Below are 72,089 nucleotides of genomic sequence, written 5' to 3'. Positions count from 1 at the left end.
GCACCACCGCACGCCAGGGGGGCAGGTCGCTCCCTGGTGGGTACTGGAGGTCGCCGGCCTCCGTTTGTGTTGATTCCACCTCCCAAAAATCACATATATTCCAAAATGATTCTCTGTAATTTTTTATCGCATTTGGACTTCGTTAGATATGGATATTCCGCAAAACAAATAACATGCAACAAACAGGAACTGGCACTGGGCACTGAATCAATATGTTAGTCCCAAAAAGTAATATAAAATGTTCCAAAAAGTATATATAAAAGTTTTATAATATTGACATGGATCGATCAAAAATTATAGATACGACAGAGACGTATCAACATCGCCAAGCTTAATTCTTGCTCGTCCTCGAGTAGGTAAATGATAAAAAAGATAAATTTTGATGTGGAATGCTACCTAGCATAATCTTGATCATATATCTAATCATGGCATGAATATTAAGACACGAGTGATTGAAAGCAATAGTCTATAATTTGACATAAAGACATCAATACTCAGGCATCCCAACAAACAATCGTGTCTTTCAAAATATCAATGCTAAATAATGCTATCCTTACAAAATCATATAGTCTTGTCATGCTCCATCTTCTCAACACAAAGTACTTATCATGCACAACCCTGATGACAAGCCGAGCAATTGGTTCATACTTTTTAACGCATTCAACTTTTTCAACCCCCACGCAATACATGAGCGCAAGCCATGGATATAGCACTATGGGTGGAATAGAATATGGTGGTAGATATTAATATGGACAAGACAGAAAGGAAGAAAGTCTCACGTCGACACATCTAATCAACGGGCAATAGAGATGCCCATCAATTGATATCAATGTGAGGAGTAGGGATTGCCATGCAACGGATGCACTAAGAGCTATAAGTGTATGAAATCTCAATATCATAACTAAGTTGGTGTGCATCCAACTTGCTTGCTCAAGACCTCGGACAATTGACGAAGCCCATCATCGGAATATACAAGCCAAGTTCTATAATGAAAAATTCCCACTCGTATATGAAATTGACTACATAGCACTACAAAAAAAATACACTTCCGTGATGATACGTGTTTGTCACAGTAGGTCACGTTTTTTTGTCATGCATGTACATCCAAGACGATTTTATGACAGAATCAAGATAGTCATACCTGTGTTGTCGTAGAAGTGTTCCTTGACAATACCAAAATTATCATCACGGAAGTGTCCACTTCCATGACGATAAATGGCGCGTCATGGAAGTGCTTTCGTCAAGGGTAACCGACACGTGGCATCCACTGTAACGGGTCGCCGTTAAGCTATAGGGTTCCGGTTTGGATCCGATAACCCGTTAACATCCCGGACCAATGGGGATTTTCCCCGTGTAAAATCATCATTGGCTGGAGGAAACACGTGTCGGCTCACCGTTGGGACAGATGTCATCCACTCATTGGACAGAAGGCGCCTATGATACGTCGACATGTGGCACGGCCCAACAGAGGCCCATTCCTGTGAAAAGGCCGGCCCATTTGACTTGGTCAAAAGGTAGAGGGCCGGCCCACGGAAAGCCTCTTAACGAACTGTTCGCATATAGCCCATTTACAGCCCGCTAACTCAGGGCCTGTTACGGCCTATCCGAATTTGGCCCAGCAGCGTCATCTGGGCTGTCCAATATGATTCCAGCCCATTGTAACTTCCGGCCCATGTATGGCCCATGACGTCTTTCAGCCCACATGAGGCCCTTTGTAACTCTTGGCCCATTAGCGGCCCGTGGTGAAACTGGCCCGTAATGAACAGTGTATCGCTTTATACCCATTAACATCCCATTATTCCATTGGGCCGTTTCCAGCCCATGTTATCTTTCAGCCTTCTCAGGGCCCATTTATTCTTGGGCCCATTTCCAGCATTCGGTTACTTATGGCCCGTTACAGGCCTTTTCTGCGTGTGGGCCAAATTCATCCCGTGGTTACAGTTGGCCCGTTAATCTGTTGGGTGGTTTTCATAGCGTCATCAAATATGACCGATTAACGACGGCATGTTATGGTCGGCCCATGAACGGACGATTCCAACTCTAGCCCGTTTATGGCCCATAATGCGGTCCGTTATTGGCCCATGTTTGGCCAATCGATCATACGGCCTGTAGAAGGCCTATTAATGCTACGCCCCGTAGAAGGCCCATTGTTTCTACGGCCCGTAGGAGGCCCAAGCTCACTACAGTAAATATGTAGCCCATGGTTATTGTGGCCTAGTTTTAAGAAATAGGTTATTGCGGCCACTAGCAAACCGCGGAAAAAGAACTGCACTGACTACAAGCAAACAAATAAACAAGACAACAAAGAAATAAATAAGCAAGCAACTTACGCTAGGCTACCACGACTATTACACATATGACATCCACTAGGCATCAAAGTTCGCCACCAGTGCAAATAGGGAACAAAGCAGCATATCACATACACTGGTTGTCAAAGTTGGCGACCAGTGCAAATAAACGCCGCAGCAAAACAAGTCCAGAACTGAAACCACTTCAGAAGAGCTCAAGAAATAATATCCTGGGTACCCATAATGCTGGCAAGATGCTTAGCAAGCTTATTAACTTTCTCTTGTTTGGCGCTTAAATCCTCCAGCGCTTGTTGTTGCAACAGAAAGTATGCATCTGAATTCTGCAGGGACTTCCTCAGTCCTTCGGCTTCCTGTTGCAGAACATATGATCGATGTCTTTCAACTTGAAGTTGAGACTCAAGAAGCCGAGTAGATTCAGGCAGCGAGTTCGAAGAGCTGGTGCCAGCAGTAGTGGCCAGTAACTCGAACACTACAACAAGACATGACTTTGGGGTTGTCTCAGTGTCTTCAATATAGTTTTTATCAGCTTTCTTGGAGACCAACAGGGATGTCTCACTATCTTGAACCTTATCTGCATTACTTCCTTTACCACTGCATAACGGGGTACTCTTCTCCAATATTTTATCCGCATTCTAAAAGAGAAACAAACAGAAACATCACAGGTTTACCATGTTGTATATAAAACTCATTTTGGTAAACCAGTTCAGTCGTAAGGTGGATAGGATAACAGCATGAAACAAACATATATCTATGTAGTATGGTCATTATATGGTCTATATGATTCTAGTTTATGTTGCCAAATCAAGATAGAGACCGCTCAAATCATATCTATTTAAGACAAAGCAGCATAGACATAATATAAGTGTGGGAAACTACACAACGATAACAACACTTGTAATGTGCATGGCATGAGAACATAACTGTTTATTCAATTGAAACTGAAATCAACATAGAGCAAGTTACAACAACAAACACGTTAAAGAAATAGGTTTAAAACATACCTATTGTGCCATTGGAGTTTCAATTGCATCCTTCAAATTTGAAATTAGTTAGTATGAGTAAATACAGTGATGCAAGAGCCAAGGAGTATGAACCATAGCTACGGAACCTGACCTAAGAACAATTCTTCTTCTGCTTTAAGCGTTGACTTGGGGTTCGGAGTGGTGGTCCTTGAGTTTTGGGCACTGTAGTTGCCTTTACTAACTACTCGTGTTTGGGTGCTCTGTGGTGGAGACAGTGTTGTGTTAACTGGAACTGGGTTACTATCTGCTCGGGTTGGGGTTAGAAGGGGTGTAGCTGGTTCCCTGTCCAACTGGGTAGGGGTACAATCTGCGTGAGTCTGGGTTATGTGTGGTGGGGCTGGTTCTTGGGCAAGTACAACCGTGGTTTTATCTGCATCAACAGGTAGCACGATCTTTTCCGAAGACCGTGTTTTTACTCCCACAGATACTGCCATCACCCCCTCCAATTCAAATGGCTGATAAACAAGAGAAGTTATTGAGTGTACAGACATTGTAAGATAGACAGGTGCAATAGATAGTAGGGAGAAAACATGGCATGAAATAATTCACATTTATGTTGTCTAACCAAACAGAATAGCATGACATAATTTCACATATATGATGGCTAATTAAGTAGGATAGCATGACACAATTTCACATGTATGATGGCTAATTAAACAAGATAGAATGACATACTTCAAAATATGATGACTATGTAAACAGGATGACATGATATAACTATATGATGTGCCTATTAAAATGGTTGGCATGCCATAATTCACAAACATTCCGTCGATGGAAACATGATGGCATGATATAATTCACGCATAGAGTGACATAATTCAAAATATGATGACTATGTAAACAGGATGAGATGATATAACTATATTATGTCTTTAGAAAATGGGTTGGCATGCCATAATTCAGGTACATGTTGTCTATGTAAACATCATGGCATGATATTGTGGCACCCCAGCTCAGAGAGACCGGAACGCCCCGTATTCCAGCCTAGAGATCGAGGTGAAGTATTCTGGAAAACGACACTGCTTGGCATAGAACACATTGGCTCTTATTACAAAGGATAATGATACAAGGGTCTGATGTTACAAAGGATCACATCAGCACGGGGACACTATGCTTGTGATACTACACTTGCTCTATGCTAGAAGCGGAACAACTCGTAGCAGCGGAAATCTTCTAGCAGCAGAAAAACGACGAAGGTGGTGAACTCCACTCCGCAGGGACTGGCTGGGACACGATCTAGCTCGCATGAATGGAAACCTCGACAAACAATCAATCACAGCATCACTTGCAATCTGGCATGACACGCCAGGTCAATACATTGAATGTACTTGCAAGCTCACAACAACCAAAAGCATCAAGGCAAAACAACAACATAGCATTAAACAGGTTAATTAATTTAACAACTACTATGATACGAAAGCAACTACTAAGCATGATAGGAAACTACTACAATGCTGATAAACCAACATATCAATCTCAACACCCATCTCACTCTTGGCTATTCAACCAAGCAATATACCATCTCGATCACCTCATGATCAAAACATCCACATGATCACCTCGTGACCACATCACAAACTGAATGATCATCCTTGAGATCATCCCAATATCCTCATCATCATCCTGCCAAACTGTACTGCTCAAATATATCAGCATATAAATCATCTATAAGTCATTCCGTCATGTGAGTGTTGATCGAATGGTGTGACCTAGTATGAACTTGTGCCCATGACCGAGGACGCGGCTATCGATAGATTAAACACACACACACTCTGTAGAGGTTAGCACACTGTACCCACACTACGGAACCCATGGCCTCGCCTCCCATTCGGGTGGACCAACAACGTTCCGACAAAACCGATCTACTGCCATGACACTCTCCCGGCCACTCCGACAAACTCCCCTTTGGGCTAAGTCATGGGTGCTCCAATGTCAACTCGTGACATCCGCCACCTAAGTGGCCAGCCACCGTCGTGGCAAAACTATAAACGGTCCCAAACGGGGACAAGAGATCTCAATACCAACCACGGGCACACAAGGTTATGTCTGCTTATCGGGCGAGGGTAACGCACGCCCAGAACCTTCCCTCGTTGGAGGCACCGGCGAGAGACATGACAATAGACCGCATTAGGGCCTTCCCATAAAGGCAAATGTGGTTGCACTGGAAAAGCCCGGTTCGGTGGCACCTGACCAATTTAATGACGGAATTTATCCCCAAAGTATAACTGATACTCCGATATCGGATATACACCTGTGATCCAAGTCATAGAAATATCCAGCAAATAATCCAAAGCATAACCTAGCCATAACATAATACTCCGAGGGTAACAAAATATTAAGAGCATGCTGAATCCAAGAACAATAAAAACTACAAATCCAATAGCAAGAACCGGATATTAATCAAAGATCCACATGCAATCCCATATCCAAAATCTTACTCCAAAACATAATATCAACTACCCTCATGATGAAAATAATACTAGCCACTAATAATCCAATGGCAACATGATATCCATCAACTGCAACATAAATCCTAGTAATCCAAACCGTAGCATGGTAATAGCAAGACAACAACAACTCCAGGAAATGCCATGCACAAAGTCATGTAGCTAAAGCAATATTTTAAATAAGTTCAAATAAAGAAAACCATGTCACTGCATTGCAATCATGCAAATGGAGGGTCTGGCTTGCCTGGGGTGGAGGGATACATCGGGAAAAAGTGCGAGAAGCTCGCGGAAAGAATCGCCGGAAAACCTTCTCTCTCGGAGGGGGCTGAATAAGGGCAAGGGCATAATGGTCATTTTCAGAATGTGACAACATCATGAAGATGATACCAACGGAACGGGCTCGACGAGACGAAGAAGTGGGCTTGGAATCACCTGAATCGGAGTTGATGAGTGAAAAGGTACGACCGTTCATTCGTTAGGCAGAAAACAAATAAAAACTTATTCATTTCTGCTCTTAACTAAATAACGTTCACAATATAGAGAGTTCGGCCGGCGGCTGGAAAAAGAGAAAGCGCCTTTTCAGAAATACGCCTTCAGATCAGGGAAAACATATTTTCGTCTAAAGGCACAAGGGAGTATGCTTTCTAACCTGGAAAACACATTTTGGCGGATACGTCTCCACTTATCCACATCATCAGCGTCGGGTCAACGCATGTGCGGCTAACTGGTGGGGCCACGAGGCCCACTGGCCAGCTGGCGGGGGGGGGGGGGGGGGGGGTTGAGGCGTCGTCGTCTTCTTCCTTCAGATCGAAGCAGGGAGGGCGAAGCAGAGGCGCGGCCGGCGCTGGCCCCCGGCGCCACCGGCCACCGGAGGGATCAGGGAGGGACGCCGTGATGTATACTACGCAAATTTATTCTTGCAGACACGTGTTGGGCCACCAAGCGCAGAGTTTTGTAGGACAGTAGCAATTTTCCCTCAAGTGGATGACCTAAGGTTTATCAATCCGTGAGAGGTTTAGGATGAAGATGGTCTCTCTCAAACGACCCTGCAACCAAATACAAGAAATCTCTTGTGTCCCCAACACACCCAATACAATGGCAAATTGTATAGGTGCACTAGTTCGGCGAAGAGATGGTGATAAAAGTGTAATATTGATGGTAGAAATATATTTTTATAATTTGAATAAATAAAAACAGCAAGGTAGCAAATAGTAAACGGGCACAAAAACGGTATTGCAATGCTTGAAAATGAGGCCTAGGGTCCGTACTTTCGCTAGTGCAATCTCTCAACAATGCTAATATAATTGGATCATATAACCACCCCTCAAAGTGCGATGAAGAATCACTCCAAAGTTCCTATCTAGCGGAGAACATAAGAATACATTGTTTGTAGGGTACGAAACCACCTCAAAGTTATTCTTTCCGTTCGATCTATTCAAGAGTTCGTACTAAAATAACACAAAGCTATTCTTTCCGTTCGATCTATCCTAGAGTTCATACTAAAATAACACCAAAGGAAATTCATATTCATAATACTCAATCCAACAAAAAGAACTTCAAAGAGTGCCCCAAGATTTCTACCGGAGAAACAAAGACAAGAACGTGCATCAACCCCTATGCATAGATTACCGCAATGTCACCTTGGGGACCCGCGAGTTGAGTGCCAAAACATACATCAACTGAATCAATACGATACCCCATTGTCACCACGAGTATTCAATTGCAAGACATATATCAAGTGTTCTCAAATCCATAAAAGTATTCAATCCGATAACAACGAAATCTCAAAGGGAAAAACTCAATTCATCACAAGAAGATAGAGAGGGGAAAACACCATATGATCCGACTATATCAAGAAAGCCCGCGATACATCAAGATCGTGAAGTCTCAAGAACATGAGAGAGAGAGAAATTAAACACATATCTACTAGTACAAACCCTCATCCCCGAGGGTGGACTACTCCCTCCTCATCGTGGTGGCCGCCGGGGTGATGAAGATGACCACCGGAGATGATTCCCCCCTCCGACACGGTGCCGGAACGGGGTCTAGAGTGATTTTTTGTGGCTACAGAGCCTTGCGGCGACGGAACTTCTGATCTAGGTTAACCCCGATGGGTTTTGGAATATTTGTGATATTATAGGGTAAATAGGGGGTGCGGTAGGCCATTGAGGTGGGCACAAACCACCTGGGCGCGCCTGGGCCCCCAGGCGCGCCCTGATGGCTTGTGCCCCCCTCGGGGCACCCCCAGGTGCTTCTTTGGCCCACTGTTGGTCTTGTGGTCCATAAAAGATCTCCGTGAAGTTTTGTTGCATTTGGACTCCGTTTGATATTGATTTCCTATGATGTAAAAAACAAGCAAAAAACAGCAACTGGCACTGGATCAATAGGTTAGTCCCAAAAAATGATATAAAGTTGCTATAAAATGATTGTAAAATATCCAAGAATGATAAAATAACAGCATGAATACTTCATAAATTATAGATACGTTGGAGACGTATCAGCATCCCCAAGCTTAATTCCTACTCGTCCTCGAGTAGGTAAATGATAAAATAAATAATTTATGAAGTCTGAATGCTAGCAAATTGCACAAGTTTGATCAATGACAATTTCAATCACTTTTCCTAGCATCATAACAACGATTCTTTCTTATAAAACTTCTCATGTTATAGTAGCAACCAATTCACATGTTAAGGTTCAAACAATGAACTCTCCTGAAACTCAATAACCTATGTTCTTAGTCACCAAGCAATTGCAATTCAACTTATTCAATAGAGTTTAAGTAAGAGCTCCACATACTCAACTATCATATAGTCTTCTATGAATGCTAACACTCACCGCATACACATGAGCAAAACGTTTCAAACGGACACATAGAAAGATAGGGGCTTATTGTTTTGCCTCCCAACGTATTCACCTCAAGGGTGATGTGAACAATAATAACTCATGCTACCCATATTCAACTGGACATATGTGCCTAGATCTTTCCTCACCACATGATGCTTGCCAAAGGAGAAAAATAAAAAAGGAGTAGAGAGAAAACTTTGACTCTTTGCATAAAATTAAATACTGAAAAGTAAAAGATAGGCCCTTCGCAGAGGGAAGCAGAGGTTGCCATGCGCCTATTTGTTTGTATGCTCAACCACTTAGTGCAAAAGAATGTCATGTTATATTGCCCCTTATGATATCAACCTTTATTATGCAGTCCGTCGCTTTTATTGCTTTGCCATCACCAGTTCGTACAACGCTCAATTTTCTCTTACACTAAATGGTCTAACACTTCTAGAAGCAATTTTTATTGCCTTATTGCACCGATGACAACTTACTTGAATAATCTTATTCAATGCTTAGGTAGGTATGGTGGACTCTTGAAAATAAGATTTGGGTTTAAGGGTTTTTTGGATGCACAAGTAGTATCTCTACTTGGTGCAGAATTTTTGGTTAGCAAAGATAGGGGGCAAGCACCATATGTTGAAGGATCAATGACAATATAACTTCTATGTGAATATGAACAAACATAAATCATTACGTTGTCTTCCTTGTCCAACGTCAACAATTTTGGCATATAATATTTTGATGGGGGCTCACAATCACAAAAGATTTCTAGGATAGTGTATTTGCATGTGAAAGTTCTCTTCCTTATACCAATTATTCGTGAATTTCTTGTATGACCAAAATTGTGATTGTCAAGCCTCAAAAGATTTCACTTTCTAAACCCAATGTAAAGTTACCACTAGGCATGATAAAATTTCAACTTCATGATATTCAATTCATTCAACAATTTACTCATAGGATATAAGTGAAGCACAAGAGTAATTCCATAGAAAAGAGCTTCATTGACGGGATGTGAATGCCGCTTACTTAGCCTCCTTGGCAACTATTTGAGGGCTCTATTTTATTTAAAACCTTTCAGATCTAAGTACTTTATTAAAACAGTAAGCAAAACAAAATAAAATGACATTCCAAGGATAACACATATCATGTGAAGAAGCAAAAACTTAGCTCAACCGGTACTAACCGATAATTGTTGAAGGAAGAAAGGTGGGATGCCTACCGGGGCATCCCCAAACTTAGATGCTCGAAACTTATTCAAATATTATCTTGAGGTTCCTTGGGCATCCCCAAGCTTGAGCTTTTGTGTCTCCTTAATTCCTTTTATATCACGGTTTCCCTAAATCTCAAAAGCTTCATCCACACAAAACTCAACAAGAACTCGTGAGATAAGTTAGTATAAACTAATCAAAAACCTTATCATCCTCTACTGTAGCAAATCACTAAAACTATTATTCAACATTGCATACTAAATGCCTCTGCATATTTAATACTCATATCCTTAAATAGGATCATTAAACAAGCAAACATGTGCAAACAATGCAAACATAACAGTAATATGCCAAAACAGTACAGTCTGTAAAGAATATAAGAGTATCAATACTTCCCTAACTCCAAACATTATGAAATTCTACCAAACTGTAGAAAATTTATTAGAGCTTATTATGCAAAAAAATTCAACATTTTATCACATTCTGACTTTCCTCGGGAATTCTTGCAACATCGATAATCTTTCTGTTTTCAAACAGCAACATGTATACTTGCAAGATAAGCGTGTCAAAGGCTATCAATGCCACTTTTATTGAAATAAAAGATGCAAAACATCATTCTAAATAACAAAAAGCAATTCCTAGCAAAATAAATTGACGCTCCAAGCAAAACACATATCATGTGACGAATGAAAACATAGCTCCAAGTGAGGTTACCGATAATGTTGGAGATGAAAGAGGGGATGCCTTTCGGGGCATCCCCAAGCTTAGTTGCTTGGATATTCCTTGAATATTAAATTGGGGTGCCTTGGGCATCCCCAAGCTTAGGGTCTTGTCACTCCTTATTCTCCTCATATCGTCATCTCACCCAAAACTTGAAAACTTCAATCACACAAAACTCAATGGAACTTTGTGAGATAGGTTAGTATGATAAAGAGCAAACCATTTCACTTTTCGTACCGTCAAAGACAAGATTCATAATTGTTCTCACACAATGCCTACTATAGCATATCATTTCCACAATTTATATTGAGCAATATAAGCCATAAAAACTAGAAAACAAGCAAACTATGCATTGAAAACAGAATCTGTCAAAAACAGAACAGTCTGTAATGATCTGGATAACTACCATAATTCTGCTACTCCAAAAATTATAAAACAATTAGGACCACGTGAGAAATTTTTATATTAAACTTATGCAAAAATAATCAACTCAAAAGCACTCTTCTGTTAAAAATGAGACTTATTTTCGTGAGCGCAAAAGTTTTTGTTTTTCAGCGGGGTAAAATCAACTATCACCCAACATGATCCCAAAGGCCTTACTTGGCACTTTATTGAAACAAAAGCTATAAAACATGATTATTACAGTAGCATAATCATGTGAACACACAAAAACAGTAGGTAAAATTGTTGGGTTGTCTCCCAACAAGCGTTTTTCTTTAATGCCTTTTAAGCTAGGCATGATGATTTCAATGATGCTCGCATAAGAGATAAGATTTGAAACACAAAGAGAGCATCATGAAGCACATGACTAGCACATTTAAGTCTAACATACTTCCTATGCATAGGGATTTTGTGAGCAAACAACTTATGGGAACAAGAATCAACTAGCATAGGAAGGCAAAACATGCATAACTTCAAAACTTTCAACACATAGAGAGGAAACTTGATATTATTGCAATTCCTACAAGCATAAGTTCCTCCCCCATAACAATTTTCAGTAGCATCATGAAAAAATTCAACAATATAGCAGTCACATAAAGCATTCTTTTCATGATCCACAAGCATAGAGATTTTATTACTCTCCACAAGCAAATTTCTTCTCATCAATAGTAGTGGGAGCAAACTCAACAAAATAACTATCATGAGAGTGAAAATTAAAATCATGATGACAAGTTTCATGGTTATCATGATTCTTTATAGAATACATGTCATCATCATAATCATCATAGATAGCAACTTTGTTCTCATAATCAATTGAAACCTCTTCCAACATAGTGGATTCATCATTAAATAAAGTCATGACCTCTCCAAATCCACTTTCACCAATATAATTGTTGGGGAACGTAGTAATTTCAAAAAATTTCCTATGCACACGCAAGATCATGGTGATGCATAGCAACGAGAGGGGAGAGTGTTGTCCACGTACCCTCGTAGACCGATAGCGGAAGCGTTATCACAACACGGTTGATGTAGTCGTACGTCTTCACGATCCGACCGATCAAGTACCGAACGTACGGCACCTCCGAGTTCTACACACGTTCAGCTCGATGACGTCCCTCGAACTCCGATCTAGCCGAGTGTTGAGGGATAGTTTCGTCAGCACGACGGCGTGGTGACGATGATGATGTTCCACCGACGCAGGGCTTCGCCTAAGCTCCGCAACGGCATTATTGAAGTGTAATATGGTGGAGGGGGGCACCGCACACGGCTAAGAGATCTCAAGGATCAATTGTTGTGTGTCTGGGGTGCCCCCCTGCCCCCGTATATAAAGGAGCAAGGGGGAGGCAGCCGGCCAAGGGGACAGGCGTGCCATAGGGGGGAGTCCTACTGCCACCGGGAGTAGGACTCCTCCTTTCCTTGTGGGAGTAGGAGAAGGGAAGGGGGAAGGAGAAAGAAGGAAGGGTGCGCCCCCCTTCCCTAGTCCAATTCGGACCAGACCATGGGGAGGGGTGCGGCCACCTTTTGAGGCCTTTCTCTCCTTTCCCGTATGGCCCATTAAGGCCCAATACGAATTCCCGTAACTCTCCGGTACTCCGAAAAATACCCGAATCACTCGGAACCTTTCCGAAGTCCGAATATAGTCGTCCAATATATCGATTTTTACGTCTCGACCATTTCGAGACTCCTCGTCATATCCCCGATCTCATCTGGGACTTCGAACTCCTTCGGTACATCAAAACTCAATAAAACTGTCATCGTAACGTTAAGCGTGCGGACCCTACGGGTTCGAGAACTATGTAGAGATGACGGAGACACGTCTCCGGTCAATAACCAATAGCGGGACCTGGATGCCCATATTGGCTCCCACATATTCTACGAAGATCTTTATCGGTCAGACCGCATAACAACATACGTTGTTCCCTTTGTCACCGGTATGTTACTTGCCCGAGATTTGATCGTCGGTATCTCGATACCTAGTTCAATCTCGTTACCGGCAAGTCTCTTTACTCGTTCCGTAACACATCATCCCGCAACTAACTCATTAGTCACAATGCTTGCAAGGCTTATAGTGATGTGCATTACCGAGTGGGCCCAGAGATACCTCTTCGACAATTGAAGTGACAAATCCTAATCTCGAAATACGCCAACCCAACAAGTACCTTTGGAGACACCTCTAGAGCACCTTTATAATCACCTATTTACGTTGTGACGTTTGGTAGCACACAAAGTGTTCCTCCGGTAAACGGGAGTTGCATAATCTCATAGTCATAGGAACATGTATAAGTCATGAAGAAAGCAATAGCAACATACTAAACGATCGAGTGCTAAGCTAACGGAATGGTTCAAGTCAATCACGTCATTCTCCTAATGAGGTGATCTCGTTAATCAAATGACAACTTATGTCTATGGCTAGGAAACATAACCATCTTTGATTAACGAGCTAGTCAAGTACAGGCATACTAGTGACACTCTGTTTGTCTATATATTCACACATGTATTATGTTTCCGGTTAATACAATTCTAGCATGAATAATAAACATTTATCATGATACAAGGAAATAAATAATACTTTATTATTGCCTCTAGGGCATATTTCCTTCAGTCTCCCACTTGCACTAGAGTCAATAATCTAGATTACACAGTAATGATTCTTACACCCATGGAGCCTTGGTGCTGATCATGTTTTGCTCATGGAAGAGGCTTAGTCAACGGGTCTGCAACATTCAGATCCGTATGTATCTTGCAAATTTCTATGTCTCCCACCTGGACTAAATCCCGGATGGAATTGAAGCGTCTTTTGATGTGCTTGGTTCTCTTGTGAAATCTGGATTACTTTGCCAAGGCAATTGCAGCAGTATTGTCACAAAAAAAATTCATAGGACCCGATGCACTAGGTATGACACCTAGATCGGATATGAACTCATTCATCCAGACTCCTTCATTTGCTGCTTCCGAAGCAGCTATGTACTCCGCTTCACATGTAGATCCCGCCACGACGCTTTGTTTAGAACTGCACCAACTGACAGCTCCACCGTTCAATGTAAATACGTATCCGGTTTGCGATTTAGAATCGTCCGGATCAGTGTCAAAGCTTGCATCAACATAACCATTTACGATGAGCTCTTTGTCACCTCCATATATGAGAAACATATCCTTAGTCCTTTTCAGGTATTTCAGGATGTTCTTGACCGCTGTCCAGTGATCCACTCCTGGATTACTTTGGTACCTTCCTGCTAGACTTATAGCAAGGCATACATCAGGTCTGGTACACAGCATTGCATACATGATAGAGCCTATGGCTGAAGCATAGGGGACATCTTTCATCTTCTCCCTATCTTCTGCAGTGGTCGGGCATTGAGTCTTACTCAACTTCACACCTTGCAACACAGGCAAGAACCCTTTCTTTGCTTGATCCATTTTGAACTTCTTCAAAACTTTGTCAAGGTATGTGCTTTGTGAAAGTCCAATTAAGCGTCTTGATCTATCTCTATAGATCCTGATGCCCAATATATACGCAGCTTCACCGAGGTCTTTCATTGAAAAACTCTTATTCAAGTATCCCTTTATGCTATCCAGAAATTCTATATCATCTCCAATCAGTAATATGTCATCCACATATAATATCAGAAATGCTACAGAGCTCCCACTCACTTTCTTGTAAATACAGGCTTCTCCAAAAGTCTGTATAAAACCAAATGCTTTGATCACACTATCAAAGCATTTATTCCAACTCTAAGAGGCTTGCACCAGTCCATAAATGGATCGCTGGAGCTTGCACACTTTGTTAGCTCCCTTTGGATCGACAAAACCTTCTGGTTGCATCATATACAACTCTTCTTCCAGAAATCCATTCAGGAATGCAGTTTTGACATCCATTTGCCAAATTTCATAATCATAAAATGCGGCAATTGCTAACATGATTCGGACAGACTTAAGCATCGCTACGGGTGAGAAGGTCTTATCGTAGTCAATCCCTTGAACTTGTTGAAAACCTTTCGCAACAAGTTGAGCTTTATAGATAGTAACATTACCATCAGCGTCAGTCTTCTTCTTGAAGATCCATTTATTTTCAATGGCTTGCCGATCATTGGGCAAGTCAACCAAAGTCCATACTTTGTTCTCATACATGGATCCCATCTCAGATTTCATGGCCTCAAGCCATTTTGCGGAATCTGGGCTCACCATCGCTTCTTCATAGTTCGTAGGTTCGTCATGGTCTAGTAACATAACTTCCAGAACAGGATTACCGTACCACTCTGGTGCGGATCTTACTCTGGTTGATCTACGAGGTTCAGTAATAACTTGATCTGAAGTTTCATGATCATCATCATTAACTTCCTCACTAATTGGTGTAGGTGTCTTAGAAACTGGTTTCTGTGATGAACTACTTTCCAATAAGGGAGCAGGTATAGTTACCTCATCAAGTTCTACTTTCCTCCCACTCACTTCTTTCGAGAGAAACTCCTTCTCTAGAAAATTTCCGAATTTAGCAACAAAAGTTTTTCCTTCGGATCTGTGATAGAAGGTATACCCAACAGTCTCCTTTGGGTATCCTATGAAGACACATTTCTCCGATTTGGGTTCGAGCTTATCAGGTTGAAGTTTCTTCACATAAGCATCGCAGCCCCAAACTTTAAGAAACGACAACTTTGGTTTCTTGCCAAACCACAGTTCATAAGGCGTCGTCTCAACGGATTTTGATGGTGCCCAATTTAACGTGAATGCAGCCGTCTCTAAAGCATAACCCCAAAACGATAGCGGTAAATCAGTAAGAGACATCATAGATCGCACCATATCTAGTAAAGTGCGATTACGACGTTCAGACACACCATTACGCTGTGGTGTTCCGGGTGGCGTGAGTTGCGAAACTATTCCGCATTGTTTCAAATGTAGACCAAACTCGTAACTCAAATATTCTCCTCCACGATCTGATCGTAGAAACTTTATTTTCTTGTTACGATGATTTTCAACTTCACTCTGAAATTCTTTGAACTTCTCAAATGTTTCAGACTTATGTTTCATTAAGTAGATATACCCATATCTGCTTAAATCATCTATGAAGGTGAGAAAATAACGATATCTGCCACGAGCCTCAACATTCATCGGACCACATACATCTGTATGTATGATTTCCAACAAATCTGTTGCTCTCTCCATAGTTCCGGAGAACGGTGTTTTAGTCATCTTGCCCATGAGGCACGGTTCGCAAGTACCAAGTGATTCATAATCAGGTGGTTCCGAAAGTCCATCAGTATGGAGTTTCTTCATGCGCTTTACACCGATATGACCTAAACGGCAGTGCCACAAATAAGTTGCACTATCATTATCAACTCTGCATCTTTTGGTTTCAATATTATGAATATGTGTATCACTACTATCGAGATTCAACAAAAATAGACCACTCTTCAAGGGTGCATGACCATAAAAGATATTACTCATATAAATAGAACAACCATTATTCTCTGATTTAAATGAATAACCGTCTCGCATCAAACAAGATCCAGATATAATCTTCATGCTCAACGCTGGCACCAAATAACAATTATTTAGGTCTAAAACTAATCGCGAAGGTAGATGTAGAGGTAGCGTGCCGACCGCGATCACATCGACTTTGGAACCATTTCCCACGCGCATCGTCACCTCGTCCTTAGCCAATCTTCGCTTAATCCGTAGCCCCTGTTTCGAGTTGCAAATATTAGCAACAGAACCAGTATCAAATACCCAGGTGCTACTGCGAGCATTAGTAAGGTACACATCAATAACATGTATATCACATATACCTTTGTTCACCTTGCCATCCTTCTTATCCGCCAAATACTTTGGGCAGTTCCGCTTCCAGTGACCAGTTTGCTTGCAGTAGAAGCACTCAGTTTCAGGCTTAGGTCCAGACTTGGGTTTCTTCTCCTGAGCAGCAACTTGTTTGCTGTTCTTCTTGAAGTTCCCTTTCTTCTTCCCTTTACCCTTTTTCTTGAAACTGGTGGTCTTATTGACCATCAACACTTGATGCTCCTTTTTGATTTCTACCTCCGCAGCCTTTAGCATTGCGAAGAGCTCGGGAATTGTCTTACTCATCCCTTGCATATTATAGTTCATCACGAAGCTCTTGTAGCTTGGTGGCAGTGATTGAAGAATTCTGTCAATAACGCTATCATCCGGAAGATTAACTCCCAGTTGAATCAAGTGATTGTTATACCCAGACATTCTGAGTATATGCTCACTGACAGAACTGTTCTCTTCCATCTTGCAGCTGAAGAACTTATTGGAGACTTCATATCTCTCAATTCGGGCATTTGCTTGAAATATTAACTTCAACTCCTGGAACATCTCATATGCTCCATGACGTTCAAAACGTCGTTGAAGACCCGGTTCTAAGCCGTAAAGCATGGCACACTGAACTATCGAGTAGTCATCAGCTTTGCTCTGCCAGACGTTCATAACATCTGGTGTTGCTCCTGCAGTAGGCCTGGCACCCAGCGGTGCTTCTAGGACATAATTCTTCTGTGCAGCAATGAGGATAATCCTCAAGTTACGGACCCAGTCCGTGTAATTGCTACCATCATCTTTCAACTTTGCTTTCTCAAGAAACGCATTAAAATTCAACGGAACAACAGCACGGGCCATCTATCTACAATTAACATAGACAAGGAAAATACTATCAGGTACTAAGTTCATGATAAATTCAAGTTCAATTAATCATATTACTTAAGAACTCCCACTTAGATAGACATCCCTCTAATCCTCTAAGTGATCACGTGATCCATATCAACTAAACCATGTCCGATCGTCACGTGAGGTGGAGTAGTTTCAATGGTGAACATCACTATGTTGATCATATCTACTATATGATTCACGCTCGACCTTTCGGTCTCCGTGTTCCGAGGCCATATCTGTTATATGCTAGGCTCATCAAGTTTAACCTGAGTATTCCGCGTGTGCAACTGTTTTGCACCCGTTGTATTTGAACGTAGAGCCTATCACACCCGATCATCACGTGGTGTCTCAGCACGAAGAACTTTTGCAACGGTGCATACTCAGGGAGAACACTTATACTTTGATAATTTAGTGAAGGATCATCTTATAATGCTACCGTCAAACAAAGCAAGATAAGATGCATAAAGGATTAACATCACATGCAATCAATATAAGTGATATGATATGGCCATCATCATCTTGTGCTTGCGATCTCCATCTCCGAAGCACCGTGCTTGTGATCTCCATCTCCGAAGCACCGTCATGATCACCATCATCACCGGCGCGACACCTTGATCTCCATCGTAGCATCGTTGTCGTCTCGCCACTTTATTGCTTTTACGACTATCGCTACCGCTTAGGGATAAAGTAAAACTATTACATGGCGATTGCATCTCATACAATAAAGCGACAACCATATGGCTCCTGCCAGTTGCCGATAACTCGGTTACAAAACATGATCATCTCATGCAACACATTATATCACATCATGTCTTGACCATATCACATCACAACATGCCCTGCAAAAACAAGTTAGACGTCCTCTACTTTGTTGTTGCATGTTTTACGTGGCTGCTACGGGCTTAGCAAGAACCATTCTTACCTACGCATCAAAACCACAACGATAGTTTGTCAAGTTGGTGCTGTTTTAACCTTCGCAAGGACCGGGCGTAGCCACACTCGGTTCAACTAAAGTGAGAGACAGACACCCGCTGGTCACCTTTAAGCAACGAGTGCTCGCAACGGTGAAACCAGTCTCGCGTAAGCGTACGCGTAATGTCGGTCCGGGCCGCTTCATCTCACAATACCGCTGAACCAAAGTATGACATGTTGGTAAGCAGTATGACTTATATCGCCCACAACTCACTTGTGTTCTACTCGTGCATAGCATCAACGCATAAAACCAGGCTCGGATGCCACTGTTGGGGAACGTAGTAATTTCAAAAAATTTCCTACGCACACGCAAGATCATGGTGATGCATAGCAACGAGAGGGGAGAGTGTTGTCCACGTACCCTCGTAGACCGATAGCGGAAGTGTTATCACAACGCGGTTGATGTAGTCGTACGTCTTCACGATCCGACTGATCAAGTACCGAACGTACGGCACCTCCGAGTTCTACACACGTTCAGCTCGATGACGTCCCTCGAACTCCGATCCAGCCGAGTGTTGAGGGAGAGTTTCGTCAGCACGACGGCGTGGTGACGATGATGATGTTCCACCGTCGCAGGGCCTCGCCTAAGCTCCGCAACGGTATTATCGAGGTGTAATATGGCGGAGGGGGCACCGCACACAGCTAAGAGATCTCAAGGATCAATTGTTGTGTCTCTGGGGTGCTCCCCTGCCCCCGTATATAAAGGAGCAAGGGGGAGGCAGTCGGCCAAGGGGAGAGGCGCGCCATAGGGGGGAGCCCTACTCCCACCGGGAGTAGGACTCCTCCTTTCCTTGTGGGAATAGGAGAAGGGAAGGGGGAAGGAGAAAGAAGGAATGGTGCGCCCCCCTTCCCTAGTCCAATTCGGACCAGACCATGGGGAGGGGTGCGGCCACCTTTTGAGGCCTTTCTCTCCTTTCCCGTATGGCCCATTAAGGCCCAATACGAATTCCCGTAACTCTCCGGTACTCCGAAAAATACCCGAATCACTCGGAACCTTTCCGAAGTCCGAATATAGTCGTCCTATATATCGATTTTTACGTCTCGACCATTTCGAGACTCCTCGTCATATCCCCGATCTCATCCGGGACTCCGAACTCCTTCGGTACATCAAAACTCAATAAAACTGTCATCGTAACGTTAAGCGTGCGGACCCTACGGGTTCGAGAACTATGTAGACATGACCGAGACATGTCTCCGGTCAATAACCAATAGCGGGACCTGGATGCCCATATTGGCTCCCACATATTCTACGAAGATCTTTATCGGTCAGACCGCATAACAACATACGTTGTTCTCTTTGTCACCGGTATGTTACTTGCCCGAGATTTGATCGTCGGTATCTCGATACCTAGTTCAATCTCGTTACCGGCAAGTCTCTTTACTCGTTCCGTAACACATCATCCCGCAACTAACTCATTAGTCACAATGCTTGCAAGGCTTATAGTGATGTGCATTACCGAGTGGGCCCAGAGATACCTCTCCGACAATTGGAGTGACAAATCCTAATCTCGAAATACGCCAACCCAACAAGTACCTTTGGAGACACCTGTAGAGCACCTTTATAATCACCCATTTACGTTGTGACGTTTGGTAGCACACAAAGTGTTCCTCCGGTAAACGGGAGTTGCATAATCTCATAGTCATAGGAACATGTATAAGTCATGAAGAAAGCAATAGCAACATACTAAACGATCGAGTGCTAAGCTAACGGAATGGGTCAAGTCAATCACGTCATTCTCCTAATGAGGTGATCTCGTTAATCAAATGACAACTTATGTCTATGGCTAGGAAACATAACCATCTTTGATTAACGAGCTAGTCAAGTAGAGGCATACTAGTGACACTCTGTTTGTCTATATATTCACACATGTATTATGTTTCCGGTTAATACAATTCTAGCATGAATAATAAAAATTTATCATGATACAAGGAAATAAATAATACTTTATTATTGCCTCTAGGGCATATTTCCTTCAATAATCATCATAAATAGGAGGCATGCTTTCATCATAATAAATTTTCTAATCAAAACTTGGGGGACTAAAAACATCATTTTCAACAAACATAGCATCCCCAAGCTTACGGCTTTGCATATCGTTAGCATCATGGATATTCAAAAAATTCATACTAACAACATTGCAATCATGCTCATCATTCAAATATTTTGTGCCAAACATTTTATTGACGTCTTCTTCTAACAATTGAGCACAATTTTATGACCCATCATTTTCAAGAAAGATATTATAAAGATGATCAATAATATGATGCAACCTCAATTCCATTTTTTTTGTAGTTTTCTTTTATAAACCAAACTAGTGATACAACAAGAAACTAAAATATTCGATTGCAAGATCTAAAGATATACATTCATGCACTCACCTCCCCGGCAACGGCGCCAGAAAAGAGCTTGATGTCTACTATGCAACTTTATTTTTGTAGACACGTGTTGGGCCTCCAAGCGCAGAGTTTTGTAGGACAGTAACAATTTTCCCTCAAGTGGATGACCTAAGGTTTATCAATCCGTGAGCGGTGTAGGATGAAGATGGTCTCTCTCAAACGACCCTGCAACCAAATACAAGAAATCTCTTGTGTCCCCAACACACCCAATACAATGGCAAATTGTATAGGTGCACTAATTCGGCAAAGAGATGGTGATAGAAGTGTAATATTGATGGTAGAAATATATTTTTATAATATGAATAAATAAAAACAACAAGGTAGCAAATAGTAAATGAGCACAAAAACGGTATTGCAATGATTGAAAATGACGCCTAGGGTCCGTACTTTCGCTAGTGCAATCTCTCAACAATGCTAATATAATTGGATCATATAACCACCCCTCAAAGTGCGATGAAGAATCACTCCATAATTCCTATCGAGCGGAGAACATAAGAATAAATTGTTTGTAGGGTACGAAACCACCTCAAAGCTATTCTTTCGTTCGATCTATTCAAGAGTTCGTACTAAAATAACACAAAGCTATTATTTCGTTCGATCTATCCTAGAGTTCGTACTAAAATAACACCAAAGCAAATTCACATTCATAATACTCAATCCAACACAAAGAACTTCAAAGAGTGCCCCAAGATTTCTACCAGAGAAACAAAGACAAGAACGTGCATCAACCCCTATGCATAGATTACCCCAATGTCACCTCGGGAATCCGCGAGTTGAGTGCCAAAACATATATCAAGTGAATCAATACGATATCCCATTGTCACCACGAGTAGTCAATTGCAAGACATATATGAAGTGTTCTCAAATCCATAAAAGTATTCAATTCGATAACAAGGAAATCTCAAAGGGAAAAACTCAATTCATCACAAGAAGATAGAGAGGGGAAAACACCATATGATCCGACTATATTAACAAAGCCCGCGATACATCAAGATCGTGACATTTCAAGAATACGAGAGAGAGAGAGATTACACACATAGCTACTAGTACAAACCCTCAGCCCCGAGGGTGGACTACTCCCTCCTCATCGTGGTGGCCACCGGGATGATGAAGACGGCCACCGGAAATGATTCCCCCCTTCGGCAGGGTGTCAAAACGGGGTTTAGATTGGTTTTCGGTGGCTACAGAGACTTGCGGCGGCGAAACTTCTGATCTAGGTAACCCCGATGGGTTTTGGAATATTTGTGAATTTATAGGGTAAAGAGGGGGTGCGGGAGGCCACGAAGGTGGGCACAATCCACCTGGGCACGCCTGGGCCCCTAGGCGCGCCCTGGTGGGTTGTGCCCCCCTCGGGGCACCCCCCAGGTGCTTCTTTGGCCCACTGTTGGTCTTCTTGTCCATAAAAATCTCCGTGAAGTTTCGTTGCATTTGGACTCCGTTTGGTATTGATTTCCTGCGATTCAAAAAACAAGCAAAAAAGAGCAACAGACACTGGGCTCTGGGTCAATAGGTTAGTCCCAAAAAATGATATAAAGTTGCTATAAAATGATTGTAAAACATCCAAGCATGATAAAATAACAACATGAATACTTCATAAATTATAGATATGTTCGAGACGTATCAGCATCCCCAAGCTTAATTCCTACTCGGCCTCGGGGCTGCTTATATAGGCGAGGGGCGAGGAGACCGAGCTGGAGATCGCCGCGGACGCGTGGCCGGAGCCACGAACACGTGGGCGGACGAGCGAGCTTTGTGGTAGGCGACGGGGAGGCACAGGGGAGGGTTCACGGGGGCAGATGATGTCTACTACGCAACCTTCTTCTTGTAGACTCGTGTTGGGCCTCCAAGCGCAGAGTTTTGTAGGACAGTAGCAAATTTCCCTCAAGTGGATGACCTATGGTTTATCAATCCGTGGGAGGCGTAGGATGAAGATGGTCTCTCTCAAACAACCCTGCAACCAAATAACAAAGAGTCTCTTGTGTCCCCAACAGACGCAATACAACAGTAACTTGTATAGGTGCACTAGTTCGGCAAAGAGATGGTGATACAAGGGCAATATGGATGGTAGAGATATAGGTTTTTGTAATCTGAAAATGTAAAAACAGCAAGGTAACTAGTGATAAAAGTGAGCGAAAACGGTATTGCAATGCTTAGAAACAAGGCCTAGGGTTCATACTTTCACTAGTGCAAGTTCTCTCAACAATGATAATATAATTCGATCATATAACAATCCCTCAACGTGCAACAAAGACTCACTCCAAAGTCACTAATAGCGGAGAACAAACGAAGGGATTATTGTAGGGTACGAAACAACCTCAAAGTTATTCCTTCTGATCGATCTATTGGGCTATTCCTATAAGTGTCACAAACAGCCCTAGAGTTCGTACTAAAATAACACCTTAAGACACACATCTACCAAAACCCTAATGTCACCTAGATACTCCAATGTCACCACAAGTATCCGTGGGTTTGATTATACGATATGCATCACACAATCTCAGATTCATCTATTCAAACCAACACAAAGAACTTCAAAGTGCCCCAAAGTTTCTACCAGAGAGTCAAGACGAAAACGTGTGCAAACCCCTATGCATAAGTTCACAAGGTCACAGAACCCGCAAGTTGATCACCAAAACATACATCAAATAGATCACATGAATATCCCATTCTCACCATAGATAAGCACATGCAAGACATACATCAAGCGTTCTCAAATCCTTAAAGACTCAATCCGATGAGATAATTTCAAAGGGAAAACTCAATCCATTACAAGAAAGTAGAGGGGGAGAAACATCATAAGATCCAACTATAATAGGAAAGCTCGCGGTACATCAAGATCGTGCCAAATCAACAACACGAGAGAGAGAGCTCAAACACATAGCTACTGGTACATACCCTCAGCCCCGAGGGTGAACTACTCCCTCCTCGTCATGGGGAGCGCCGGGATGATGAAGATGGCCACCGGCGATGATTTCCCCCTCCGGCAGGGTGCCAGAACAGGATCCTGATTGGTTTTTGGTGGCTACAGAGGCTTGCGGCGACGGAACTCCCGATTTAGGTTCTGTTCTGGAGGTTTGGGGATATATAAGAGGTGTTGGCGTCGAGAACAAGTCAGGGGAGTCCACGAGGGGCCCACAAGGTTGGCGGGCACGCCCTAGGGGGGTGAGGGCGCCCTCCACCCTTGTGGAGGCCTCGTGGCTCTTCTGGCTACCAGCTTCTACGACGGATGCAGAAGCTTGCAAGCTTTGCATGCGTTGGTGGATCGATCGCAGGCAAGGCAAAGCGCGCAAGCAACCGGTGAAAGTTCCCAAATACGGGTGGGTTGCGAGCGTGAGCGTCGTGCCAATAACGACACGTCGGGGGGGGGGGGGAGACGTACTGTGGCGTGGTATACAGGCACAGGGATCCGGGCCAGTGTGTGGAAATAGTGCCGGTATTTGTAACAGTATCAGTCGCTCTCGGGGGTATCTTGCTACGGTGCGTAGCATGGCGGAAAAATAGCGCCTGCGAAAACAACAGTTGCCGCCTTGTTTCAGCTACCGATGATAAGCTGTGGAGTAGGAGATACGGAAACCACAGAGAAAAATGCACTGACCTGACAGGGAAATTCCGCTTGCTACAACTACAGAGTCATTACATGACGAGCAAGGAGGTCTCATATCGAAAAGTCCATTCTGCACCCGAGCTCATATGCTCCCGCATGAACAGTAAAATCGAAAAAAATAGAAAAAAATTCAAAAAATTCCAAATTATTTTTGAGAGAAACATTGACAAAAGTTCTAAGTGCCTGCAAAAATTCATCATGAAATCACATTCTTGTAAGGCATGGCAAAAAAAACAAATTCAGTGCTTCAAAATGCGTTTGAAAGTAGCTTTTTCAGAGTACTGTTTTTGTTTTTTTGCCACGCCTTCTAGGAATGTGATTTCATGACAAATTTTTGCAGGCACTTAGAACTTTTGTCAATGTTTCTCTCAAAAAAAAATTGGAATTTTTTAAATTTTTTTGATTTTTTTTATTTTACTGTTCACCCGAGCTCATTTGAGCTCGGGTGCAGATTAGCCGCGTCCGTCTTATATATACTATATACTAGTGTTAAAAATGCTCTTATATAACTGGAAAAAACGTCTTTTTTGCGCGCGCGTAGCCGGAATGGACGCGCCAGCGGACACGCAAAAATTGCGCGCGCGGTATAATTGGTTCAGGTGCGCGAAGCAAAATGGTATCGCGCACCGCTTATTTCGTGCGCCCGCGACCAACTGTCGCCACCCACTCTGGCCGCCCCGCCCCGCGCCGCTGCCGGCGAAATTCGACCGATGAAAGGCCGCGCCGACATCCCCCCAACCCCTGCCTACACCCGCGACCCCTCCGCCGCCGCAAAGCCTAGCGCGGGTTTGAGCTTCGGCTTTGCCGGCGGCGGCCCTCCTCCAACCACCGGTCTCGCGCGCGGCCTTTTCAGGGCGCCACAAACGAGCTCGTATGGTGGCGTTGCGCCGTCGCCCGCCGTGAAGCCATGGGCCGGCCTCTCCAAGCGACCGAATACGGCCGCGGCGACGTCGGGGAAGGTGTCCGGAAAGAAGAAGAAGACGGAAATGAAAAGGAGGAGGAAGAATCGTCTTCGGAACCGGAGGAAGAAGAGGACGATGACGATGCGGCATGATTGTTGATGTGCCATTTGTTTCTGTGAACTTTTATTTGTCATGAACTAGTTTGGGTGATTTTGAATTATGCCGTGCAATTGAACTATGCCATGTCTTTATTTTACACATTTGTTTAATGTTTGAAACATCTCATATTATCAAATGGACAACTAAAAAGCATATTTGCAAGCGCCGGCTGCTCGGGCGCGCTGTAAATTAGCGCGCCTGCTGGAGCTGCTCGCGCGCGCTTTTACAGCGGCCGCCGGAGCCAGCGCCCTGATGCCAGAAAAATATGTTATTTCAACGCTGTAAAAAGGTTTTAGCGCGCCGCGCGGTTGCGCGCCTGTTGGAGATGCTTTTACAGGACGGAGGGAGTAGAACAGTGCTATTAACCGTTTCTGTGCAAACTAGAGGGCCACGTGTACACTTAGCCGGCTCGATTATTCAAAGACCATTATAGACATCAGCTAATCGTGGTGCAAATACCCATTTTCCCCCATATTAGCTAATCAAAGAGTTCGCATGCCCTGGCAAATAATTGGTGGTCGACCGGGTGTGCGTACGTACGTGTTTGCATGCAACAAGCAAGGCAAAATGAGCGAGAACATGGCAGCACACCTGGTTGGTGAAACCGGGAGACTAAAACGTCCGACGTGTCGGCACGAACCCATGACTCATGATATGTGCTCTGACCTTGATCTTGTTTTGGGGCGATCAGAGCGAGTGGCGTCCGGCTTCAAATCTTCTCGTTTCAAACATGATGGCAGACGAAGCAAACGTTGACCTTATTATACTCAAACGATTGAGTAGCAAACCTGGAGTAGTACGTATGAGGATGCCGACACCTTCACCAACCATCGCTGCCTCAGGTGCCACACACTGGAAACCTCAAACCTCTCAGCATAATTCAGTAGTAAAAATAGTAATCAACTTGATTTTTCCTCCAAATCCTAAGCACTAAACAGAAATGAGGTACGTGGTGCATGCAAAAATGTGGAAAGCGTACAAGGAAGTACTCGATGATGACAGGCATAGCAAACCAAAGATTATTTGGTGTTATTAAGTCTTAATAAAACGTAATGTCGGCGTCCAACTTACTTGCAAGAAACCCCTTTCGTGGTTTGACAGAGGTTGATTATTTTTTGTGCAACAAGTGGCATTATAGTTAGACAAAAAAGCAAGGAAGGTTCCAATGATAGTTAACTCCCTCCAGGTGTAAAACGAAAATGGCATTCTACTCGCCAATGACATAATCAACAATACAAACTATAACCACCAACGACGTGTTAGATATATCCACTTGCACCAGAATCCAGAATTTGCTTCCAGTTTACACATTTTGTATGATGATGAAGCAGGCCCCACCATGAAGCTCCGAGTTAAATTCACTAAGTATTTCGTGACTACTCCAAGTGTCATTTCCACTTGTCCTTTTCGCGATTTTGAACACCTAGCTTACCACCATAAGTCCGTAACCCACACGATAGCTGATTTGCAACCTCATGTCATTTTCACACAAAAAATGAAGATGGCCAACTATAATTTCTTTTTCATGCCTGCCTCTATCAACCGATAGATGGTTTCGAAAGCGTATGTTCATTTTTTAAAATCAGATACCTTTTCCATTTCTAATTATCCATAGTTAACGAATGATTTTCTTATTTTTATACTTTCTTGCGAAAAAGCCAAAATGTATTTAGCAGGACAGACCCTTCAAAAACACCCTTACAAAAGATGAAAATTACATCCGAATTCTTGGGTGTTTCTAAGTCTACTTCCTCCTCATTCATCGACGGCGTGCCATGAGCATATCTTGTTGTCGTCTCTGAGCCTCGATCTTGCTGATACCCAGGAGCTTGTAGAAGCAGTGGCTAGAAATCATCGATGTAGATCAGAAGACGCGAGCGACAACAACATCCATAGCAGATCGCCGCTCGGAGAAGATAACGCCAGAGAGAGCATGTAGAACACCCCATGTCAAGCCACACATATCGGCCAATACACATCTCACACTCTCCTCGATGACGCCGAGATGGACTAGCCTTCGTCGGTCTTAAATGTACCGAAAGAATCAAGATGCATTGTGAGCTCCATGGGACAGAGCACCGGGACAAACATGTGGAATAAAACGCTAGACCCAAAGAGCCAGATCTCGACACACCTCCTAACCATACGAAGAAGCACCACAAAACGAGAGTGAAGCGAGGTGACCTTATTCCATACTGATGGCACTCCTTCATCTCACCACCGCCGATTGAAGACAAATTTAAATTTATTCCTAACCACCATCGAGGCGAAGCCGTGGGATTTCCGCCCCCTATTGTCGCTGGAGCAAACCTACAATAACTATAGTAGGTCTCTCGTGACTAATCGCTAATTGATCATGAAATAATGATAATATCTCTATGTCTAAAAATATATGTTTATCAAACCTGTGGTGTCTAAATTTAAAAAAGTTCGACCATATTTCACATATGCATGGATATAATATGAACAGGAACAATTCATGCATGCATGTTTTGATATTTTGAAACATACTGTAGCGAAGATTATTGAGTACTGCAGTGGTGACTACAAAATGGATGAAGGAGTATGTAGTTTTCATTTCCTTGAGGGCCTAAATAGCATAAGTTCCTTACCTACCCAAAACACGCCACATGCTCTGTTCTTGCACTATATCCCACATGATACAAAACAAACGCTCGAATCGGATGCACAATTAAACAGTTCTATCTGCCACTATTTTCTCACTTGTGTCTCTGTGTGTTCTACAAGAATTTAGTACTATCAATTTTTCCCATCCTAGATTTTTTGACATTTTTTGCCGCTGCATGAAAATCAAAATTCTACTATATGGCAAGAAGAAATGAATCGTATGTGCGATGAAGCAAAACATGAGAAATAACAATAATCCACGTCAGCTATCTCAGTTAGAAACATTCTCCCCCTCTTTTCCTCCATTTTGTGGTTTATACAGAGTTTTTCCGAGTGCCTAGTGTGCTATATGTATTGACCCTCCTCTAGTGGCCGGAGAAACCAGAACATGCGTGGGCCCACCAGCAACGCCTTTTTGCGGGTGCATGCCACCCTGTTGCGGACGACGAGATGGCAGCATAGGCAGATGCCTTGCTGCTGGTGCGATGTGAGCGTCGACTTGGCAGGTGGTGCTATCTTGGGCAGCGAACACGGCAGGCTCATGGACAGGTCCAGGTCAACGTTCAGGTCGGGGCAGCGGGGCGCGTCCCTGCTCCTGCCGCCACTACTATGCCCGTCGTTCGACAAAGACAACCTGGCTGCCTCGTCGAGCCCCGACCCGAGCGAGCAAACCCTAGCCGTTGTTCCACTTCCTCTCATCCCCTCCTCGCCGACTGCCATAGGGTGGCATTGGATCGGCAAGGGGAAGCACGACCATGAGGCCGGGTCGTCCTTCGATCGTCGGCGCTCCACCAACACCGCGCGGCCAGCTGCCCCGCAGCAAAAACGGCCCTACGTCGACGCTGACATCTGGTAGCACCATTGGGAAACAACGACGCCACGCCCGTGGAGCGATGCCCACCTCCCCAACATTTGGCATCTCTCCGCGGATCGGGTGCCAATCCCACCGGTGCCAGTAAGCGGCCGCGCCCGCCGTGAGGAGATCAACCAGCGCCGCGCCTGCGTACCACCAGATCTGCTCTACGACCGCAGGTACGCCATATATTCGCCACTATGGGATACTTGGCTCCGCGACGAGCATGACCTACGGCGACAATAATTTTTTGCCGGTCGTCCTCTGAGCACGCGGTGGCCGCGCCTTGCGCATGCTCTGAGCCCACCCCAAACACGTACGTGGGTCTGTGGCCTCATCCGACGCCATCTGCGACCCCGTCCCTGTCCCCACCACCACCAGATCTGATAACCCACAAGTATAGGGGATCGTTTGTAGCCTTTTATGATAAATAAGAGCGTTGAACCCCACGAGGATTTAAAGATAGAACAAATATTCCTCAAGGTCTATCGACCACTGATACAACTCTATGCACACTTAACGTTAGCTTTACCTAGAACAAGAATAAAACTAGAAGTACTTTGCGAGAATAAAACTACGAATAAATTGCAAGATAATAAATTTAGTTGTTTAGTAGAAAGCTTTTTTCACACAAGAAAGTTATTTGTCCCTAGGCAATTGATAAATAGACCGGTAATCACTATTGCAATTTTATATCAAGGAGAGGCATGAGCTAACATACTTTCCGTACATGGAACATATGCACTTATGATTGGAACTCTATCAAGCATCCGCAACAACCAAAGATCATTAAGGTAAAACCTAACCATAGTGTTAAGTATCAAGGCCTCTTTATTCCCATACGCAACACCCACCTACTCGGGTATGTGTTTCAGTCACTTACGCCACCCACCATAAGCGAACCATGAACGTATTGCAACACCCTACAGAGGGAATCCCTCACGTTTGGCGACAGGGGGGGCACCTTAGGACAGCATCAAAATAAAATATTACACTCAAACCAATCATGATCATCAATCAACCCATAGGACAAAACAGATCTACTCAAACATCATAGGATAACCACATATCATTGGATAATAATATATAGTGTTGAGCACGATGTTTAAGTAGAGAATTACAGCGGGAATAGAGAGGTTACACCGATGCATAGAGGGGGAGAAGGTTGGTGTTGACGGTAGCAAGGTTGTTGGTGTAGATCGCCGTCACGATCCTTGCCCCGGCGGCACTCCGGCGCCACCGGGAGAGAGGGGGAGAGAGCCCGCCTCCTTCTTCTTCTTCCTAGGCCTCCCCCTATATGGGAGGAGGGTTTCCCCTCTGCTCCATTGCCACCATGGCGGTGGAGGGGCAAGAGGCCCTCCTAGATTGGATCTATCTCTCTGTTCTCTTCTGTTTCGCATTCTCGTTTTCTTGTCTTTCACCGTTTCTTAAATATTCAGCGATGCGTAACTCCGATTGCGTTGAAATTTTAACATGTTTTTTTGGATATAAGCTTCCTTGCGCCCGAAGAAGAGCCCCAACCGACTTACGGGGTGCCCACTAGGCACCACCGCCCGCCAGGGGGCAGGCCGCTCCCTGGTGGGTACTGGAGGTCGTCGGCCTTCGTTTGTGTTGATTCCACCTCCCAAAAATCACATATATTCCAAAATGATTCTCCGTAAATTGTTATCGCATTCAGACTTCGTTAGATATGGATATTCTGCAAAACAAAAAACATGCAACAAACAGGAACTGGCACTAGATCAATATGTTAGTCCCAAAAAGTAATATAAAATGTTGCAAAAAGTATATAAAAGTTGTATAATATTGACATGGAACAATAAAAAATTGTAGATACGACAGAGGCGTATCTGCATCCCCAAGCTCAATTCTTGCTCGTCCTCGAGTAGGTAAATGATAAAAAGATAATTTTTGATGTGGAACACTACCTAGCATAATCTTGATCATATATCTAATCATGGCATGAATATTAAGACACGAGTGATTCAAAGCAATAGTCTATAATTTAACATAAAGACATCAATACTCAGGCATCCCAACAAACAACCGTGTCTTTCAAAATACCAATGCTAAATAACGCTATCCCTACAAAATCATATAGTCTTGTCATGCTCCATCTTCTCAACACAAAGTACTTATCATGCACAACCCCGATGACAAGCCGAGAAATTGGTTCATACTTTTTAACGCGCTTCAGCTTTTTCAACCCCCACGCAATACATGAACAAAAGCCATGGGTATAGCACTATGGGTGGAATAGAATATGGTGGTAGAGATTAATATGGACAAGACAAAAAGGAAGAAAGTTTCATATCGACGCGTCTAATAAACGAGCAATAGAGATGCCCATCAATTGATATCAATGCGAGGAGTAGGGATTGCCATGCAACGGATGCACTAAGAGCTATAAGTGTATGAAATTTCAATATGATAACTAAGTTGGTGTGCATCCAACTTGCTTGCTCAAGACCCCGGGCAATTGATGAAGCCCATCATCGGAATATACAAGCCAAGTTCTATAATGAAAAATTCCCACTCATATATGAAACTGACTACATAGGAGACTCTCTACATGAAAAACATGGTGCTACTCTGAAGCGCAAGTGTGGTAAAGGATAGTAACAATGCCCCTTCTCTCTTTTTCCCTCATGTTTTTCTTTTTCTTTTTCTTTTTCTTTTTTTCTTGGGTTCCTTTTGGACTCACTTTTTTTCCCCTTTTTTATTTTGCCCGGAGTCTCATCCCGACTTGTGGGGAATCATAGTCTCCATTATCCATTCCTCACTGGGACAATTCTCTAATAATGAATAATGATGATCATCACAGTTCTATTTACTTACAACTCAAAAGAAATAAAAATTACAACTCATTACCTAGAACAATATATGTCTATATGAATGCCTCTGGCGGTGTACTAGGATGTGCAATGATCTAGCGTAGCAAAGATATCAAAAAACGGACAAGCCATGAAAATATCATGCTAGCTATCTTACGATCATGCAAAGCAATATGACAATGAATACTCAAGTCATCAAAACGGAACGGTGAAAGTTGCATGGAAATATATCTCGGAATGGCTATGGAAATGCCATAATAGGTTGGTATGGTGGCTGTTTTGAGGAATATATAATAAGGCTTATGTGTGATAGAGCGTATCATATCACAGGGTTTGGATGCACTGGCAAAGTTTGCACCGACTCTAGAGGTGAGAAAGGGCAATGCATGGTACCGAAGAGGCTAGCAAATTGCGGACAGGTGAGTGCGTATAATCCATTGACTCACATTAGTCATAAAGAACTCGCATACTTATTGCGAAAGTTTATTACCCCTCGAAGCAAAGTACTACTACGCATGCCCCTTGGGGGTAGATTGGTAGGAAAAGACCATCGCTCGTCCCCGACCGCCTCTCATGAGGAAGACAATTAATAATAAATCATGCCCCAACTTCTTAGCATAACGAGAGACTATATGTGCATGCTTCGGGAATCACAAACCTTAACACCAATAGTCTTACTAACCACATTCATTCACTAGTACCTCCCACATATTATCATCTCTATGTCGCAAAACTATTGCAAGGAATCAAACATATCATATTCAGTGATGCACAAGATTTATGTAGGATTTTATGACTAACCTTGTGAATGAGCAATTCCCGTTGACTCTCTAAATAAATATAAGTGAAGCATGAGAGTTTAATTCTTTCTACAAAAGACCATGCTGTAATAAATATAAGTGAAGCAAAAGATCATTCTACAAATAACGGTTTTCTATATGTAGAGAAATAGGCAATCCAAACTTCAAATGATATAAGTGAAGCACATGAAGCATTCTATAAAGCCACACTCAAAAGATAAAAGTGAAGTGCAAAGAGCATTCTATAAATCAGCCAAGAACTATCTCATACCAGCATGGTGCATTATTAAAAGAAAAATAAAAAGCACACGATGCTCCAAGAATTTATGCATATCGTGAAGGAAATATGTCCTAGAGGCAATAATAAAGTTGTTATTTTATATTTCCTTATTCATGATAAAGGTTTATTATTCATGCTAGAATTGTATTGATCGGAAACTTAAATGCATGTGTGAATACATAAACAAATACCGTGTCCCTAATAAGCCTCTACTAGAGCTCGTTTATCAAAGATGGTTAAGGTTTCCTAACCATAGACATGTGTTGTCATTTGAAAACGGGATCACATCATTCGGAGAATGATGTGATGGACAGGACCCATCCGTTAGCTTATCATATTGATCGTTCAGTTTATTGCTATTGCTTTCTTCATGTCAAATACATATTCCTTTGACTATGAGATTGAGCAACTCCCGGATACCGGAGGAATACCTTGTGTGCTATCAAATGTCACAACGTAGCTGGGTGATCATAAAGATGCTCTATAGGTATCTTCGAAGGTGTTTTTTGAATTGGCAGAGATCAAGATTAGGATTTGTCACTCTGAGTATCGGAGAGGTATCTCTTGGCCCTCTCGGTAATACACATCATAAGCTTGCAAGCAAATGACTAAGGAGTTAGTCATGAGGTGATGTATTACGGAATGAGTAAAGAGACTTTCCGGTAACAAGATTGAACTAGGTATGAAGATATGTTGAGAAACATAGCATGCAATTTCAAAAATTGCCTACGCTCATGCAAGATCTATCTAGGAGATGCACAACAACGAGGGGGAGAGTGTGTCTACGTACCCTCATAGACCGTAAGCGGAAGCGTTTGACATCGCGGTTGATGTAGTTGAACTTCTTCTCGTTCCGACCGATCAAGCACCGAATGTACGACACCTCCGAGTTCTGCACATGTTCAGCTCAATGACGTCCGTCGAACTCTTGATCCAGCAAAGTGTCGAGGGAGTAGATGAGTTCCGTCAGCACGACGGCGTGGTGACGGTGATGGTGAAGTGATCCTCGCAGGGCTTCGCCTAAGCACCACGAAGATATGACCGAGGGTGTAAACTTTGGAGGGGGGCGCTGCACACGGCTAGGCAATTGTCTGTTGTGTGCTAGGCGCCCCCTCCTCATATATATAGGTGGGAGGGAGGGAGGAGCAGCCATAGGAGGCCCAAGTAGGAGGAATCCTACTTGGAGTCCCTCCCAAGCCGCGCGCCCCCTGCCATATATAACCGAGGGCGAAGGAAAGAGGAGGGGAGAGGGAAGGAAGTAGGAATCCTAATCCACACTTTCCTTGCCCTCCCCTCTTTCCTTCTCCTCCTGATAGGGCTGGCCTCTATAGGGGCGCACCAGGGCTGGAGTGTTCCCTCACTTGGCCCATAAGGCCCATATCTTTGTCGGGGGTGCCCGAAATTCCTTTCCGGTGACCCGATAAGTACCCGGTACCCTCCGGAACACTTTCGGTGTCCGAATACCATCGTCCTATATATCAGTCTTTACCTCTCGACCATTTCGAGACTCCTCGTCATGTCCGTGATCTCATCGAGGACTCCGAACAACATTCAGTCACCAAATCACATAACTCATATAATACTAAATCATCATTGAACGTTAAGCATGCGGACCCTACGGGTTCGAGAACTATGTAGACATGACCGAGATGCCTCTCCAGTCAATAACCAATAGCAGAACCTGGATGCTCATATTGGCTCCTACATATTCTATGAAGATCTTTATCGGTCGAACCATTATGACAACATACGTTATTACCTTTGTCCATCGGTATGTTACTTGCCCGAGATTCGATCGTTGGTATCTTCATACCTAGTTCAATCTCGTTACCCGCAAGTCTCTTTACTCGTTCCATATTACATCATCGTGCAACTAACTTATAAGTCACTTTGCTTGCAAGGCTTCTTATGATGTGCATTACCAAGAGGGCCCAGAGATACCTCTCCGATACTCGGAGTGACAAATCCTAATCTCGATCTATGCCAACCCAACAAACACCTTCAGAGATACCTGTAGAGCATCTTTATAATCACCCAGTTACGTTGTGACGTTTGATAGCACCCAAGGCATTCCTCCGGTATCCGGTAGTTGCATAATCTCATAGTCGAAGGAATATGTATTTGACATGAAGAAAGCAATAACAATAAAACTGAACGATCAATATGCTATGCTAACGGATGGGTCTTGTCCATCACATCATTCTCCTAATGATGTGATCCTGTTCATCAAATTACAACACATGTCTATGGTTAGGAAACTTAACCATCTTTGATTAATGAGCTAGTCTAGTAGAGGCTTACTAGGGACACGGTTTTTTGTCAATGTATCCACACATGTATCAAGTTTCCGGTTAATACAATTCTAGCATGAATAGTAAACATTTATCATGATATAAGGAAATATAAAATAACAACTTTATTATTGCCTCTAGGGCATATTTCCTTCAAGATACCGACGATCGAATCTTGGGCAAGTAACATACCGATGGACTAAGGGAATTACGCTTGTTGTCATTATAGTTCGGCCGATAAAGATCTTCGTAGAATATGTAGGAGCCAATATGTTATCCAGATTCCGCTATTGGTTATTGACCGGAGAGGTGTCTCGGTCATGTCTACATAGTTCTCGAACCCGTAGGGTCCGCACGCTTAACGTTCGTTGACGATATAGCACTACTGCAGGATGCTGCTAACGCGACAATACGATCAGAGACCCTTCGACGAAACTGTGTGCGATGCCATAATCGCAAACGGTGGTGTAAAAAACCGTCAAAAAAGGTGCAAAACATTTGTGATGGCGGAGCCATCAAACGCGGTTCAGATTTTAGTTGTGTGTGCGATGCAGGGCATACAGTTCAGTTCAATTAACTGTTTGCGATGAGCAGGAACAAAAGAAACAGGCAGCCAGATGGAGGTGTGTGCGATATACAGCATACGGTTCACTGAGATGAACTGTTTGTGATTAGGCAACACAAAAGAAACGGTCAGCCAGATGAAGGTGTGTGCGATATACGGCATGCAGTTCACTCGGATGAACTGTTTGCGTTGAGACATGAGAACATAAACGGTTCAACTTACAAGATGTGTGTGATACGCGGCAAACAGGTCTCTAATCAGAAATGTGTGTGAAGACCAATAATAACACAGACGGTTGCGGCTAATAAGACGTGTGTGCTGTGCGATGGGATTGCATACTTATAAGGACATGCTTGCATAACCAAATTAAACATCCACTTACATAGGTGGCTACTACAGCCATGGCATTTGCACACACCAAAGTAAACTATTACATGCATAATTACATAGGTGGCTACTACACACATGACATTCCACACACCAATAAAGTAAACTATATATTACATGCATGATTAACTAGCATAAACGATCATATGATCATCATCTACTTCTTGTGACACTTGCTCTGCTTGTGGCTCGATCCGGGCTCGTCGATTTGGGTAACGAGGCACTTCCTCATGTCAATGATCTGCCTGTGCATCTTGTTGCATGTTTACACACTCTTGGCCACGAACATGAGGTGAGGTTCATCCAGTTGCCACATCTAGGCCAGGATAGGGGACTTGTTCTCTGGGCATTCTGCATCATCTTTTCGTAGTAGGGGTCGATGATGGCCGAGGCGAGTTCGACCAGGGAGTCCTTCTTCGTGCTGCCCAGACCCTATAGTGGTCACGGTTTCGACAAGGTTCTTGCAGGCCAAGCCCGTAACACTGAGCGCGTTTACATCGTCTTTGGTTTCCACCGTGGCGAACTTGTAGTCGGTGCTGTTGACAAACCTATTGAAACGGTCGCAAGGCTCTGTGGCCATGCAGTAGTGGTAGATGAGGACATGATGGCGCACGCACAACTGGGCGACGGCAACCTTCTGATCTATGCCGGGAATACCGGCGGTGTACTGGAGGTCGATGCCAACCACCTTGTACTTGTTTCGAGCAAGCAACTGCTCAACGCTGTTGATGTAGTCATCCACCACGGCCGGGTCGATGGTGTACACCACCGCGAGATCGGTCTCCCTCGCGTGGGTCTCCACTCTATGCTCGCCGAACTCCATTGGAGCGCTGTTGGACATCCCCTCTCTATGTGTCGTCGTGGGTGTGCTTGTTGTGTTGTGGGGCGCGATCGAAAGGTTTAAGAGACTAAGGTCATAATGGCCGCGGGAATTAAAGGGGAAGCCGGACGGCCAGGAATATCGGCAGGCCCTGATGGCAGCTCTAATTTGCAGCGCCTAACTCCATCGTGCCGCACGTAACTGCATCGCGTGGCAACGCGCGCGACGCAATCGCATGCATATGGGGCCCCAACATGATCGTGCGCACGCCGAACCGCTGGCAGAGCGCATGCGGAGGGACACGAGTAGAGCGCTCCGTGGTCTCCTTAACGGCGAGCAACCATATATATATATATATATATATATATATATATATATATATATATATATATATATGCATATAGCAGTTGAAGGCGCAAGGAAAAGCTGTCCACAAGCCGAGCGCGCCGACGAACGCGAGCAGAGCGCGCCAATGGACGCAAGCAGAGCGCGCCCCGGCGCCTAACGGCGAGCACAGCGCGCTGCGGCACGTAACGCGAGCAGAGCTTGCCGAGGGACGCGAGCAGAGGCCGGCACAGTGATACATGGCAAATAAGACAAACTGTGCGAGCGATGTCGGAGACATCAAGCACGAATCAGAGAAGAGTTGCGTGTGCGATACGTGGTATGCAGTTGATCCATCCGAGCTGTTTGTGATGGAATAAGCCGTGTGTGTTGTGGGCAAACGCTTGCTGGTATATAATCTTAAATTTAACCAAAAAAGTGTTAATGCATCTTACAAAAATTGTATAGTTGGAAACTATGTTCAAATACGACTCCAACGATATAATCTTTGGCGACAGGCATTCGTATTTTATTAGTTAAATCCTACTTATAAACCAGGACGGGGGTATAGGAGGTAATAAAGTCACAAACGTTTTTTTGTATTAACCTTATGTGTACGTGTCCTTTCGTCCTCCTCTCACACGTCTTGTCACCCCGCTGCCGCAGACGGCTTACAGTGCAAGCTTGCGCAGCGCGCAGGGGTGTTCTTTTGGCCAAACGGTGGCGCCAATTAATCGTCGATGAGCCTGTTCCCGCGCAACCTCGCAGGTTCCCGAGCAAGCTTCCCGCCCGACTCGGTGAAATCCCCCAAAATCCCAATGCTTACCGGCCTGCTATAAAAACCCTCACGGCCGGCGAGTCTTGCGTCGCATTTTCCCCTCCCTCCCTGTAGCTTATCTCGTCTGCTTCTCCCACAATCGCCAATGGCACTGGTCCGTCGTCGTCCGCTCAGCCACTCCGCCGTCATCAGAGGACAGCTCCACCTGGGAGGCTACACCGTGGCGACGACGCAGTCCCCGGTGTAGTGTAGTGCGCGTGGCATCCCTGTTGCGTGTGCGCGGAACACCCCGCACACGTTCCGCCGCCGCTACCCGTCGGCAGCTGTTGCCGGCTGCCGTTGCCGCCACACTGATACGTCTCCAACGTATCTATAATTTATGAAGTATTCATGCCATGTTTACAATAGTTTTATATGAGTTTGGTATGAATTGATTAGAACTAACCCGGACTTACGCTGTTTTCAGCAGAACTACCGTGGTGTTGTTTTTGTGCAGAAATAAAAGTTCTCGGAAAGTCGGAATGCGATGAAAATCAACGGAGAATTTTTCTGGAAAATATAAAAAATACTGGAGCAAAAATCTACCAGAGGGGAGTCCCGTGGGCCCCACGAGGGTGGGGGAGCGCCCCCTGCCTCGTGCACTCCCCATGGGTCCCCCTGACGTGAAATCAACGCCAACTTCTCCTATAAATACGGAAACCTTTGGGAAATAACCTAGATCGGAAGTTCCGCCGCCGCAAGCCTCTGTAGCCACGAGAAATCAATCTAGGCCCTCTCTGGCACCCTGCCGGAGAGGGCCATCATCACCGGAGGCTATGGAGGAGGATCCCAGAGGGGCCATCATCGCCATGAAGGCCAAGGACCAGAGGGAGAACCTCTCCCCATCTAGGGGGAGGCCATGGAGGAGGAAGCACAAGGGGGAGAACCTTTCCCTCTCTCTCTCGGTGGTGCTGAAGTGCCATCGGGAGGGGAATCATCGCCGCGGTGATCGTCTTCATCGACATCACCATCATCATCACCATCCTCATCTCTTTTATGCGGTCCACTCTCCCGCACACTGCTGTAATCCCTACTTGATCATGGTGCTTTATGCCACATATTATGATCCAATGATGTGTTGCCATCCTATGATGTTTTGAGTAGATATCCTTTGTGTTTGGGTTGATTGATGATATAGATTGGTATGAGTTGTATGTTTTATTTTGGTGCTGTCCTATTGTGCCCTCCATGTCGCGCAAGCGTGAGGGATTCCCGCTATAGGGTGTTGCAATATGTCCATGGTTTGCTTATTGTCTACGTTGCGGGAGTGACTGAAACACAAACACGGATAAGCGGGACATGGCCTATGGGAATAAAGAGGACTTGATACTTTAATGCTATGGTGGGTTTTACCTTAATGATCTTTAGTAGTTGCGGATGCTTGCTAGAGTTCCAATCATAAGTGCATATGATCTAAGCCGAGAAAGTATGTTAGCTTATGCCTCTCCCTCATATGAAATTGCAATAGTGATTACCGGTCTTGTTAACAATTGCCTAGGACAATTCCGCACACCGACCCATCATTATTCCACACTCGCTATTTATAATATTTAGTAATATATTCTAACTTTATGATAACAACACCTACTTTTATATTTTAGCTCTCCGATATCATTCAAAGTTATCCTCTTCATACCCACAACGTAGTTTTATTTCTCGTTGCTAGTTGGAAGCAAACGTTCAGTGTACGTAGAGTCCTATTAGTGGCAGATAGGGCTTGAAAGAATATTGATCTTACCTTTAGCTCCTTGCGGGTTCGACACTCCATACTTATCACTTCCACCTTTGGAAATTTCTACGATGATTCCCTGCGCTTGGGGATTATCACACACCACCGTCGAAAGCCAGGGCCATCTCCCGCTCCGCCGTCGCGGCCCGAAGGCGGGAGGTGGCCGTCGTGGCCGCCACCCCATTGCCGGCCACCGTGGCCATCACCCGCTCCGCCACCGCGGCCCGAAGGCGGGAGGTGGTGGTCGTGGCCGCCACCCCATCTCCGACCGACGTGGCCGCCAGCCCATCGTCGACTGCCGGGATCATCACCCGCTCCGCCACCGCCGCTCTTGGTGAGACTGAAGTGCTTGCAACAAGCCACATAGAGCTGGCAAGGCCATCTTGGTGGGACCGAGATCCATATCGGTGGAACATAATTGTTAGGGTCTTGGCAGTGGCTAAGTCCAGATGAACTCGGTGGCTCCAGGTAGGAAATATCGGTGGGGACAAGTTGGGAATTAGGATTTGGACTTATTAGGGTAGAGAGAGTGGTTGAGGGTTTTTGAGTAGTATCACTAAGCACTTGAGGAAATAGATCATTAAGCAACATCTCATCCCCTTTTAATATTATTGGCTTTCCTATGGACTCAATGTGATCTTGGATCACTTAAACAAAAATGTAGAGTCTTGAGCTTTTGCCAATCCTTATCCTTAGCATTTTGAGGGGTCCACATCTCTACCCCATGCCATGCTAATCATTGGACATCCTGAAATATTTATCTTGAATGGACATTAGTTCAATGTGGTATATGTTATTATGGATTACCAAAACCACCACGGTAGTTGCACTTTCAGGTGTGTTTGTTGGGATTCGACGAATTGTGATTTCATGATCAGATATGTCCATGAATATTATGTGAGTTTTCTCTGAACTATTTTATGCATGATTACTATAGCTTTTGTATTTCTCTTCGATCTATTGATTTGGTTTGGCCAACTAGATTGATTTTTCTTGCAATGGGAGAGGTGCTTTGTAATAGGTTCGAGCTTGCGGTGCTCAATCCCAGTGACAGAAGGGGACATGACACGTATGTATCATTGCTATTAAGGGTAAAAAGATGGGGTTATTGTTACATGCTATTATAATATCAATCTTGGATGTTTTATATACATTTAAAAGCAACTATATATCATTTTTTGGGACTAACCTATTAACTTAGGGCCCAGTGCGAGTTGCTGTTTTTTGCCTGTTTTTGGTTTTCAGAATATCAGTGCCAAACGAAGTCCAAATGCCATGAAATTTTTGTAGATTTTTTCTATCAATAAGAGATCCTGAAAACTTTTGGAGGGGATGAGATGGAGCAATGGCCCACGAGGCACCAGGGCGAGCCCAAGGGGTAGGGCGCGCCCTGGTGGCTTGTGGGGCCCATGTAGCTCCGTTTGACCTAACTCTGCCTCTATAAATTCTCTAAAATCGGGAAACCAACAGAGGAGTCAACAAAATACTTTTTTGCCGCCGCAAGTTCCTGTTCTCGAGAGATCCCATCTAGAGGCCTTTTCTGGCACTCCGCCGGTGGGGAAATCACAGAGGGGCTCTACATAATCCTTGTTGCCCTTCCGATGATGCGTGAGTAGTTTACCACAGACCTATGAGACCATACTTAGTAGCTAGATGGCTTCTTCTCTCTCGATGTTCTTCAATACAATGTTCTCCTTGATGTTCTTGGAGTTCTATCCGAGGTAATTACTTTTTGCGGTGTGTTTATTGGGATCCGATGAATTCTGGGTTTATGATCAGATCTATCCATGAATATTATTTGAGTTTTCTCTGAACTCTTTTATGCATGATTACTATAGCTTCGTATTTCTCTCTAATCTATTGATTTGGTTTGGCCAACTAGATTGATTATTCTTGCAATGGGAGAGGTGCTTTGTAATGGGTTCGATCTTGTGTTGCTCAATCCTAGTGATAGAAGGGGACATGACACACACTGTATCATTGCTATTTAGGGTAAAAAGATGGGGTTTATTCATACGTGAGTTTATCTTGTCGACATAATGTCATCTTGCTTAAGGCGTTACTCCGTTCTTTATGAACTTATACTCTAGATGCATGCTGGATAGCGGTTGATGTGTGGATTAATAGTAGTAGATGCAGGCAGGAGTCGGTCTACTTGTCTCGGACGTGATGCCTATATATGATCATTGCCTTGGATATCGTCATAATTATTTTGCTTTTCTATCAATTGCCCAACAGTAATGTGTGTACCCACCGTATGGAATTTTCAAGAGAGAAGCCGCTAGTGAAAACTATGGCCCCCGGGTCTACTTCTATCATATATTAAAAATCCAAAAAATACCTTGCTGCAATTTTCTTTCATTTATTTTATTTTATATTTTTGTCCGATCTGTCTATCAAACACCATACAATTTAATCTTGCTCGTAACCGTCGAGGGATTGACAACCCCTTGTTCGCGTTGGGTTGCAATGATTCATTGTTTGTGTGTGTAGGTGCTGCTAATGAGGTGTTGCTTGGTTCTCCTACTTGATTGATAACCTTGGTTCTTAACTGAGGTAAATACTTATCTCTACTGTACTGCATCATCCTCTCCTCTTCAGGGAAATCCCAATGCAGTTCACAAGTAGCAGGAAGAATTCCTGGCGCCGTTGCCGGGGAGACATCATCAACATCTATCAAGTACCTACACATAAACTTTCATCTCCTTGCATTTACATTATTTGCCATTTGCCTCTCATTTTCATCTCCCCCACTTCTAAAAGTTTTTAAAAAATTACAATAATATTTTATGTTTGCCTTTTGCTTGTTTGCCTTCTTGTTTGCTCGTTTGAAACTGTTATCATGAGTGATTTTGGCATGGCAGAAACTGATGGTGATAGAACTCCTAAAATTGGAAGTTCTACCAATCTTGATGCTAAAACTTTTGTGTTGGGACAAGGAAATGTTATAGGGGAAAGTGTCATCCAATAATTATTTAATTGCATTGGGACCTTGGCTTGTGATGATGCTCCTATACTTAAAAGAACCAAAAATCATCCTCTCCTCTTCGCGGAAATCCCAATGTAGTTCACAAGTAGCACCTATCCATTTTGAAAATCAGATATCTTTTTCATTTCGAACTATCCATAGTTAATGAATGATTTTCCTAATTTAGTACAGTTTGCAAAAAAGCCAAATGTATTAACCAAGACAAACCCTTCAAACACCCTTATAAAAGATGAAAATTGAGGACGTGTTACATATATCTACTTACGCCAGATCCATAACTTGCTTCCAATTTATGAATTTTGTATGATGAAGTTGGACCACCAGGTGAAGGAGTCCTGGACTAGGGGGTCCTCAGGTGGCTGGCTCATCTCTCATGGGCCGAATTATTGGGCGGCATTGTGTCCAATCCGAAGACCTTTTTTGCCTTGGTGTTTGCTCCAAGTCAAGATGGAAGATCTGGTGTCTCCTTGATGTAACCGACTATCTGTAAACTCCAATACCCTTGGTGTCTATATAAACCATAAGGTTTGTCCATAGAAGAGAAGAGGAACCATTGCAATCCTACGAGTTAGAGTTTAGTTCGTCCGGTCTCGTGGCAGATCTACTCTGTAACCCCCTAATACACAAGCAATATAATCAAGCAGGATGTAGGGTTTTACCTCTTAGAGAGGGCCCGAACCTGGGTAAATATCATGTCCCACATCTACTATTCCCCATCGATCCAAGGTCCACAATTCGGGACCCCCTACCCGAGATCCGCCAGTTTTGACACCGACATTGGTGCTTTGTTGAAAGTTCCGCTTTCGGATCGCCGAAGGATCGATGGCTCGCCTGATCATCGGAGACGGTGTCAACTCCATAGACATCTTCGTCCCCGGACAACTGTTCGTGTTCGGAAGCATTGTTCTACACGCCAACTCGACCAGTCGTCTAGACCAGGTCGACAACTTCAGCCCCGAGCATCGCATCAGGTTCGGTAATGTGGAGTACGTCGCAGATGCTCAGGGCGATCTGATGTTCACGGGCTTCTCGGCTCTGTCCTGGACGCCCGACTATCCGTGAGCCTCGACTCCCGAATCCACCCTCGGCCCGATCATGAAATCGGCCATCAATGCACACCAGGATTCGTACCCGGACGCGGCTACCCCCGAAGACCCAGAGTTAGCTCTAGCTGCACACACACCCCCACCTCGGGTCAGGCTTCGAGCCTCAGCGTGATAACCTGAAGGAAATATGCCCTAGAGGAAATAATAAAGTTATTATTTATGATAAATGTTTATTATTCATGCTAGAATTGTATTAACCGGAAACATAATACATGTGTGAATACATAGACAAACATAGTGTCACTAGTATGCCTCTACTTGACTAGCTTGTCAATCAAAGATGGTTAAGTTTCCTAACCATAGACATGAGTTGTCATTTGATTAACGGAATCACATCATTAGGAGAATGATGTGATTGACTTGACCCATTCCGTGAGCTTAGCACTTGATCGTTTAGTATGTTGCTATTGCTTTCTTCATGACTTATACATGTTCCTATGACTATGAGATTATGCAACTCCCGTTTACCGGAGGAACACTTTGTGTGCTACCAAACGTCACAACGTAACTGGGTGATTATAAAGGTGCTCTACAGGTGTCTCTGAAGGTACTTGTTGAGTTGGCGTATTTCGAGATTAGGATTTGTCACTCCGATTGTCGGAGAGGTATCTTTGGCCCTCTCGGTAATGCACATCACTATAAGCCTTGCAAGCAATGTGACTAATGAGTTAGTTGCGGGATGATGCATTACATAACGAGTAAAGAGACTTGCCGGTAACGAGATTGAACTAGGTATTGAGATACCGACGATCGAATCTCGGGCAAGTAACATACCGATGACAAAGGGAACAACGTATGTTGTTATGCGGTTTGACCGATAAAGATCTTCGTAGAATATGTGGGAACCAATATGAGCATCTAGGTTCCACTATTGGTTATTGACCGGAGACGTGTCTCGGTCATGTCTACATAGTTCTTGAACCCGTAGGGTCCGCACGCTTAAAGTTCCGTGACGATCGGTATTATGAGTGTCGGGGAAACGAGACCTATGGGATCACAAGAATCCCTAAGCCAAAGATGTCGGGGAAACGACACCTATGGGATCACAAGAATCCCTACTACGGTTGCCGGGGCGCGGTGTTGCGAGAAGAGCAGGGCTAGTAGACAGCACAAGGATCGTTTACCCAGGTTCGGGCCGCGAGGATGCGTAAAACCCTAGTCCTGCTTTGGTGGGTGTCAGAGAGTTCTTGAGCTCTTGAACTAGCTGTGGTCAGTGCGCAGTTCGAAAGAGCCAAATCCTCCTCCAGTATGCCATGGGACTCCTTTTATAGTCGGAAGGGGCTGCCACAGTGGCACACAGGAGGTGGAAAGGCGTATAGTGCCCTGAGCTTATCGCTCGTATTACAGGACAAGACGCATTTAATGCATAGTTTAGGTGTCCCCCTGCGTTATCGGGGACGGGGGCGAGGCCCATCCTATCCGTCGCCGCTCCTCCTCGCTTCGACACGCGCCTTGGCCAGCGATGCGTGCGGTGCCATGTAGGCAGGCAGGCAGCTGAGGTGGCACGGTGGTAGAGCCTTCACAAAGATCTGCATGCCTTCACGCAAGCGCCCGATGAGTTGGCCTGGGAGCTGCATGTTACCACACAGGTGCCTGCCCAGCTGGTTGGGCTGGCAGCTGCATGTGAACGGCGGTGGAAGCTTGGTTGGCGTGGGCCTGGCGGTGGCCCCGCTGGCGTCCTTGGTGAGGGCCTTGCCGGGTGGCCCGGCAAGGGTCTTGCCGTGGCGCGCTGTCGTCCCCGGCATGGGCCTTGCCAGGGGTCTGGTGGCCTTCCTCGGCAAGGATCTTGCCGAGGATCGTCGTCTTCTAATCGTCATCTGATCTTGAATATGTCTTCACAAAGATCTGCATGCCACCACAGAGGTGCCTTCCCGAGCCCTGGCCCCACGTGGATGATGGTGTTTGGGGACCGTGGGCTCAAGGGTGGCTCGCTCTGTTGGTGTGGGGCGAGCTGCCCCGGCAAGGGTCTTGTCGGGGCTGCTGTGGCTGCCCCGGCAATGGTCTTGCCGGGGGAGCCTGCTTCGTCCCTCTGCTCCTTGTGGTCTCGGCCTTGGTGTTGCTCTGATTATCTTGGGCTTCGGTCTCACCTTGCCTCACCTCCCCTGTTCTGCTTGGTGCGACTGTGGGCGCGGCTCCGACTGCCTGTGCACAGGTAAAGGGGTACAAAAGCGTGCCCCTCTTTTTGTAAACCGACAGGAGCCCCCGGGCCTGGGCCACACATAAGCGCGACACGTTGTTGGACCAGGCCCAAAACGGTGCGCGAGCAGGCGGTGCGGTTTTTACCGTGGAAAGACTTTTTGCGCGCTGCGCTTCCCATGACCCGCGCGCGCGGCGCAGCGTGGTGGGTTGTGCGTGACGTGGGCGGCATGCATGGGGCGGTTTCCACACGCATGCGTCATATCGCAGTAAAGAGGCAGCTCGCGCCTTCCCCGTAAAAAGAGGGAGGCGTGGAGGCGCGGCTCATTTACTGAACGGGGCTGGGTCGCGGTCTTCAAGGCGTCCACTCCTCACGATCACGGGGTGGGGAGATGTCGCTTCACCCGTCCCCTCTGTTCTGCACGTCCGCAACGCGTCCTTCATGCGCCTGGGGTGGCAAGCGGTGGAGGTGGGAAACCGGGCCGTCGCTGGTTGGGGCAGCGGGTCGGTCCTGATTCCTTGCGCCTCCGGTGGCTGGATTGGCCGAGCGGGGCGGCCGAGCCCCTACCCCGCCCCTTTATAAAGAGGGGGAAGGGGGATGGCGCCCCGCATTCTTCTGTCATCTATCCCCTCTTGCTTCTGCTTCTTCCTTTCACTCGCCATGGAGAAAGGGAACCCGGGTCTGTCGACGGTGGCGGCGAGGGTCGCCGCTCGACAGCGCGTCCCACCTCCTCCCGAGCCTATGGTGGTGGAACCGGCCGCGAGGGGAAGGGGGAGGGGGCGAGGCCATGGGCGAGGCCGGGGCAGAGGTCATAGTGCTCGGGGAAGAGGAGGATGGGGCGGCGCGTCGGCTTCGCCCCCGCCAATGGTGCCTTTCCCGATGGAAGGCTGATGTCTACTACACAACGTTCTCCTTGTAGACGTTGTTGGGCCTCCAAGTGCAGAGGTTTGTAGGACAGTAGCAAATTTCCCTCAAGTGGATGATCTAAGGTTTATCAATCCGTGGGAGGCGTAGGATGAAGATGGTCTCTCTCAAACAACCCAGCAACCAAATAACAAAGAGTCTCTTGTGTCCCCAACACATCCAATACAATGGTAAATTGTATAGGTGCACTAGTTCGGCGAAGAGATGGTGATACAAGTGCAATATGGATGGTAGATATAGGTTTTTGTAATCTGAAAATATAAAAACAGCAAGGTAACAAGTGGTAAAAGTGAGCGTAAACGGCATTGCAATGCTAGGAAACAAGGCCTAGGGTTCATACTTTCACTAGTGCAAGTTCTCTCAACAATAATAACATAATTGGATCGTATAACTATCCCTCAACATGCAACAAAGAGTCACCCCAAAGTCACTAATAGCGGAGAACAAACAAAGAGATTATGGTAGGGTATGAAACCACCTCAAAGTTATTCTTTCCAATCAATCCGTTGGGCTATTCCTATAAGTGTCACAAACAGCCCTGGAGTTCGTACTAGAATAACACCTTAAGACATAAATCAACCAAAACCCTAATGTCACCTAGATACTCCAATGTCACCTCAAGTATCCGTGGGTATGATTATACGATATGCATCACACAATCTCAGATTCATCTAATTAACTAACACATAGAACCTCAAAGAGTGCCCCAAAGGTTCTATCAGAGAATCACGACGAAAACGTGTGCCAACCCCTATGCATAGGTTCATGGGCGGAACCCGCAAGTTGATCACCAAAACATACATCAAGTGAATCACGTGATATCCCATTGTCACCACAGATACGCACGGCAAGACATACATCAAGTGTTCTCAAGTCATTAAAGACTCAATCCGATAAGATTACTTCAAAAGGAAAACTCAATCCATTACAAGAGAGTAGAGGGGGAGAAGCAACATAAGATCCAACTATAATAGCAATGCTCGCGATATATCAAGACCGTGCCAAATCAAGAACACGAGAGAGAGAGATCAAACACATAGCAACTGGTACATACCCTCAGCCCCGAGGGTGAACTACTCCCTCCTCGTCATGGAGAGCGCCAGGATGATGAAGATGGCCACCGGTGAGGGTTCCCCCTTCCGGCAGGGTGCCGGAACAGGGTCCCGATTGGTTTTTGGTGGCTACAGAGGCTTGCGGCGGCAGAACTCCCGATCTATTATGTTCCCCGATTGTTTTAGGGTATATGGGTATATATAGGAGGAAGAAGTACGTCAGGGGAGCCACGAGGGGCCCATGAGGGTGGAGGGCGCGCCCCCTACCTCGTGGCTCCCTCGTTTCTTTCCTAACGTGCACTCCAAGTCTATCAGGTTGCTTTCCTTCCAAAAATAACTTCTCCAGAAGGTTTCATTCCGTTTTGACTCCGTTTGATATTCCTTTTCTTCGAAACACTGAAACAAGGGAAAAAACAGGAACTGGCACTGGGCTCTGGGTCAATAGGTTAGTCCGAAAAATAATATAAAAGTGCATAATAAAGCCCATAAACATCCAAAACAGATAATATAATAGCATGGAACAATAAAAAATTATAGATGCGTTGTAGATGTATCAGCATCCCAAGCTTAATTCCTGCTCGTCCTCGAGTAGGTAAATGGTAAAAACAGAATTTTTGATGTGGAATGCTACCTAACATATTTATCGATGTAGTATTCTTTATTGTGGGATGAATATTAAGATCCATAAGATTCAAAACAAAAGTTTAATATTGACATGAAAACAATAATACTTCAAGCATACTAACTAAGAAATTATGTCTTCTCGAAATAACATGGCCAAAGCCAGCTATCCCTACAAAATCATATAGTCTGGCTATGCTCTATCTTCATCACTTAAAATATTTAAATCATGCACAACCCCGATGACAAGCCAAGCAATTGTTTCATACTTTTGATGTTCTCAAACTTTTTTAATCTTCACGCAATACATGAGCGTGAGCCATTGACATAGCACTATAGGTGGAATAGAATGGTGGTTGTGTAGAAGACAAAAAAGAGAAGATAGTCTCACATCAACTAGGCGTATCAGCGGGCCATGGAGATGCCCATCAATAGATATCAATGTGAGTGAGTAGGGATTGCCATGCAACGGATGCACTAGAGCTATAAGTGTATGAAAGCTCAAAAAGAAACTAAGTGGGTGTGCATCCAACTCGCTTGCTCACGAAGACCTAGGGCATTTTGAGGAAGCCCATCATTGGAATATACAAGCCGAGTTCTATAATGAAAGATTCCCACTAGTATATGAAAGTGACAACATAGGAGATTCTCTATCATGAAGATCATGGTGCTACTTTGAAGCACAAGTGTGGTAAAAGGATAGTAGCATCGCCCCTTCTCTCTTTTTCTCTCATTTTTTATTTGGGCCTTTTTTATGGCCTCTTTTCTTTCCCCTTTTTTTAGTCCGGAGTCTCATCCCGACTTGTGGGGGAATCACAGTCTCCATCATCCTTTCCTCACTTGGGACAATGCTCTAATAATGATGATCATCACACTTTTATTTTCTTACAACTCAAGAATTACAACTCGATTCTTAGAACGAAATATGACTCTATATGAATGCCTCCGGCGGTGTACCGGGATGTGCAATGACTCATGAGTGACATGTATGAAAGAATTATGAACGGTGGCTTTGCCACAAATACGATGTCAACTACATGATCATGCAAAGCAATATGACAATGATGGAGCGTGTCATGATAAACGGAATGGTGGAAAGTTGGATGGCAATATATCTTGGAATGGCTATGGAAATGCCATAATATGTAGGTATGGTGGCTGTTTTGAGGAAGATATATGGTGGGTGTATGATACCGGCGAAAGGTGCGCGGTATTTAGAGAGGCTAGCAATGGTGGAAGGGTGAGAGTGCGTATAATCCATGGACTCAACATTAGTCATAAAGAACTCATATACTTATTGCAAAAATCTATTAGTTATCGAAACAAAGTACTACGTGCATGCTCCTAGGGGGATAGATTGGTAGGAAAATACCGTCGCTCGTCCCCGACCGCCACTCATAAGGAAGACAATCAATAAATAAATCATGCTCCGACTTCATCACATAACGGTTCACCATACGTGCATGCTACGGGAATCACAAACTTTAACACAAGTATCTCTCAAATTCACAACTACTCAACTAGCATGAATCTAATATCACCATCTTCATATCTCAAAACAATCATAAGGAATCAAACTTCTCATAGTATTCAATGCACTTTATATGAAAGTTTTTATTATATCCCTCTTGGATGCCCATCATATTAGGACTAAATTCATAACAAAAGCAAATTACCATGCTGTTTAAGACTCTCAAAATAATATAAGTGAAGCATGAGAGTTCATCTATTTCTACAAAATAAATCCACCGCCGTGCTCTAAAAGATATAAGTGAAGCACTAGAGCAAACGACAAACTACTCCGAAAGATATAAGTGAAGATCAATGAGTAGTCGAATAATTGTGCAACTATGTGAAGACTCTCTAACATTTAAGAATTTCAGATCTTGGTATTTTATTCAAACAGCAAGCAAAACAAAAGAAAATAAAATGACGCTCCAAGCAAAACACATATCATGTGGTGAATAAAAATATAGCTCCAAGTAAAGTTACCGATGAACGAAGACGAAAGAGGGGATGCCTTCCGGGGCATCCCCAAGATTAGACGCTTGGTTATGCTTGAACATTACCTTGGGGTGCCTTGGGCATCCCCAAGCTTAGGCTCTTTCCACTCCTTATTCCATAGTCCATTGAATCTTTACCCAAAACTTGAAAACTTCACAACACAAAACTTAACAGAAAATCTCGTGAGCTCCGTTAGCGAAAGAAAACAAAATAGCACTTCAAGGTACTGTAATGAACTCATTCTTTATTTATATTGGTGTTAAACCTACTGTATTCCAACCTCTCTATGGTTTATAAACTATTTTACTAGCCATAGATTCATCAAAATAAGCAAGCAACACAATGAAAACAGAATCTGTCAAAAACAGAACAGTCTGTAGTAATCTGTATCAAACGTATACTTCTGGAACTCCAAAAATTCTAAAATAAATTGGTGGACCTGAGGAATTTGTCTTGTAATCATCTGCAAAAATAATCAACTAAATATCACTCTCCAGTAAAATGTTGAAGCAAATCTCGTGAGCGCTAAAGTTTCTGTTTTTTTGCAGCATGATCATAAAGACTTTACCCAAGTCTTCCCAAAGGTTCTACTTGGCACAAACACTAACTAAAACACAAAAACACATCTAAACACAAGCTAGATGGATTATCAAAAATCAAGAAACTAAAATAAGATTGGTTTGCCTCCCAACAAGCGCTAACGTTTAACGCCCCTAGCTAGGCATGATGATTTCAATGATGCTCACATAAAAGATAAGAATTGAAACATAAAGAGAGCATCATGAAGAATATGACTAGCACATTTAAGTCTAACCCACTTCCTATGCATATGGATTTTGTGAGCAAACAACTTATGGGAACAATAATCAACTAGCATAGGAAGGCAAAACAAGCATAACTTCGAAACCTTAAGCACATAGAGAGGAAGCTTGATATTATTGCTATTCCTACAAGCATATACTCCTCCCTCATAATAATTTTCAGTAGCATCATGAATGAATTCAACAATATAACCAGCACCTAAAGCATTCTTTTCATGATCTACTTGCATAGAAAATTTACTACTCTCCACATAAGCAAAATTCTTCTCATTCGGAATAGTGGGAGTATCATAAGACACTTGAATACTATAAATTGTTTCCACATTAAAAGAGTAATGTTCAGAAAAAGGGTAATCATAATCATGACAAGTTTTATAAATATAATCATCACTACTTTTTATAGCATAAGTTTCATCACAATAATCATCATAAGTAGCAACTTTGTTCTCATCATAATCGATTGAAACCTCTTCCAAGATGGTGGACTCATCACTAAATAAAGTCATGACCTCTGCAAATCCACTTTCACAAATATTATAAGATTCAACATCCTCCAAAATAGTGGGATCATTACTTCCTAAAGTTGACACTCTTCCAAACCCACTTTCATCAATATAATCATCATAGGTAAAAGGCATGCTATCATCATAACAACTTTGCATATCAAAACTTGAGCGGCTAAAAATATCATCTTCATTAGACATAGCATCCCCAAGCTTGGGACAAACATTAATCGCAGAAAATATATTCTTAAAAACATCATCTTTATCAAACATAGCATCCCCAAGCTTGGGCCTTTTCATATCATAAGCATAATCACTCTCATCATTAATAGTATGGATAGCACCAATAGTATAGCAATTATCATATTCTTCCAAGAAAGTGCCAAAAATATTTTCAAGATCATAAGAAGTATCATTATCTTCCCAATCATAACCATCACAACAAGCAATAGGCACAACGAGATCATCATCAAGTGCATCATCTTCGACAATTATTTTTGATTCATTTTCATGGGGCACAACAATAATAGGAGCAACATTATTTGGGAGAGAGATATTTTTACCTCTCTTCCTTTTTCTTTTCTTCTTCTTCACCACATCATGTGTCGGTTCAATCCTCTTTTTGGAGCTCCTTATTAATGAGATTGGTTGAATAGAAGGCTCCTCCTCGTTACTTGATTCATCATAAGAAATAATTGGAGGATATTGGGAAGTCTCTTCCCTTTTGTTAGTATTATCTTCATCTTCTATTTGTTTTCTTTTCTTTATGTAATTGGCAATATAAGGATTTTCAATGCAATTCACCGCACAATACATATAAATTTCTTCTAGATCAAAACCAAGAAGTTTATAACGGGAAATTCTGGAAGATGCCTAGTTATATGTTTCATTTCTTCGCAACCCATACGCAAGCTAAGTTCATTATAATATGCAAGGGAAATCAACTCATCACAATTTCTGGACACGATTAGATCTTGAAACAATTTGCATCGGATAGCTAAATGACCACTTTCATTGCAAAGTCCACAAGTATGGCCAAGAAAATTTAAATCTTCAGCACAAACATCTAGCCTTTCTTGCAACAATTTAGTTTCTAAGTACTTATGCCTGCTGCAATATATATCTTCCCTATTTGGTGTGTACTCACAAACCCAATGCACTCCACAAAAATTGACATGTTTATAGGAGACATTTTGATCATAACTAGTGCAATCATCATTAGTACCATGGATATTAAAGGAGTTCATACTAACAACATTGCAATCATGCTCATCATTCAAAGATTTAGTGCCGAACATTTTAATGCATTCTTCTTCTAACAATTTGGCACAATTTTCTTTTCCATCATACTCACGAAAGATATTAAAAATATGAAGCGTATGAGGCAAACTCAATTCCATTTTTTGTAGTTTTCTTTTATAGACTAAACTAGTGATAAAACAAGAAACAAAAAGATTCGATTGCAAGACCTAAAGATATACCTTCAAGCACTCACCTCCCCGGCAACGGCGCCAGAAAAGAGCTTTATGTCTACTACACAACCTTCTCTTGGTAGACGTCGTTGGGCCTCCAAGTGCAGAGGTTTGTAGGACAGTAGCAAATTTCCCTCAAGTGGATGACCTAAGGTTTATCAATCTGTGGGAGGCGTAGGATGAAGATGGTCTCTCTCAAACAACCCTGCAACCAAATAACAAAGAGTCTCTTGTGTCCCCAACACACCCAATACAATGGTAAATTGTATAGGTGCACTAGTTCGGCGAAGAGATGGTGATACAAGTGCAATATGGATGGTAGATATAGGTTTTTGTAATCTGAAAATATAAAAACAGCAAGGTAACAAATGGTAAAAGTGAGCGTAAACGGTATTGCAATGCTAGGAAACAAGGCCTAGGGTTCATACTTTCACTAGTGCAAGTTCTCTCAACAATAATAACATAATTGGATCGTATAACTATCCCTCAACATGCAACAAAGAGTCAACCCAAAGTCACTAATAGCGGAGAACAAACAAAGAGATTATGGTAGGGTATGCAACCACCTCAATGTTATTCTTTCCAATCAATCCGTTGGGCTATTCCTATAAGTGTCACAAACGGCCCTGGAGTTCGTACTAGAATAACACCTTAAGGCACAAATCAACCAAAACCCTAATGTCACCTAGATACTCCAATGTCACCTCAAGTATCCGTATATGCATCACACAATCTCAGATTCATCTATTTAACAAACACATAGAACCTCAAAGAGTGGCCCAAAGTTTCTATCGGATAATCACGATGAAAACGTGTGCCAACCCCTATGCATAGGTTCATGGGCGGAACCCGCAAGTTGATCACCAAAACATACATCAAGTGAATCACGTGATATCCCATGGTCACCACAGATACGCACGGCAAGACATACATCAAGTGTTCTCAAGTCATTAAAGACTCAATCCGATAAGATTACTTCAAAGGGAAAAATCAATCCATTACAAGAGAGTAGAGGGGGAGAAGCAACATAAGATCCAACTATAATAGCAAAGCTCGCGATACATCAAGATCGTGCAAAATCAAGAACACGAGAGAGAGAGATTAAACACATAGCTACTGGTACATACCCTCAGCCCCGAGGGTGAACTACTCCCTCCTCGTCATGGAGAGCGCCGGGATGATGAAGATGGCCACCGGTGAGGGTTCCCCCCTCCGGCAGGGTGCCGGAACAGGGTCCCGATTGGTTTTTGGTGGCTACAGAGGCTTGTGGCGGCGGAACTCCCCATCTATTCTGTTCCTCGATCGTTTTAGGGTATATGGGTATATATAGGAGGAAGAAGTACGCCAGGGAATCCACGAGGGGCATATGAGGGTGGAGGGCGCGCCCTAGGGGGTGGGCGCGCCCCCTACCTCGTGGCTCCCTCGTTTCTTTCCTGACGTGCACTCCAAGTCTATCAGGTTGCTTTCCTTCCAAAGATAACTTCTCCAGAAGGTTTCATTCCGTTTCGACTCCGTTTGATATTCCTTTTCTTCGAAACACTGAAACAAGGGAAAAAATAGGAACTGGCACTGGGCTCTGGGTCAATAGGTTAGTCCCAAAAATAATATAAAAGTGCATAATAAAGCCCATCAACATCCAAAACACATACTATAATAGCATGGAACAATAAAAAATTATAGACATGTTGGAGACGTATCAAAGGCCATGTCGGAGACCAGCCCCGCGAGTTCTTCATCAGGCTGCGCTGGCCTCCGCGTCGCCGTCTCCGTCTTCCCGCCCCGTTTGCTCGGGAGATGGAGCGTGACCGGCCCCAATCCCTCATATTGCACATGAGGGGTTGTGGGAATGGGGGCACGCGGGTCGACGTCGACTTCCTAGCTCCTCGGGTCATGTACCTCCGTCGTGGGTGGAAGACGTTCGCTCGCATCCACAGCCTGACAGCGGGGCTCATCCTCTACTTCAAATTAATGGAGGACGGCCTGCTCTCCGTCAAGGTCTTCGGAGAGTTTGGAAGTCGCCTAAAGTGCTGCGTGGAGAGCTCCTCCGACGGAGATTTCGACGATGGAAGCTCTTCCTCGAGCGAAAGTGATGAGGAGGACAGCGGGGCAGATGACGGGGACGAGTCCGACTAGGCGTCGGACGCCCTGCGCCTGGGCGGGTGCGGCAGCAGCAGCATCTGCACCTGGCCGCTCCTCCGGCAGAGGTTTGCCGGGGGTGGGGACAGCTTCTTGAACTTCTCGGGGCCGTCTCCTTGGGCGGCTGGTGTCGGGAGGCTGCCGAAGAGGAAGAGGGCGGGAGGCAAGGCCGTCAACTCGGAGTACGCGGGCACCGATGCCTTCATCTCGTATTGCCGGTCCTGCCGCCTCGTCTTCCAGCTCCTTTCCTGGCACCGTCATCACCGGCCCACCCGTGGGCGGCCACCGAGGTGTTCTCTTGGTGCTTTCTGTTGCTTGTAGCTCGCCTAGGCGCCCCTTTTGCCCTCTCGCCTCCTTGACATGCCTCCTGAGGAGAGGGACAAGAAAGGAATTACGGGCATCTTATCTCTTTTTTAGTTTGTAACCCTGCGGGCCTTCGTTAAATTTAGAACTTGTAATGCCCTTGCTCATGTTTTTCATTCCGTATGAGCTGTACATGTATGGGATGTTTTTAATGAAAAAGGGATGCTTGCCAGGTTTTTCGTGCATGGGTAGACCCCGCGACAAGGAGTGAATTCTTGTTATCATTGAAGATAAATGTTTTTCGCCCGGCAACAGGCCTTGCCGTCCCCCTCACTTCACTCGACCATTCTCGCGCTCTTGGCGGAGGCAGGGATGAAGTGGGCTTAGGCTCCTCGTTCTATCTCCTTCCCGCCGCGGCTACAACCAAATCCAGACCTAGGAGATAATCCTTAGGTATAGGAAAAAGGGGAGCACGGTAGCTGGAGAAAAAACGAGGTTTCACATGCCCCAGTTCCATTCCGAAATGCATGACAGAGGATGAAAGACTTATCTGGATCTGCAGCCCCCGGCAACCTCATCTTGCCGCGGTTGGATCCTTATGCTTGCAGCCCCCGGCAACTCTGGTTAGCCGGGGTCGGGACGCCGGTCCGTTTCCTTCTTTCCAAGTAGCTCAGCGGAAGTGCTCATGTGCCCTGCGAACCAAAGGAGGACAGAAAAGGAACAGATAGATGCGCACTCGACCTCTAGGCCAGGGGTTAGTCGCCGCTAAGCACTATCAACCCTAACCAAGGAAGAGACTCGACCTAGCATGCATGCTATTACTTAGGGTGCCAGCGCTTCATTTATTTATGCTCAGGGTCTGCGCCTCGCTTTGTACAAAGGGTTACATGCCTTGTCGGCAATGCTTATACAAAAGGTGGCTTGCCGGGAGGCCCGGCAAGCCGCACCTTACGGGTAAAACTTGTGAAGATGCTCGATGTTCCAGGAGTTGCTCACTGGGACAACATCTTCGGTCTCCAGGCGGACTGCGCCGGGCCTGGTGACTCGTATTACCCGATAAGGGCCTTCCCACTTTGGCATCAACTTGTTGGAATTCTTGGCCGACTGAACGCGCCGAAGAACAAGGTCACTTTTCTCAAAGCATTGGGCATGAACCTTGCGGCTATGGTAGCGGCGCAAGGCTTGCTGGTAGCGCGCTGCCCTCACAGCCGCCCGAAGACGATCTTCCTCAAGGAGCATTGCGTCATCTTGGCGCAACTGCTCTTGCTAAATCTCATCATAAGCGAGCACTCGAGGTGACCCGTATATGAGTTCCATGGGGAGAACTGCTTCTGCCCCGTATACCAGGGCAAAAGGTGTCTGGCTGGTGGCTCAATTTGGCGTCGTCCTGATCGACCAAAGAACCGCCGGCAATTCATCAATCCAGCGCCTCCTGCTCTTGCGCAGCTTGTCAAAAGTCATTATCCTTAGGCCTCACAATATTTCAGCATTTTCCCTCTCCGCTTGGCCGTTGCTCCGTGGGTGTGCCACGAAAGCAAAACAGACCTTGCTGCCGAGGTCTTGAATGTACTGCATGAAGCCGTGGCTCGTGAACTGCGTGCCGTTGTCGGTGATGACTCTGTTTGGCACACCAAAACGGCAGACCAGTCCCTTGAAAAACTTGACAGCTAATTGAGCTGTCACCTTTCTCACTGCTTCCACCTTCGGCCACTTTGTGAACTTGTCCATCGCAACGTACAAGTACTCAAAGCCCCCGACAGCACGGGGGAAAGGGCCTAGTATATCGAGCCCCTAGACCGAGAATGGCCAGGAGAGAGGGATTGTTTGAAGGGCTTGAGCTGGTTGATGAAGCTTCTTTGAATGGAACTAACACGCTTCACACTTGGTTACTAGTGTCGTTGCATCCTGGAGGGCGGTGGGCCAGAAGAATCCTTGCCGGAACGCCTTCCCGGCAAGGGCCCTCGACCCTATGTGGGAGCCACATATGCCTCCGTGTATCTCCGCCAACAGCTCTAGTCCTTCCTCCCAGGGGATGCACTTCAATTTCACACCGTTTGGCCTTCTCCTGTACAGGACGTCATCGACGAACTGGTACAGCGCGGACCGACAGGCTACTTTTTCCGCTTCTTCCTGCTCCTCAGGAAGTTCCCCTGTTTGGAGGAATTGGACGGTACGCTCCGCCCATGCCGGAGCCTGGGGCTCCACGGCAAGGACAAGGCATTTCTTCCGCCATGCGAGCGGCTGTCTCTACGGCAAGGGCTTGACGCCCTGCCGGAGCCGCTTGCTCTTGGGCAGGCTAAGCGTCCGCGGCAGAACCCTTGCCAACAGCCCCAGGGGGCTCGGTAGGAAAGTACTTGCCGGGGCGGCCTCCTTGGTCGCCACGCTTCTTGCCGGATCCCTCAGCACCGTCCTCGTCCTTCTCCTTGTCCTGCCTCTCGTACTCAGCCTTTTGCTTCTCAGGAAGCAGCTCGACTTGTCGGCAGTTCTGGAGGTTGTGGCCCTTGGTGCGGTGGATCTTGCAGTATTGCTTGCCGGAGCTTCCTGGCTTGTCGGTAGCCGCCAAGGCCCGGTAGGCGGCGCACCCGGCAATCTCCTTGCCGGGGGTGTCTTCCTTGACCTTCTTGCTGGCACCGGTATCATCAGATCCCTCAACGGCAAGCACGACCTTGTCTTTGCGTTTCCTGTTGCGACGCCGGCCCTTCTTCGTCGGGGTGGCGGCGTCTTCAACGGTAGAGTCGGTTTCCGCGCCGGCGTCTTCGCCGGGGTAGTTCCTTCCCTCTTCAGCCCAGGCGCACCTATCGGCCAGAACGTAGAGCTCGGCCACATCCTTAACTTTGGTCATCGCCAGCTCTTCGCGCATCTTGCGGTTGCGCACGTTCTGGTGGAATGCGCTGATCACAGCGGCAGGATGAACGTCGGGGATGTTGTACTGCACCCGACTGAATCTCTGGATGTACTTGCGCAGGGTTTCCCCTTCCTTCTGGGGAATGATTTGCAGATCACTGGCCTGGCCATGAGATTGGTGGCCTCCTGTGAAGGCGCCAACGAACTCATGGCACAGATCCGACCAAGAAGAAATGGAATCCACCGGCAGGTGCATCAACCAGGACATCACATTGGGCTTCAGCGCCAGCGGGAAATAGTTGGCGAGCACCTTGTCGTCGCGAGCTCCAGCAGCCTGCATCGCGATGGTGTAGATGCTGAGGAACTCGGACGGATGGGTCTTGCCAGTGTACTTCTCGCCGACGTCGGGCTTGAACGTGCGGTGGGACGGCCAGTGGAACTGCCGCAGCTCACGGGTAAAGGCCGGGCAGCCCACCTCGTAAGGTAGGCCGCCGGGGCCCCCCGACTCCGGGTGGTCCATAGCGGGTCCCGCCCGCTTGTCTGATTGGCGGCACGTTTCGCGCCGGTACTCGACGATGGTTCGAGCGTCTTTGTGAGCTCGCTCCCGAAGGACTTGGCGGTGGTCGCGGAGGGTTCACAGGTCGGACGACGCTATGGTGATGTTATCACAAGCGTCGTCGTGACGGGCCGACGCCCGCGGCGGCTGGCGAGGAGGAGAGTGCACCATGGCCGCAGCTCCCCCGGTCCTCCCAGCACCAGCATGTGGTGGCTCGGTGGAGCGCCGACCTGAGGGCCCTGCCGGTCATGGATCGTCTTTGTTTGCGACAACGACGAGGCTCCGGATGGTGGCCCTCCACTCCTCGAGCTTCTCCGCAGCAGGAGGGAAGTCGAGGAGCAGCTGCGCGCACGCCAAAACTTCCGCTGGCGTGGGCGGCCGCGACAGCTGCGTGGATCGCGGCGCGCTTCGACTTCTAACCATGTTAGAAGGAGCTCCGTTACGACCCAGCGGCCGCGTGCCATTTTTGCCAGCGCTTCGGTGAGCGTGTTGAACCCCTTCATCTTGCGGATGACGCACATGGCTCTTCCCACGGCGGTGCCCAGGGTCACCAACGTGGTGACGCTGCTCGGCGCGCACACCATGTGAAGAGCGCGCGGTGGTCGCCGGTGTGGGCCTCTTGGAGGTCGCTGCGCCGGCGGAGGTGGCACAACGACACCCCTGGAGGGCCCCGCACCGCCTGCGGGGGGCCCGGCTCTGTCTTTGGATCTGGCGATGTGCAGCCGGTCATCTGGTGCGGGAACGACGCCGCTCGCCAGGCTCTGACTGCCTGGGCGATGCTGGTGCTCACGGACCGCGGCCCGGGTCCTGTCCGCGACCGGTCCACTGCTCGTCCGCACCGGCACGGGCCGTTGGGCTCCCAACGAGCCGATCGCTGTGGCCGTCTTCTTCTTAGGAGCCATGGTGACGAAGAACTGCTAGGCTAACTACTAGAACAGATTCTCACAATTGCGCCCCCTACCTGGCGCGCCAAAGATGTCGGGGAAACGACACCTATGGGATCACAAGAATCCCTAAGCCAAAGATGTTGGGGAAACGACACCTATGGGATCACAAGAATCCCTACTATGGTTGCCGGGGCGCGGGGTTGCGAGAAGAGCAGGGCTAGTAGACAACACAAGGATCGTTTACCCAGGTTCGGGCCGCGAGGATGCGTAAAACCCTAGTCCTGCTTTGGTGGGTGTATTTCAGTGAGTTCTTGAGCTCTCGAACTAACTGTGGTCAGTGCGTAGTTCGAAAGAGCCGAATCCTCCTCCAGTATGCCATGGGCCTCCTTTTATAGTCGGAAGGGGCTGCCACAGTGGCACACAGGAGGTGGAAAGGCGTATAGTGCCCTGAGCTTATCGCTCGTATTACAGGACAAGACACATTTAAGGCGTAGCTTAGGTGTCCCCCTGCTTTATCGGGGACGGGGGCGAGGCCCGTCCCGTCCGTCGCCGCTCCTCTTTGCTTCGACACGCGCCTTGGCCTGCAATGCGTGCGGCGCCATGTAGGCAGGCAGGCAGCTGAGGTGGCGCGGTGGTGGAGCCTTCACGAAGATCTGCATGCCGCCACGCACCCGCTCGATGAGTTGGCCTGGGAGCTGCATGTTGCCACGCAGGTGCCTGCCCAGCTGGTTGGGCTGGCAGCTACATGTGAACGGTGGTGGAATCTTGGTTGGCGTGGGCCTGGCGGTGGCCCCGCTAGCGTCCTTGGTGAGGGCCTTGCCGGGTGGCCCGGCAAGGGTCTTGCCGTGTGGCCCGGCAAGGGTCTTGGCGTGGCGCGCTGTCGTCCCCGGCAAGGGCCTTGTCGGGGGTCTGGTGGCCTTCCTCGGCAAGGATCTTGCCGAGGATCGTCGACTTCTAATCATCATCTGATCTTGAATATGTCTTCACAAAGAACTGCATGCCACCACAAAGGTGCCTTCCCGAGCCCTGGCCCCACGTGGATGATGGTGTTTGGGGACCGTGGGCTCAAGGGTTGCTCGCTCTGTTGGTGTGGGGCGAGCTGCCCCGGCAAGGGTCTTGCCGGGGGAGCCTGCTTCATCCCTCTGCTCCTTGTGGTCTCGGCCTTGGTGTTTCTCTGATTATCTTGGGCTTCGGTCTCACCTTGGCTCACCTCCCCTGTTCTTCTTGGTGCGACCGTGGACGCGGCTCCGACTGCCCGTGCACAGGTAAAGGGGTACAAAAGCGTGCCCCTCTTTTTGTACACCGACAATGAGTTTTTGGGTTTTGATGTACCGAAGGTAGTTCGGAGTCCCGGATATGATCATGGACATGACGAGGAGTCTCGAAATGGCCGAGACGTAAAGATCGATATATTGGACGACTATGTTCGGACACCGGAAGTGTTTCGGGAGGTTTCAGACATTTACCGGAGTACCGGGGGGTTACCGAAACCCCCCGGGGAGTATATTAGGCCTAATGGGCCTTAGTGGGAGAAGAGGAGGGGCGGCCAGTGATGAAGCCATGTACCTAGGGTAGGCATAGGCCTGACCGAGACACCCTCCCCTAGGACTTCACCCTAAAAGCAGAAAGCAGTCAAAGAGGAGTCACCATCCACTCGACCATGGAGCATTCCACTCGGAAGACTCGAAGTCACTCGACCATGGATACCGTCACTCGACCGCTAGAAGATCTAAAGCCACTCTGCACTGCAACGGTCAGACATTACACCATAGCTTTAATGATCATTATGTCTCTTTATTACTAGCGTTACCAGTACCGCCCCTCTCTTGATGTACCTTAAATCCCTTGTAACGTGGGCTGGCTGGGGTCCTGGCGCACTCTATATAAGCCACCCCCCTTCACATGCACAAGGGTTCGCACCCCTGTAAACACACATACGCATAATTCAGTCGACCGCCTCCGGGCTCCGAGACGTAGGGTTGTTACTTCTTCTGAGAAGGGCCTGAACTCGTAAAACTCGCTTGTACAACTTCGCCATAGCTAGGATCTTGCCTCTCCATACTACCCCCCTATTCTACTGTCAGTCTTACTACCACGACAGTTGGCGCTGACCGTGGGGCAGGTGTCTTAGCGACTTATTGGAGAAGTTGCAATTTTTCCGATACCCATCATCATGGTTTCTGGCGGAGGGTTGGCCGAGGGCCGCGAGATCCGTCTCGGCGCGCTCGTGTTCGTCGCCGACGACTCCGCTTGGCTCCAAGAGGCTCCACTCGACGTCGAGGCGCTCCCCGTGCGTGGGGCAACGCACTTTCGCAAGTGCGTCCACGGCGTCCTTCTGCGGCAGCCGGCGACTTAGTATCGGTCGGCTCCTGTGGCGTCCTCGCTCCCTGCCGCTCGCCGGCGCAACCGTTCCGGTCGGTCGCGGCTCCAGCGGTGGGTGAGGCACGCGGTGGCTCGCCAGTCGGCCACCCTGCAAGTCGCGGCAATCGAACCGGACGAAACTCTTTACGGCCTGTTCGACCTGTCGAGTGGCTCCATCGAGACTGCATCCGAGTGCGACAGCAGCGACCCCGCGGCAGAAGTCTTGATGGTCAACGGACCGCGCAGTCCTCCTGGCTTCCCCCGCGACGACGGTGGCGATGGCAGAGGCGATCCGTCGCACGCCCACGAGGAATACCGCCCTGAGCCCCTCTCTTCGCAGTAGAGGGAGGAACTTCGTCGGCGTAACATCGATGCGCTTCACACTCCTATCGTTGGAGAAACCCCCGAGGCCCGGGCCTTGGAGGAGGCGCGCCTGGCCAACTTGGTTGAGCGCACTCGACTGGAGAACCTCCAGCACGCACTCGACAAGCGTGCTCGGCAGCGGATTCCTGAGTCCAATCAATGACAGCTTTTTCCGCCTCCAACTCAGGTATACCGAACTCCGATTCAGAATCTCACAGCTGTAGCCCGAATAGCAGAGTCGATTCAGCCCTCCCAGTCAGAAGCTGGCAGAGGTTTGATGCAGATCAGGGCTTTACTACGGTCAGCGTGAGAACAAAACACAGCAGTTTCTCAGTCGCGGAATAGGATCCATAGCAGATCCGTTGTAGCAGACACAGTCCAGTCGGCTCATAGCCCAAGATCGCCCCCGAGGCGTGAGGGACGTGGAGACCGATGAGATCAGTACAGAAACTGTGAGCAGTATGATCACCGACTCGACCACGACAATCGTCGTCGAGTGCCCATGCCTTCCCCAAGCAGTGGGTCATACGCGCCTCGGCAACACGATGATAGACGCCCCAAAGTGGTGGGCGAAGGATTCCAGTCGACCCCCGGGAGCCGGGCTTTGATGCGAGATCTATTCTCATTCACGGTCTGGTTGACAGGAACAGAGCGCACAGAGAAGGCCATGACAGAGATTACCCGACCGGCAACAGACTACACGTTTCAGGTCCCGAGTGTTTCAGCAGAGCCATCTGGGCTGCAGTGATTCCTCCCAACTTCAGATTAGCGACTGGAGTCAGCAAGTTCACTGGTGAGTCCAAGCCTGACACTTGGCTCGAGGACTACCGAGTGGCAGTGCAGATCGGTGGTGGCAATGATGAAGTGGCCATGAAGCACCTTCCTTTGATGTTGGAAGGCTCGGCCAGAGCGTGGTTGAATCAGTTGGCACCGAGCAGCATAGATAGTTGGGAGAAACTCGCCCGAGTGTTTGTTAGGACCTTTGAAGGTACTCGCAAATGACCAGCAGGGTTAACAGAGTTGCAGTCTGGTGTGCAGAAACCGAATGAAACCTTGAGAGATTATATCCAGAGATGGATCACGTTGCACCACACGGTAGAGAATGTGTCAGATCACCAAGCAGTTTGTGCCTTCAAGGAAGGCGTCAAGTATCGAGAATTGAATCTAAAGTTCGGTCGGACTGGAGATATGTCTCTGAGTCGGATGATGGAAATTGTCACCAAGTATGCTAATGGTGAAGAGGAGGATTGGCTCCGGAGTGGCAAGCACAAAACAGTCGCCCACGAAACCGGAGGAGGGAACTCCAGTCGGAAGCAGAAGTGAAAAGCCGAGCCAGCTGCTCCTGGTGAGGCCTTAGCCATGACTCAAGGAAAGTTCAAGGGGAAGCCCAAAGGGCCGTGGAATCCCAAGAAAGTGAAAGATCAAGATGGAAATGAGGTGCTGGATTTACCCTGTCACATTCATACCAAGAAAGAAGAGGAGGGTAACCTGATTTACCCCAAGGAGAAGGAAAAGCAGTCGGACAAGGGTGAGGATAAAGAAGAAGATGATGATGGTTTCCCCAACATCAATTCCACTCTGATGATTTTTGCTGATGTTGAAAGAAAAAGTCGATTGAAAGTTAGAAACAGAGAGGTGAATATGGTTGCTCCGGCGACACCCAGTTATCTGAAGTGGTCACCGACTGCCATCACATTCGACCAGTCTGACCACCCAGCACGTATAGCCACCCCTGGGAGGCAAGCGCTGGTGGTCGACCCACCCAGTTGTTGAAGGCACTCGACTGACTAAAGTGCTGATGGATGGTGGTAGTGGTCTAAATATCCTGTATGCGGAGACCTTGAAGGGAATGGGCATTCCGATGTCCAAGCTCAGCGAAAGCAATATGAGTTTCCATGGCGTCATACCTGGCAAGAAGGCTGAATCACTCGGCCAGATCGCCCTTGACGTGGTTTTCGGTGATTCCAAAAATTACCGCAAGGAAAAGTTGATGTTTGAAGTTGTGGATTTCCAGAGTGCTTATCACGCTATTCTGGGTAGGCCTGCTTATGCATGTTTTATGGCTCGACCATGTTACGTGTACCTCAAACTGCAGATGCCTGGTCCCACAGGAGTGATAACTATCACTGGCAATCGGCAGAAGGCGGAAGAGTGCTTCCAGAAGGGCTGAAAGATCGCCGATGCACAAATGGCAGTGGTAGAATATCAAGAGTATCAGAAAAATGCAGTTCCGAGTGATTTGTTACGAGCCAAGAAGCCTGCCACAGACTCTGCATTTCAGTCGTCTGGTGAAACGAAGCCGATTCATATTCACCCGACCGATCCCAATGCTGCTCTGACTCACATTTCTACAACACTTGACTCCAAATAGGAAGAAGCGCTCATCCAGTTCCTCCGTGAGAACTGGGACATCTTTGCATGGAAACCTTCTGACATGTCGGGTGTTCCCAGTGGGCTGGCTGAGCACCGTTTGCGAGTCGACCCAAAAGTGAAACCAGTCAAGGAACATCTTCGACGGTCTGCCGTACAGAAGAGAAAAGCAATTGGTGAAGAAGTGGCTCAGCTCCTGGCAGCTGAGTTTATCCGAGAGATTTACCAGTCCGAGTGGCTCGCCAATGTTGTCATGGTCCCCAAGAAGGACAAATCATTTCACATGTGCATTAACTTCAAGCATATCAATCGGGCCTGCCCGAAAGATCATTTTCCTCTCCCCCGCATCGACCAAATAGTCGACTCGACTGCGGGGTGTGAGCATTTGTCCTTCTTGGACGCCTATTCCGGGTATCATCAGATCCGACTGTATGGACACGATGAGATAAAAACGGCTTTCATCACTCCATTCGGGTGCTTCTGTTATGTCACCATGCCATTCGGCCTGAAGAACACTGGAGCCACATTCATGAGGATGATTCAGAAGTGCTTGCTCACTCAAATCAGTCAGAATGTGGAAGCATACATGGATGACATTGTGGTCAAGTCACATAAAGGTTCTGACCTGCTGGATGACCTTGCTGAAACTTTTGCCAACCTCAGAAGGTATGATATCAAGCTTAATCCATCAAAGTGCACAATCGGAGTTCCTGGCGGAAAATTACTCGGTTTTCTCGTTTTCGAACGAGGGATCGACGCTAACCCAGAGAAAGTTGGTGCTATACTCCGGATGAAACACCCTGTGCGTGTGCACGATGTCCAGAAGCTTACTGGTTGTTTGGCCGCCTTAAGTCGATTCATTTCTCGCCTCAGTGAAAAGGCATTGCCTCTTCACTGACTGATGAAGAAGTCCGATAAGTTCGAGTGGACTCCTGAAGCTGATGCAGCGTTTGAAGAGCTCAAAGCCCTGCTTTCCACCCAGCCGGTGCTTGCTGCCCCAATCAGGAAAGAGCCTTTACTGCTTTACATTGCAGCCATTGGACAAGTTGTCAGTACAGTACTTACGGTTGAGCGGGAAGAAGAAGGAAAAGCTTATAAAGTTCAGTGCCCAGTATATTATGTTTCTGAAGTTCTGACTCCATCCAAGCAAAGATATCCACATTATCAGAAGCTTGTCTATGGGATTTATATGACCACGAAGAAGGTTGCACACTATTTCTCTGACCACTCCAGTACAGTCGCCAGCGACGCTCCATTATCAGAGATTTTGAACAACAGAGATGCAACTGGCTGAGTGGCAAAGTGGGCGATTGAACTTCTTCCCTTGGATATCAAGTTTGAGGCAAAGAAAGCTATCAAGTCCCAAGCAATAGCAGATTTCCTCGCAGAGTGGACCGAACAGCAGCTGCCGACTCAAGTCCACTCAGAGCACTGGATCATGTTCTTTGATGGCTCCAAGATGCTGAATGGTTCCGGTGCTGGGGTGGTACTGGTATCCACCCGAGGAGACAAGCTTAGATATGTTCTCCAAATTCACTTTGATTCCTCCAATAATGAAGTTGAATATGAAGCACTCTTATATGGGTTACGTATGGCCATTTCACTCAGCGTCCGTCGCCTCATGGTCTACGGCGACTCAGATTTGGTAGTCAATCAAGTGATGAAGGAGTGGGACGTCAGAAGCCCAGCTATGACTGGTTACTGTAATGGAGTGAGGAAGTTGGAAAAGAAGTTTGAGGGGTTAGAGCTCCATCATATACCCCGACTAAAAAATCAAGCAGCCGATGATTTGGCAAAGATAGGTTCCAAGAGGGAAGCCATTCCCAGCAATGTGTTTTTGGAACACATTCATACACCTTCAGTTCAAGAAGATCCTTTCACTGAACAGCCCCCACAACCTAAAAGTGCCAAAGATCCGAATGAAGTCGAGGTCCCAGCCGTGGTCGACTTGATCATGGAGGTTTTGGTCATAACTCCTGACTGGACAATGCCATACATTGCGTATATCCTTAGGAAGGAACTCCCAAAGGATGAAGAGGAGGCCCGACAGATCGTCAGTCGATCCAAAGCCTTTACTATGAGAAGAGGACAACTGTTCAGAGAAAGTCTGACTGGAGTCAGCCAGAAATGCATAACACCAGAAGAAGGTCTAGTAATCCTCAACGACATCCACTCGGGGACCTATGGCCACCATGCGTCCTCTCGGACCATTGTGGCCAAAGCATACCGAGCTGGATTTTATTGGCCACGAGCAAATGAAATGGCGAAAGATATAGTCGACAAATGTGAAGGCTGCCAGTTTTACTCCAACATGTCCCACAAGCCTGCATCAGCCCCGAAGACCATTCCACTCGTCTGGCCTTTTGCTGTTTGGGGGCTAGATATGGTTGGGCCCCTGAGAACTGGTCGGAGCGGTTTCACTCATGTGCTTGTAGCAGTCGACAAGTTTACCAAATGGATTGAAGCCAAGCCTATCAAGAATCTTGAATCCAGTACTGCCGCCAGCTTCATCAGAGAGTTGTCATTCAGATATGGGGTTCCGCACAGCATCATCACTGACAACGGGTTGAACTTCGATTCTGATGAGTTCAGAGCCTTCTGTGCTTCCCAAGGCACTTGAGTCGACTATGCTTTAGTCGCCCACCCGCAGTCGAATGGACAAGCGGAAAGAGCAAATAGCTTGATTCTCAAAGGACTGAAACCCCGATTGATGCGAGATCTCAAGCATGCAGCAGGCGTTTGGGTCGATGAACTTCCATCAGTTCTTTGGGGATTAAGGACAACTCCCAATCGGTCGACTGGCCGAACTCCATTCTTCTTGGTCTATGGAGTTGAAGCTGTTCTACCGAGTGACTTGCTTCACAATGCACCCCGAGTCGAGCTTTTCTCTGAAGATGAAGCAGAACAGGCCCGACAAGACGCAGTTGATCTCCTAGAAGAGGAAAGAGAGATCGCCTTAATCCGGTCGACCATTTATCAGCAAGACTTGCGTCGATTCCACGCCAGAAATGTGAGGGGCCGAGCATTTCAAGAGGGAGACTTGGTTCTTCGAGTGGATCAGCAGAAACCACACAAGCTCGCCCCTGCTTGGGAAGGTCCCTTCATCGTCACCAGAGTGCTCCACAATGGGGCATACCATCTTTACAATGTCGAACATCAGAAAGACGAGTCACGGGCTTGGAATGCGGAGCTGCTCCGCCCCTTTTATACTTAAGCGCTCATTTTGTTGAGTTGTAATAAGAAAGACCTTTGTAGTTTGTTTATTAGAGACAACAGTTTTACAGTCTTCTAAAAAATGATTGTCGCTACTTATACTTGTGTCTGAAATCCCCTAGCAGGTGACTTAGCCGCGAATCCGTTTCGCCTAAGTTTAAAAAAAATCCTACCAAGTGGTGAGCAAGCCTCTCACTCGGGGGCTTAGCTGCGAATCCGTTTTGCCTAAGTTTGAAAAATCCTACCGAGTGGTGAGCAAGCCTCTCACTCGGGGGCTTAGCTGCAGTCTAGTACTCGCCTTAGTTTGAAAAATCCTACCGAGTGGTGAGCAAGCCTCTCACTCGGGGGCTTAGCTGCAGTCCAGTACTCGCCTAAGTTTAAAAAATCCTACCGACTAGAGAGCAACCCTCCCACTCGGGGGCTTAGCTGCAGTCCAGTACTCGCCTAAGTTTGAAAAATCCTACCGAGTGGTGAGCAAGCCTCTCACTCGGGGGCTTAGCTGCAGTCCAGTACTCGCCTAAGTTTGAAAAATCCTACCGAGTGGAGAGCAACCCTCCCACTCAGGGGCTTAGCTGCAGTCCAGTACTCGCCTAAGTTTGAAAAATCCTACCGAGTGGTGAGCAAGCCTCTCACTCGGGGGCTTAGCTCCAGTCCAGTACTCGCCTACGTTTAAAAAATCCTACCGAGTGGAAAGCAACCCTCCCACTCGGGGGCTTAGCTGCAGTCCAGTACTCGCCTAAGTTTAAAAAATCCTACCGAGTGGAAAGCAACCCTCCCACTCGGGGGCTTAGCTGCAGTCCAGTACTCGCCTAAGTTTGAAAAATCCTACCGAGTGGAGAGCAACCCTCCCACTCAGGGGCTTAGCTGCAGTCCAGTACTCGCCTAAGTTTAAAAAATCCTACCGAGTGGAGAGCAACCCTCCCACTCGGGGGCTTAGCTGCAGTCCAGTACTCGCCTAAGTTTAAAAAATCCTACCGAGTGGAGAGCAACCCTCCTACTCGGGTGCTTAGCTGCAGTCCAGTACTCGCCTAAGTTTGAAACACGCCCATATCCGCAAGGACGACAAGGTGCAGGTCGAATGCAACCTTCTCTTGCGGAGCTGCGCCACAAGTACAACGTGCGCTCCATCCCGATCCGCAAGGACGATGAGGTGCAGGTCGACTGCAACCTTCTCCTGCGGAGCTGCGCCACAAGTACAACGTGCGCTCCATCCCGATCCGGAAGGACGAAGAGGTGTAGGTCGACTGCAACCTTCTCCTTTGGAGCTGGGCCACAAGTACAACGTGCGCTCCATCCCGATCCGCAAGGATGACGAGGTGCAGGTCGACTGCAACCTTCTTCCGCGGAGCTACGCCACAAGTACAACGTGTGCTCCATCCCGATCCGCAAGGACAATGAGGTGCAGGTCGACTGGAACCTCCTCCCCAGAGCTGCATCTCAAGTACAAAAATGTTCCGAGTGAAGAATAAGTTCCACTCGAAGGCAAGCAGAAGCATATTCGGAGATAAACCAAACGCAGATAAATCCTAAAGTTCCGACCACGGGTTAAAGTACTCGGGCATCAAGCCCGAAGGAGTTTAACGGTTACAAAAATCACTCGGCATCCCGAGGCAAATTTAAGGTGGAGCACAAAAGTTTGTTCACTCTGCAGGAGGAGGGCTGGCAGGCTCGACGAATTCGTCCAGGTCAATTCCGTTGACAATCCGAGTGGCGGCAGCAATGAAGGTCTCCATGAAGGATTGGAAGTCATGCTTCTTGGTGTTGGCAACCTTGATCGCTGCCAGCTTCTCTTCTCGCGCTTCCTTGCAGTGGACACGAACCAAAGAGAGAGCCACATCAGCGCCGCACCGGGCAGAAGATTTCTTCCATTCTAGCACCCGACCAGGAATCTCATTAAGTCGAGTCATTAGAGACTCGAGGTCATTCTAGAGCGCTGCCCCTGGCCAAAGTGCTGTGTCGATCCGCGACATTGCGACCTTCAGTCGAGCAAGGTAATCAACAACACCCGCAACACGAGATTCCAATCGGAGTACATTCATGGCAGCCTCGTCTTTAACTGGAGAATGGATGGGGTCCAAGCCTGTCTCGACTCGCCCAGTTTCTTCTTGGAAGTTCCGGCAAAATTGTGCACGTACAATTCAAAGAGGGTCAGTGATTGAATGTCGAGTCGACAGTAACGAGTCAGTCGGGTCAAAGAGAATACCTTCAAGCATGACGAACAGCTTCTTGGCAAGACCTCCCAGATAATTCTGCAAGTCGTCCCTCCTGCGAGCAATACCTTCCATCTTCTCATTCAGATTGTTCTTGTCCTTCTTCAGGCGGGTCGCTTCCGTATTGGCTTCATCAAGAGCAGTTTTCAGCCTGGTGTTTTCTTCCTCCAATTTGCCGACTGAAGCTAGTTTCTGTTCGGCGAGTGCAGTTTTCTCGTCAGCTGCTTTCTATGCGGCCGCAAGATCTTGGTCCTTCTTCGCCAGAGCTTGATTCATTTTCTCTGAAAATAAACAATGTTCGGTTCAAAAAAAGTAAAATAAGATCGGGCACAGAAACGAGTCAGTCGGCGAGTTTTCTCTTACCAGTAGCTTCATCCTTGGCCTTCTACAGATTTGTCTTGGCCAGTTCCAGATCGAGATTGAGCTGAATCTGTTTTTTCTCGAATTCAGCAAAACGAATTCTGAGTTCGCGAGATTCGTGTAATCAAGGGTCAGTCAATCGACAGATGGAAAGATCAATCACTTCAGAACAATAGTTTGATAAATTCAAGTTGTTTTCAGACCGTAGTCGACTGCCCGCAGTCAACCACGGTCTCGGGGACTACACCCAGTGGGTGCACTTAGCGTGCCCCCACTGGTTCAGATTCCAGTCGACGTGGTCCGTCCAGGTTGAGTGTAAAAAAAGAGAGATCTAAGACCATAATCGACTGCCTGCAGTCGACCACGGTCTCGGGAACTACACCAAGTGGGTGCACTTAGCGTGCCCCCACTGGTTCAGATTCCAGTCGACGTGGTCCATCCAGGTTGAGTGTAAAAAAAGAGAGATCTAAGACCATAATCGACTGCCCGCAGTCGACCACGGTCTCGGGGACTACACCAAGTGGGTGCACTTAGCGTGCCCCCACTGGTTCAGATTCCACTCGACATGGTCCGCTCAGACCGAGTGGAAAATTCCTATTCTCAGACCACAGTCGACTGCCCGCAGTGGTTTCAGGGACTACACCCAGTGGGTGCACTCAGCGTGCCCCCACTGATTCAAAGATTCAATCAACAACAACATCGTTAGCTCAAAGTGCGAGTTTGCTCAGTAGCAAATCAAAACACCCTATGGGTGTACAGATGCGAATCGCGGACAGATGAAAAGATTCTTTGAAAGAAAGTATTCAGGTACCATATCCTAACAGTACAAACCAAAAGAGTCAGTCGACAATCTGCTAACCTA

Source organism: Aegilops tauschii, chromosome 3, assembly GCF_002575655.3.
Source record: "Aegilops tauschii subsp. strangulata cultivar AL8/78 chromosome 3, Aet v6.0, whole genome shotgun sequence".
NCBI lineage: Eukaryota > Viridiplantae > Streptophyta > Magnoliopsida > Poales > Poaceae > Aegilops > Aegilops tauschii.
This window is presented reverse-complemented; position numbering follows the sequence as displayed.